The 62,808-nt window shown below is 33.1% G+C and overlaps 3 long non-coding RNA genes across 3 annotated transcripts; all 3 read left to right on the forward strand.

Annotated features, from left to right (window-relative positions):
* The first annotated feature begins 9,151 nt into the window (after positions 1-9,151).
* On the forward strand, positions 9,152-14,139 carry LOC129231822 (uncharacterized). Its single transcript, XR_008581301.1, has 3 exons — positions 9,152-9,262; positions 10,352-10,430; positions 13,820-14,139. It is a non-coding gene; the product is annotated as an uncharacterized LOC129231822 (long non-coding RNA).
* Positions 14,140-18,534: 4,395 nt separating this feature from the next.
* Positions 18,535-28,364, forward strand: LOC129231630 (uncharacterized). The gene is made up of 3 exons (XR_008581278.1): positions 18,535-18,689; positions 26,887-26,965; positions 28,311-28,364. It is a non-coding gene; the product is annotated as an uncharacterized LOC129231630 (long non-coding RNA).
* An 8,680-nt stretch (positions 28,365-37,044) lies between these two features.
* LOC129231764 (uncharacterized) lies at positions 37,045-55,622 on the forward strand. The gene is made up of 3 exons (XR_008581289.1): positions 37,045-37,134; positions 49,336-49,443; positions 55,432-55,622. It is a non-coding gene; the product is annotated as an uncharacterized LOC129231764 (long non-coding RNA).
* The last annotated feature ends 7,186 nt before the right edge of the window (positions 55,623-62,808 follow it).

Genomic DNA, 62,808 nt, shown 5'->3' on the forward strand with positions numbered 1-62,808 from the left:
TACGCCAATTTCAGGACTCCTCAAGGGTCGAGCCCCTAGTTTCCGATTAGGCAAGTGTATGATTACCAACATGCGCCTAATTCAGCTCATTGATACATCCTGCTTAAAAAATGTAAAATCAACGATTCGCGCGTTTTTGCAGCATATTTTTCGAGATAAATTTTTATGAACTCAACTATTGTTGTGTGCATAGGTTTTGTTTGCCTATTTTTCTTCATATTTGTAGTCTCAATTACCACCACATAAGGCCTCTAAAAACAAATTTTTATATCTATTTTTCAAAAAATTTCCCCTGGGGAGAAACCCTCGGAATCCCAGACATTATGCATATTCTACATCCCATTTAAAGGGCCACTCTCCTGTTACCAGGTGAGTTAAAAATAATAAGAAATTAAAATAAAAACCGCGGGGAGCATTAAAAAAAAAACTTGTGCATGTGTGTGTGAGGGTGTAAGCTATGGCAATGTGTGAAAAGAGCGATAACGGGCCCCTCCAGAAAAAAAAATCTGGATACGGTCATGCCGCAGGCCCCACGACACTAAAAGGCCCACGGCCCAAGAAACCAAGAAAAAATCAAAAAAATAAAAGAAACCTTTACAAAAATTTTAAAACATGGAAAATTTTCTGTAATTTTTTAGTAAAAACTTCAGGAAAATTAAGCGCAAGCGCACAAACAAGAACAAAAGCGAATCTTAACTAATAGGAGCCAAAATTGAAATTACAAAATTTTTGAATTTCGGTAGAGGGGAACAATGTCAATTTATGGGAAACTTGTTTCTTTGCTGACATAATTTATGAAATCGGACTTAAAAAGCCCACATAACTATCTAGAAGGTAGAAATATTAAAGTAGTTAAACATATTCACCAAATTCCAAGCCACGCTTACTCTTTTGAACACTAGGTGGCAGGGCTGCACGGGGTCACTCAAAACTTCCGGCGGAAGTCTTATTTGTATTGCTTCTTACGACGAATTGCTCTGTTTACGTATCTGTAATTTGATTGAATTTTTAAAATTAATCATGAATTTCAAAGGCGCAAAATTTTCGTAAAAAGAGCGGATGTTGTTCTGCTTTCGGGTACAGCATGAGGACACGAGCAAATAAGATGTCAGAAATAAAGATGTTCAAATTTCTAAAGGTCCTGATCGTCGAATCAAAGCCAATGCTTTAAAGCGAAAGGATTGAATCTTATTGAATATTATGTAGTAAACACACTTTGTGCGAGGTATTTACGAGCTGGAAACATTCACCTTAATTTCATCAGCTTTGTATTTTTACTGTAATGTGTGAAGATCTATATTGATCTATATTAAATTGATTATTAGAAAAACTCAACCTGAACAATTTTTTATTTGCTTCCTGCAAAGCTGAAAATTTCCAGTGTTTTGACGGGTTTCAAACGGTTTGATTTGTGTGATTAAAATAAAGAACCACTATTCATTACCTCATGAGAAAAAACTTCCCATAGCTCGAACTATCAATAACTCGAACCATTTAGCCAGTCTCTTGGGACTTCGAGTTATTGACGGTACTTTAATATTAGGCGCTCTAATTGTAAACAAATTTAGATATTCGACAATCGGTAAATAAACACATTAATTAAAGTTATAGTATAGTATCCTAGTATAGCTATTGGTATTACATTCAAAGCAATTTTAACGCAGGAGAAAGCACTCGGAGATTAAATTTAAATTTTGTTATCTTTCAATTTTTTTTTATGCTTATCAATCTTGCTACAGAAGCAAGTTGATTAAACAAAAAAAAAAGTGATGAACAAATATGTAATAAAATATATTAAATATCAAACCTGAAAATTAGGTAGCAACTGTAATAAGTGTGTGTGAACTGAAAAGCTACAACAGGAGAATTGATTGAATATGACACCAAAACTCCCTGTCATAGCCATTCTGTGTGAACACAGTGCAGAAAAGCTTCCATCTTTGAAAAAATAGCTTCAACTTAAGAATAGGAATTACAATTCACAACGTACTTGCAATCCAGTAGATTTGTGATTCTTGAAAGCAGACTTTGTATCAACTTTATTTCTGTTTAGGAGGTATTCATAAATGCTTATCATTGAAATCGCGGTAATGATCGACAAACGAAGACTCGTTTTTTTTCTTTTTTTTTTCTGTATTTAAAGGATCAGGAAAATCAGATCCGTTGATCGACAATTTTTGAGAATAGCAAAGCCTATTATACTCATTTCATGCATTAAAATACGCAAAAGAAATGATTCTACCTAGAACTGAAAGAAAACAAAATTGCCTGAACACTGTAAACATCAATCGTTATTAGCAATAGATTCGCCATCCATCTACTAAAGGATCGGTAAGGTCACAGCCATTGAAAGATAATTTTTAACAATAACTAAGTTTTTCTTTCTTATTTAATGCATTGAACTGCTTTTTAAAGAAGCACAACAAAATCGCTTTCGCTAAGAACACCTATCTCTAGCAATGGAGATTGGCGCTTAACCGGAAATAAGACTCGCTACTTCCGGTCTACGTCAGTGGTTTGTTTGTTTATTTAGGATATTTGGTGAATACAACAAGCACTCTTTTCATTATTAACGGGGGGAGGAGGCGGAGGTGAGCAATCCCGTAGGCTATTATGGGCATTAATGATTTTTTGCAGGAGGGCCCAAAAATTTCAGATCCGGATCTGCAAAAACTATTTCTTTACGAATTTCAAAGTAGTTACAGATTTGTTTTTAAAGCCATGATGCAGTTGAGTTGACATTTTGAAACTACCTGCTGTTTCCATTAATATAATTGTTTTACAAAGAAACTACCATGTGAGTTCTTTCATTTTGCATTTTTATGAGCTGAAAAAGAAATCTATTATTTCTGAAATAGCTTCCACATAGAAATGACTCTTTTAAGAACGTCGACACATTTTTTTTTTAAATTATTGATTTCATCGAAGAAGAATTAATGATCGAATCGCGATATTACGTTCCCTTGAATTCGAAACCAGTGAGTAAAAATGCTTTTATTCAAAATATTCTGTGTATGTTTTGTGTTCTTTTTGAATAAAAAAAATTATGTCGTACAGAAGTCAATTAAAGTAATAAATGAATTATTATTTTTTTTTTTGGGGGGGGGGGCCCTCCCGAAATCCGCTACTGATCTGTGAGCATAAGAATCACTTTGATTTGTAAATATTTTTTCCTGCTAAGTTTTCGGAAGAAACACGTTGAATTGTTTGAAGCTTTTGTCAATAAATAGTTTAAACTTAATTTTATTTCATACCCATGCATTAAAAAAAAAAGATAATTAATGCTGTTTAATGGTTAATTGATTTACGTTTTTTTTTCAGTAAAGGTAAGCGGTAACCACTTTGATAGTTTAGACTTTTAACTGGGTGATTTCATCTTAATATGGATTTAAATCAAGATTCATAACTCTTGTGTGTATGTTTTAAGTAGCTATCATATTATCAATCGAAAATGAAACATTTCGCGTAGGACAAGAAAATATATGCAAAGTTAATTCCCAAAATTATGCAAAGTGAATTCCCCCTGAAAGACCCACAAACCTTTTTTTTTTTTTTTAGGTTTTTATTTTTTCAAGAAAAACTTGTTTTACAGCTGTTTGAAAATAAAACAGAAAATGGTTAAAATCAAAACATATTATCAAAAGCTCTTTCTCACAAAGTTTCATTGAAGCTAAGTCGCTTCTAAGTTCAAAATTGGGGCCGTGGTAGCCTGATCGGTAGGGCATTGGACTCGGGGCCGGAGGGGCTCGGGTTCGATCCCCGCTGGTCGAAGACCCACCGTCGTCATTAAAGGGGACTGGGCGACGCTAAATATGCTCGTGGTCTCAATGTCCTCCAAGTGAAACGATACCTCTGGGGGTGCTAGTACCAGGTAGCTATTAGCACTTGGACTAGTTCTAAATTCTCATTAACTGTTCGATCCGGTGATGGTGCTGCCATCTATCGGTATATAAAATAATGGAGGCAAGGCACTAGTATGCAGACCTCGACATAAAAAAATACAGTTGTAGTCAGTTGTGACTCTTGAATAGAAGTTCAAAATTTTTTTTTTTGCCTTGAAGGTTTTTTTTTTTTTTTTTTTTTTTTTTGAACTGTTCAAAATTGAACGAAAAATTGTTCAAATCAAAAATAAAATGTGAGAATGAGGTGTCCGATGAGGTCTTCCGATCAAAAAAAAATTGCTCAAATTGGACCGTTTACTCAAAAGTAATGGGAGGGGTGGACAGACCGACAGACATTTTGCCCCATCTCAGTACCCTACTTTGAAATTTTTAATTTTTCAATATTAATTTATCTATTTTATTTATTTTTGACTTTTTTCTTTTGTTTTTCGCAATATATTTTTTTAAGTTGCAGAAAGCCTTTCATGATAATTTCTTCTGTCTCTGACTTTTACTGGGAAAGTAAGCTAAAAATGAAAATTTGCAAATGTGCGCAGATTTAAATTCGATATTAAATTCAAAATTATTTTAATTTGATCTAAATTTTATTTTTTTTAGTATTTTTTCTATGAAAATTATAAGTTTTTTTTAAACCTTAAAGTGAAGATCATATTGCTTTTAAGAAATTAAATTAATCCCTTCAAATTCTGCTTCAAATAATTCTTAATATTAAAAAAAATGTTTTAATTGATATTATTAAAAATATGTTTTTATTGTTTTATTATTAATTATTTTTTATTAGTTTAAAATCATAAATTAATTTTAATAACTAAACTATTAATTTATCCCAAAAATTAATGTAAGAAAATATAATTAAAATAAATTAGAAAATCACTTGCAAAATGGTTGATAAAAATATATCAATATATATATATATATAAATCGAAATGCGCAATAATACCAATTTTATTTAAAAAAAATCAACTTTCTTGGTATTTATTGGTTTATGAAAAGAATGTTATACATATGTCATTAAAAAAAGTATATCCGTTATGTCATTAAAAATATTTAATCAATACGTTATGTCGTAACAGGTTACAGAATATTGTTTTTCATAGTCTATTTTCAGCAAAAAAGAAAAACGAAACTTAATTTCGCTCTTCGCGACGCGGAAAACGAAGAAATTAAACTTGGCGACAAAAAAGTCCTTAAAATTGAGCTACGTTTTGTAAAGTATTTAAAAGAATTCGTTGGCCACAGAAAAAAATCAATCCTGGTAGCTCAGAAAATGAAGAATTTTATATCACTTATTGCGTTTATAACTTTCGAAAAGATAAAATAAACGTTCTGCCCGCATCTAAAGTCGAGCAAAATTCCGTAGCTCTCCATGGTCAAGAGTGTCTGCTCGGGTGGGGTAGGGGCGTTTCCTCTAGGGGGGGGGTTAAGTGTGGCTACAGTTCAGTGTGATGGGACGGTTGCCAAACCGTCAATAAGGTCCATTGCTTGCGTGACGTCATGTTCCGACCCGCTTTCACTTTCCGCCCAGACAAAACTTCGGCTGTAAATCTGAAAGTCTCCTTACTACTAAATCCTAAAAAACCCCATTAAATATGAAGAAAAAGAGAAGAATATCACTAAAAATAATCAGAAAGGTAATGGTTCAAAGAGTTCCCTATTTTAAACACTATCCTATCTGCAGCGCCGCTTTTCTACATTGAAGTGTTGAAGATTTGTAACTTCAACCGCTTCATTCAAATGGACTCTTCCACGAAAATGGACTCTTCTCAAAGAAGGCGTGGCTTAGTGAGGGCCAGACTTATAAATATTCGATTCGCTGAAGCGGGAGCCATAGGTGTTGGAAATTCCAAAGGTGAAATTATTTACAAGTATGCCACTGAAAATGATTACCAAATTCTTGCCCCCCGCACCCCCACTCATTTTGGCAACTTCTCCCCCACCACCCTCGATATTGCTATCACCAACTTAAAGCTCCCCTACCTTATCATTTCGGAAAATCTCCTTTCATCAGATCATAATCCAGTTTTTCTGACCCTCTCTCTCACCTCTGGTCTCCCGAAACACAAGTATTTCATTAATTCCACCAATTGGAACAAATTTTACGTTCTTCTCCACGACCAAGTCAACGGAAACCCCAACACCAAAACTACTGCTGAAATTGATAAGGAAATAAACGTTCTAACCTCAACCTTCCATTCAGCCTATGACGAAAGCACTGTTCGCATCACCACTTCTTCCCCCCCACTCAGGCTCCCCCCCCATATTAGAAGAATCATCAGAATCAAGAACAAACTTAAAAAGCTGTGGCGTGAGACTGCTTATCCCCCGTATAAAACGGAGCTAAACCACCTCACTGATATCATAAAAAATCTTGTCAAAGAACACAAAACTAGCTCCTGGAATGAGTTTATCTCGAATCTCCCCAGTGACAATAGTACCCTTTACAGACTCGCTAGAAACTTTAGAAATCCTAAAACCCCCATCCCCTCTCTCACCACCCCCCAGGGCACGATTAACTCAGATGAGGATAAAGCTAATGCTTTTGCTGATAGCTTTGAGGCCACCTTCTCCAGCAACCTTTCTTCCCCCCTCGACTCTGAAGTCAGCTCCACAGTATACAACTTCCTATGCAATAATGCTAATCCTACCGTCACTGAGTTCTGCTCCCCTAAAGAAGTTAACGACGTTATCAAAAACCTCAAGAATAAGAAAACTCCTGGTAGCGACAAAATTTCCACCCAAATGCTTAAAAATTCCCCCCTCAAAGTCATAACCAACATCACTAAGATTATTAATGGATGCCTCCAAATTTGTTATTTTCCCAACAGCTGGAAACATGCTGTAGTGGTTTGTATACATAAAAAAGAAACCCCTCTCACTAATATTCAGAGCTATCGCCCCATAAGCCTTCTTAGCGTTCTTGGAAAAATCTTCGAGAAAATCTTAAAAAATAGAATAATGAAGTATTGTGATTCAAATAACGTCATTCAGCCTGAACAATTCGGATATAGACCAAAACATTCCAGTATTCACCAGCTCCTCCGTAATATTAACTGCATTATTGACGGTTTTAATCACGATCAGTATTCCGTAGGAGTTTTCCTTGACATCAGCAAGGCTTTCGATAAAGTTTGGCATCTTGGTGTAATTTACAAGTTAATCCAGCACAATTTCCCCATTTACATCATTTTTATCATTTTCAACTACCTTCATCAACGCACATTCCAGGTAAAAATAAGCTCCTCCTCCTCCACCCCTAGGCAAATCACAGCCGGAGTCCCTCAGGGAAGTGTCTTAGGCCCCACCCTCTTTTCCATTTACATGTCCGATCTCCCTCTTCACAAATTCACTGTTCTTTCTCTGTTTGCAGACGACCTTTCCATAATCTCAAAGCACTACTCCAGAAACTTTGCTCGCAAACGTTTACAAGACCACATTAATACTATTGCCACCTGGTATGACTACTGGAAGCTTACAATTAACACCAGCAAAACTCAAGCTATCTTTTTCTCCAAAGGCGACGCCCACCACCCAAAACAAATAAAAATTAACGAAGACAATATCACTTATTCCTCCCATGTCAAGTATCTCGGTATCACTCTAGATAGAAAACTCACTTTCGCGAAGCATAAAAAAATCCAAACTGATAAAACCAATTTCAGAAAACACCAAATGAGGGCCCTTCTCAACAAGTACAGTCACCTTCCCTTTACTAGTAAGAGACTCCTTTACATAACTGTCTTACGGCCAGTCCTTATGTACGCCATCTTCATCTGGGGTTTCACTGCAAAGAAAATTGTCAAAAAATTACAAACCACTCAAAACAATATCCTCAGAACTATCAGCAATTCTCCCTGGTTTATTAAAGGCAGGGACATTCACAGAGATGCCAATATTAAATCCATATCACATCAAATCATCCGGGAGGCCAGAAATTTCTATGGAAGTCTCCACTCTCACCCAAATCCGCTCATCAGAGAGCAAGCCATTTTCAACGAAATTAGAAATCCTAAGCATAGGTACCCCGCCCACTGCAGGCTCCTTGATTACGACTCCTTAAGCACAAAAAACAACCCTCTCCCAAACCCACAAGCTGATTATGATGATCTCTTTCCCCCTTAAGTGGGCCTTTTGCTTTTGGTGCTGTTTATTCTTCTAATGTTTCCCTAGGGGAAAAAAAAAAAAAAAAAAAAAAAAAAAAAAAAAAAAAATTATATAATTTTACAAAATGACAAAAAACATAGAAAAATATCTTCTCATAAACTGACAAAAAACAGTCAACCTCTTCCATGAACTTTTCTCAAGTTTTCCAAAATTGAATTAAATTTTTCAAATTTTTCAATTTTTTTTTTTCAATTCATTTATTTTTCTTTTTTTTTCACAAGTGTGGCCCTGACGACGTCCTTTTTTAATTATTTTCGCTCTTTCCCCTTCCCCCCCCCTCCTTCCCATCTCCCCCCCCCCCTTTTTATGTTTCATACATTCAGTGCTTCGCACAATTTTTGTCTACTCCACTGACCCTAATCGATTTCAGGTAAATGGGTTTTCACCCAGGCCTGTGAAAATTCAATGTCTTGTCTTGTCTCGGGAGCCACTACTACTTCTCGTTTTGCCTTTTTTTGTTTTCTAGACCTCTCTCTTCTCTAAGAGAGCTGGAGAGAGGGTACAATTTAAGATTAGTCCTTTTGAAATGGAGGATCGGGAGCTAAGGTCTCGAACGACGGAACGAGTGCCGTACAGTTGTTATTTTACCTGCGTTTCACATGATATTGTTGAAAAGGGAAAACCGTTGAGTGCATTTCGAAGTTTTATCTTAAATAAGTATTTTATGCTGCCGTTCCAGCTTCAGGTTTGTTTTTATTTTGTACCAGGTCCGTGTATCAAGTAAATTAAGATACGCGTTTTTTTTTTATAAGTAGCACTTCGATTTTACTTTTTATTACATTGTACGTTCTGAAGACTAATAGGGAGATTGAACACTAGTGTCATGAGCAATTTTAACAGAATTTAATTCTGGACACTTTCATTAAATGCATCTTTTGCAAAGTGTGTAAATCAAAAATTTGTGTTTAGAATTGAATCCTGAATTGTTTTCTTTTCACCAAGGGGCGAAAAAACGGTAACGTGTGACACTATTTTTTTTTTCAAAGTTCTTTTTCATTGGCTGAGAGTAAAAAGTAAAGCATCGGTTAATATTTTTATAAAACAATTACATGCACATAATTATTGTCTGTACTTTTATTATTAACTATCAATTTTATATAACTTGTAACGTGTGTTAACAGTGTTTCTTCTTCTCGAGTAGGATTAACATGGAGCGTATGACAGTGCTGTGGAAAAACCCAGAATCTGGAAAATTAAAGGTGAGTCCAAGATTTTAATGCTCATATTACTGTTCTATAATGTTCAAATTATACGTATGTAGCTTTACTTGAGTGAGTCCATTCCTATTTCTTTACCTAATGTGTAATTATATCAAGAACATGTGTTCCGGTGTGCTAAAATTCCCTTCTGACACTTTATTTGGGTCTTTTATAGTTAGTTTTCCTGTTAAATCGATTATTCCAATCACAACGTTATTGAAAAACAACACTTTAAGACAAGGCAAAAGTTTAAATTGTGTAAATTAAATTTTTTTAACGATAGATCTCTGTATTCAGTTTGGCGCGATCAATTTCGTGCTTGGCGACGAGTGGATGTAAACAAAACACACACTTGTGATGTACGTGAGGATGTCTTAACATGTGTTTTGTATTATAAATGCTGAATGTTGCAGAATTTGTTTTTTTAAATAAATGTGACTTGATATTAAAACCCATTTTAACTTATGTTTTAATGTTAAGGCTTTTATTTTTGCCGATCATTGACAAAAATTGACTTATGTATCGTTTTTAATATTCCTTCAAGCTATAAAACTCCAAGTTAAATCTTCTCTTTATGCAACGTAAGTATTTACAGTGTCAAATTTTTGTTTTTTGAAAGGAGATGCAGAGGAAATAAAATGCTTATAAATTATAGAACTTTCAATGCTTGCTGGCAGTATCTTGTAAAAACATTTAGATTTAAGGAAAAACGATTTGTTATCATTTTCTGCCAAATATTTATTAGTTAAAAATTGTAAAAAAAATGTCAATTCAATTATGAAATTAATGTCACCACATGAATTTGCAAAAGCGTTTGAGGTGGATATGAAGTAGAACACTTGCTTCACACACAGCAGTTTTTATCGATTTTTTAGGTTGAGCGAGCCAATTTAAAATGTACTATTTTATTAAAAATTTAATGAATTGTAGGCAGTTTTGGTTATTTTGGTAATTTACTCTTTTTTATTCAACAAGCATGTCACTCTCTGTGTGTTCCATCATAAACAGAAAACTGAGATGTTCTAAGTTCGTTTCAAGTAGTCTGTTGGTACTTTTTATTATGCTCTAATTAGGGTTACTAATTTTTAGGTTGCCTTGTTATTTCCTTTACATGCTACTCTTTCTTTATCACCTGAAGAATAAAGTGCATGCTATCACCCCGCTTCAGGTTAGTAAAAATTTCTATTTTTATTGAGAAAATGATTTTTAAATAATTATGGCCATGATTGATACATAATTATAAGTTTTAACAAGGGTTGAATTACCTTTGAGATCAGGACCGTTATCATGGGCTTTTGAGATTGTAAAAGTCCTCCGAGCCACAGCTCTTGTTTGTCAGAAATTAGGTACATTTAAAGTTTTGCATGTTGAAATATCAATACTTTTATGATAAAATGCTGAATCAAAGATTTTTTAAGTGAAACTTTTTATGCAAGGGCTTTGAAGTTATGATCCAATCTTTTTGCGTGACGAAAAGTGGTGGGGATAAGCAATGTCGGTTAGAAGGAAAGCAGTGGCTTGCTTGCCTTCAGGTATGGGAGAAAAGTGAGACATTACACTCTTCTCGCTTCCTTTCTCATTTTGTATGGTTGCATGTACTGCATTCAGGCAGCACGGAGATCAATATGTACATTTGTCGTAAACAGATCATTTCTCTTCTTAAGAAGGAAGAAGACGATCATTATCAATGGACACATGTATATAATTTTATGTAAAAATATGAATAAGAAACACAATCTGTTCAAAAGTATTTGATGAATAGTTAAAATGTTTCTCGTCTATCGTGTGTCATTATGACACAACCTGTTTCTTGGAATCAAACTTTAGAAAAATTCTACTCTTCTAGATCAGCAGAAAAATAAAGTACATGGAGCTCTCACCCCACATCAAGTTCGTAAAAATTTCGATATTTGGTGGGAAAATGATTTTTAAATAATCCTATCTCAATTAATGTGGAGTTAAATTTTAATTAGTGTATAATTGCATTTTAAAATAAAGACTCATCGTGGGGTTTTGAGATTATCTGTAAAGATCAGGGTTCCAAAATATCCGATATTTTGATATACAGTCGAGTCCCGACTTACGCGAGGGATCCGTTCCAAGACACCTCGCGTAAGTCGAAATTTCGCGTTGTGGAAAAAGGTATGTGTAAAAACTTTTATAAACAAAACCAGTCATTTTAGACACGTGTAAACACAACCTTAAACAGTTAAAAACCTTTTCTTAACCATACCTTACTGTTTCTTACATAAAGAACTAAATTTTTATTTGTATTTAAAAAAAAGCCGTTTTATTCAACATGAAATACTGCTATGATGCACAAAAACAATGATCAATGGGAAAGAAAGACATAAAATAAACCAGTACTGTATGTATGGCATGTAGTAAGGAGAACAAATGCCCTATAGTTGTATCGTACAGTTGATTCAGTAATGATATTGTAACTTAAAAAAAGTGAAAATGATGATTTATGCTGCAATTATTCTAATATATTTTTAAATACAGTTGCTTCATTGGTTCTTTTATAAAGTTTCCATCTATGGCATTACCCCTCTTCCTGGTTTCTTTAATTTACAATAAAAAACAGCTTCCAGTTTCATAATTTTTGCATTTTGCTTGGATACTATTACTCGGTGAACTTTTATGGATTTCCTTTTCTTGACCTTTAATTGTACGTATGGAAGATTCGCTCATACCGTCATACCTAATTGTTGTGCTACCCTTCGAAGCATTTTTTGGTTCAGCTTCAGCTTTTCAAGAAGCTTTACCTTTTCTTTAATTGTCAGAAACGTTCTCTTTTCTTTCTATTTTCACCAACTTTAGATAAAGCAGCGCTCCTAGGTGTCGTTATATTTCATTAAATTTCGCATTTAGAATGAAAAAAAAAATAATGGAAAATGAGAAGTAGTTATTTATATAAGCGATAAAAGACTAGTACAGTGTGGGTACTTCTGCTCTCAGTGATTCTAAAGGGATGAAGGTCCGTTCACGAAAAGAACTTACTCACCGCGGTTCCTTTCCAAAAATTTTCATGTTGCGGGCGAAGAATTCGCGCTAGCTCAAAAATTCTTTACTGTTGAAAAAATCGCGTTATAGCCATTTCGCGTAAGTCGGATCGCTTTGTAGCGGGAGTCGACTGTATATTGGATATTTTGATATTCATCTGATATGTTTTCAACCAATGCAAAGTAAAGTGTTTAGTAACTGCTTCCTTAAATCAGAGTTATTTATTTTCTTATATTATTATTATAATGCATCAACTTTAAAAGTAATTTTTCTTTCATTATTTATATTCATTTATTACATGTTCATTATTTTGCCTCACCCACTCAAAAAGTAATTCAATTGCATCCGAGTTCATTTCAACCACTCATAAAAATAAATATATAAATAAATAAATATTCAATTTATCAGAGCTTATCTTAATTTGTTGAAGTCTTTAGAAAATCAATACTTTTGTCAGAGGAAATAGAACATTGAAATAAAGGGGAATTCAAATGCTCTAAAACAGTGGTGGCTTTTAAAACTGATTCATGTGGCCAGCTGAAATATCAGGTATAGATAAATGAATTTACTAAAAAATGTGGCTTTATTTTAAAGAATTTAAATTCAAGCATCAGTATATTGCATTCTCTATATTTTTACTTCACTTAAATTTATATATTAAAAACAAACAAAAACAGTTTATAATTAATTTCTTTAGTATGCACTCACATTTTTTCAATCACAATCACAAGTAAGCGCTTTGATGAGGTAGTAGCATTCACGTAAAAGTTTAAGACAGGAGTTCAATTTTTTTCCCCCGCAATCTTGACTAAAACCATTAAAAAAATTAATTCATAGTTTTCTGAAAAGTACTCAGGACTGCTAAAATAACACTTTCTGGAATAAAATTTGTTCAATATAACTGTACCATGTGATTTCATTATTGGATTTGTAGGACCATAGGAGCTATTTGTTGATCAAAAAATAAAATAAAAATATTGATATTATTCAAATAATTGGAACCCGTACAACATGTCCCTTTGTCCAACATGCCCCACCTCCCTCTACAATTTTGTTGTGAATATTCCTAAGTGAGGTGCAGAAAAAACAAGCAAGTTTTATCACGGTTCCTAAAAAATTAAGAATCACGAACGTTCATTACTTATTTTAGTCATCATAAACTGATTTCTCTTCTTAAAGGCAAAGATGATGCACAGTAACAAATATGTACATAATTTTATATACATAATTAAATGAAAAACAATCTATCTAGTCAAAAGAGACTGATGAATTATGTAAAATATTTCCCTGTAATATGTGTTTTACTTTTTCAAGTGTTTTTAAAACACAGAACATAATTTGAAATTAAATTTTACAACACACTTAATGCAAAGTAGTTGAAATACAGCTCTATTTCAATTAAAGTGTGTTTATTTATTTTACAGTTATAATTTTATGAACTAGTTTAAAAAAACATTCCTGCCAATTTGTGTTCAGCCGTATTGATGATTTAGCACATTTGAAGAGTTTTACTTCTGCTTTTAAATTTATTTGCCCTTAATGTTTTTTAAGTTTCTTCCAGATATTCTGCAACTTGAAGAAAGCTCAACTACTAGCTGAACTATAGCCCTGATGCAGATGTTCTAGAAAACTCATGATAGTATTGTACTGTTCGCTTAAAGAATTGTATAATAGAATGATCTCCAATATTTAGTTTACAAGGATGTCCAGAAATCATTTTCCAAGTTTTCTTTGCATGACAGCTTTATCAAAACTAATGAAGTTGTTTAAAAAAAATAATGAACTTCCATACATAATATGCCATTCATGTTTGTTATGCTTCTTATTATGCTGATGACTTCAGGAAATTTGTTGCTAAAATGGTCTTTGGACTTTCAGCAATGACATGCAAACCAACAAAATTCTGTGTTTAAATGCTGAATAGTGTAATTAAATGAAATTTTGATCTTCTTCATACAAACAGTGCTGTATTTCTGATTTGTCACGCTTATTATCATATTTATTATCATTCATTTGTATAATAATATTGAAATGTAAAGAGGTAAAACAAACAATAATTTTGCAACAGAAATTGAGAAATAGCTGGAATTCTGTTTTGAGTCTCTAAATTTAGAGTTTTGAATTTGTTTTGTAAAACAAATGCGTTAAGGTTTATGCTTGTTTGTCATGTAAAAATATTGTTTTCAATTTAGATTTTTATTAAATTTTTCGGTATTCAATGCAAGGCTAAAAAATTCAGGTATACATAAAATTATGAAAGATATATTTAGGTTTGTTTATTTCAGCATTAAATGAACAGTTCATTGATGCTTATTCTCTTTGTGTAGTTATCCAGAAATCCCCCCCTCTCAAGAAGAGATTTTTCTCCCCACTTAAACTACAGGACAGGATTTGAATAACTGCAAATAACTCCAACTTTGGAAAGGATAGGTAGCAACTGTTATCTTAGTCCACTTCCGACTGTCAATGCACCTTCTCTGTTTCTGACTAAATTCTGGAAGCATTTTTCAGCATGTTGGAATATAGGTCATATTCATCCATCCATGATACAGGGTAATGAATGGAATTGCAATCTATGTGAAAAAATCTGAACAAAAATTCAATTTATTTCAATCAAGGTTTTTTTTTTTTTTCACAAACATTCACTTCACAAATAGTATAAAAGAAAATAAATTACAAGCATCAGTATATTTTGCCCTGTCTAATCGAAACTTCCTAATTGAGTAGATGGGAGTAAAGCCTATAACAAAATTTATTTTCTTTATTTTTCTATGCTTATAAACGACTGAAATTTTTGATTAAACTTGTGTTTTGTCCATAGTTATTAGTTTTAGGAAATGATACTTTGGAGTAAAGAATTTTTAAAAATTTGATAATAATAACCACATTTTGAACATGTGAATATTTTAAAGTTACGTTGCATTTCAGAAAACACAAAGATTAATCTTTGCTTATTTTGTTACTTAAGCAGTTATTGACAATAATAGTTTGCCCCAAAATCTATAAAAACTACAAATTCTGTTTTGGTACCCTGAATTTGATTTTAATTGCTTCATTGAGAAAAATGTCTCTGTTTTCTCTTTTTTTTGTGTGTGTGTGTGTGTAAAAATGTTAGAAATTCTATGTTTGTAATAAAGTTTACAGATGTAACCACATCAAAAAATAAATTGAACATTAAAGACTTTTGTGTTAATCTTTATGTGGTAATGACCTGAACTGTTAGTATGGAATGAATGAGTTTTCTTCATGCTAAGTTGTATTTAAAATCTCTGTCAAAATTAAATGTCAACATTGCTTTTCCACAAACATTGAAAATAAGTACAAGTCCTCTACTGGTGCTGGGGATGATTTTTTTCTTTATTTCATTAAGAAACTGTCTACTTTCTTTTCTTTATAATATTGTTTTGATTTGAAAATATTGTTCAAAATGTAAGTAATAGATGCATGATGTGATGCAGAGAAATAAATAAATAACAATAGATACATTTGTTTCTTATTCATATGAGTTGAAAATAAGTCATGTTTCAAATTACACCCCCTCAACTCCTCAATATATTTCTGAATATTTCTATCTACATCAAATTAAAGTAATAATTTTCAACTTTATTCAAATTAATATTTTAACCAAGAGTGCCTACTGAACCACTAAAATATTTAGAGGTTCTTGGTATTCCTTCTTTCTTTTTTTGGGGGGGGGGAGGGGGAGCTGTTACCTCGTTTTGACCATCTACCTATTTCTAGTATTGAGCTTTCAAATTTTCCTTTGCATATTTTTCTTTCAAATTTTTAATTTAATGTTTAACTTAATCACATTTAAATCAGAAAATTGTACAGCGTAAACTTAAACATGCAATTTTAATTAGCATTTTTTTTAATAGCAAACCATTTTAATTAGTGATATTGCATTTTAGATGGTTACAGGAAATATTTTTAGATTTAAAACTCTTTACAACGTTTGCCTTTCCGAAACAAAAACAAGCAATTTCTAATGTGCATTATCTGTCGTTCATTTATTTATTTTCATTTTCTTACCTTTTTTATCTCTTTATTTATTTTGAATCAATTAAATTCTAACACATGGAGGTGAGAATTGACGTGCTGCGAACCAAAAAAAAAAAAAAGAACTAAAAATTATTACAAAAAAAAAAAAAAACTGTCGGCAGATTTAAATGGATATATTTTTGCTGAAATTAAAAAATAATAAATTATTCCTTTGTTTTAACTGTAAAAGGCATGTGACAGCAAAGTTTCACTTTTTGAAGATTAGCCCATTTAGTGACTGAAGTTTTTAATTCAACTAATGTTTTCTTTTTCGAATGAAAATGCTGAAAATTTTGTGTTAAATAAAGTTTATAGATACAATAACACCAGAAAGTAAATTGAACAACAGAGATCTATGTTGTTTACAACAACAACAACAAGATTACAACAATAAGATCATGCTATTGATCTGAAAACTTGCATGAAATAAATGAGTTTTCCTCATGCTAAATTGTTTTCAATTTTTAGTTTTTGCTTTGTCATAAAATTCAAAATAAGTACAAGTCCTTTTTTGGTGCTCTGAATTGTTTTAATTTTGTTTCATTAAAAAAATGTCTACTATCTAACTACCTTTCATTCTAGTATTGTTTTGGTATAAAAATATTGTTGAAAATTTTAAATAATAGATAGTGTACTTTCAAGAAATAAATATAAAATAATGGAGACATCTGTTTCTTATGCATATAAGAATAATCTGCATCTGGTTTCAAATAAAAATGACCTCTGATTAATATAATTTCAGTTTTCAACTTTATACAAAATAATCTATTAACTAGGTGTGCCCACTAAACCATTAAAATATTCAGAGGTTCTTAATCTCTTTTTTTTTTTGGAGTGGGTTGGGGCGAGATAGGACCCCGCAGTGTGGGGTGCCCCACGTCTTAAGGGGTCCAGCGGCCTCTGAAATTAAAGAAAAAAATTGAAAAAACCTAGCACTAAGACTTATTTAACTTTACAAATATACACTGATAGCCTCTGGGGAGGGGCTATACAGATTTTGTTGCAGGAAGGCCTAAAATGTATAGATCCTGGCCTGGGTAGGATACCTTGTTTTAAGCTTCTACATATTTCTTTTATTACTCTTTCAAACTTTCCCTTGCATATACATGGGTGCCACACCCCTAACAGCACCCACCGCCCCCCCCCCCGTAGGTGGGCATCCTAGACATATATTTCCTTTCGGAATTTTTAAGCTAATAATTTCTGAAAATTTCAGAAAAGTGTAAATTTTTCCTTTTATAGAAAAAAAAATAAGTAATGCTTTTGATATCAATACAAGAAATATTTCTATGTTCAAAAATCTTTATAAAGCTTAATTTAATGTAGCAAAAACAAGCAATTTTTTATGTTCATTATTTGTTGCTTATTTATTTATTTTAATTTTCTTAATCAGTGTTTATTCTTTCATTCATTTTGAATCAATTAAAATTATAATATCATTTTCGTTGTCTCGGAATCTTTTGATTAATTTAAAATTGATCGTATTAAGAGAATAAGGTTTAAGAAAAAAAAATCTGCTCTTAATTCTGCTAACATAGGGCCATTTTGTCTTTTTTTAATGTTTGAATCAAAATCGAGCGTTTCATTTATTGACTGCATGCATTTTCGAATCCGCGTGCTTTTACATCCTTCAGAACCCGTTTCAGCCACTCTTCCCGCTCCCGCTTGTGACTATTTTTTGTAACGAAACTCGAAAGCGAACAAGGAGCCAATCTTGCAGCTCGGCGGCAACCCTATCTTCCCCCCTGTAACCGGTTGCGTTTTCCGAGCGTAGCTGTTGTCGCAACTCTGAAAACTACGTTTTCATATAGGGACTCTAGCCCAGACAAAACTTCGGCTGTAAATCTGAAAGTCTCCTTACTACTAAATCCTAAAAAACCCCATTAAATATGAAGAAAAAGAGAAGAATATCACTAAAAATAATCAGAAAGGTAATGGTTCAAAGAGTCCCCTATTTTAAACACTATCCTATCTGCAGCGCCGCTTTTCTACATTGAAGTGTTGAAGATTTGTAACTTCAACCGCTTCATTCAAATGGACTCTTCCACGAAAATGGACTCTTCTCAAAGAAGGCGTGGCTTAGTGAGGGCCAGACTTATAAATATTCGATTCGCTGAAGCGGGAGCCACTACTACTTCTCGTTTTGCCTTTTTTTTTCTAGACCTCTCTCTTCTCTAAGAGAGCTGGAGAGAGGGTACAATTTAAGATTAGTCCTTTTGAAATGGAGGATCGGGAGCTAAGTTCTCGAACGACGGAACGAGTGCCGTACAGTTGTTATTTTACCTGCGTTTCACATGGTATTGTTGAAAAGGGAAAACCGTTGAGTGCATTTCGAAGTTTTATCTTAAATAAGTATTTTATGCTGCCGTTCCAGCTTCAGGTTTGTTTTTATTTTGTACCAGGTCCGTGTATCAAGTAAATTAAGATACGCGTTTTTTTTTATAAGTAGCACTTCGATTTTACTTTTTATTACATTGTACGTTCTGAAGACTATTAGGGAGATTGAACACTCGTGTCATGAGCAATTTTAACAGAATTTAATTCTGGACACTTTCATTAAATGCATCTTTTGCAAAGTATGTAAATCAAAAATTTGTGTTTAGAATTGAATCCTGAATTGTTTCCTTTTCACCAAGGGGCGAAAAGACGGTAACGTGTGACACTATTTTTTTTTCAAAGTTCTTTTTCATTAGCTGAGAGTAAAAAGTAAAGCATCGGTTAATATTTTTATAAAACAATTACATGCACATAATTATTGTCTGTATTTTTATTATTAACTATCAATTTTATATAACTTGTAACGTGTGACAAAAATAGTCACATGAAACAAGTTTGATACATTCAAGGCGGTCGCGAGGTGAAATAAGTGGAGGTGTGTGAAATTGGGGGCTCCTTAAGTTGTATTTCAAGCTCATCTTAAATGAAGTCAGGTAGGGGAAAGTGGGTCTAAAATCACACTGGCGTATTCAAGGAAGAGAGAGGGGGGGGGGGTAGCCCCACCGAAATTTTCGTCATCGATGTTGTAATATTCCATGTAAAAATGACGTTTTTTTAAAGTTTGTGTGTGTGTGACAGCAGTGACATAGAGTCAGGAGGGATGGGGGACGCAAAATGTCTATTCTCCATATAGTACTTCATTGGGAAATTTTTTTTGTACTTTTCGTCTTTATGTGTGTGTAACAGCAGTGGCATAGTCAGGGAGGGGGGCCACGACATTTTCTTTATCCACGTAATACTTCATGTGAAAAAATAGGTTTTCAAAAATTTGTAGGTCTTTGTATGTGTGTGACAGTGGTGCCGTAACCAGGGGAGAGGCATGAAGTTTTCGTTATCATTGATGCAATAATACTTCATGTGGAAATGATTTTTTTTTACTCTTATTGTATGTTTCCAAGTTTTGCGCCTGCTGACAATGGCTGATCCAGAAATTTATATTGGAGGCTGGAGGGGGCTGAGTAGGGCCTTTGAGATAACAAAAAGAGATGGGGGGGGGGGTGAGTTGACTACCCCTTAATTTTTTTAAACGCATATGAATAAAGATGTTGAAAGAGGAAATATTTTTTTTTCTTATGATACCATAATAATGCCATCATGAAATTTTGCATAAATGTTGCTAAAGTAAGACTTAATAACATAAATTTTTTTCAAAAAAATTAATTTCGATTTTGAGCTCTTTTAAATTAAAAATTTTTTTTTCAAAAAAATGTAAAAGAAAAAGGTAGAACTAGGTCATGTCATATATTTTATGAAACCTTATTAAATACAGAACAAAGCACTACCAGTTTTAACTCTTTGAGTCAAATAGTTTTTTAATTACAGCCGTTTAAAGAAAACGTGTCAGGAAAAATTTTCAACTTCGTCAAAACTTTAAAATATTATAATTCGAAAACAAATGAGTGAAAAAATCTAAAACTTTGTATATTTTCTCTGTTGTGGTAATACTCCATTGGAACAAAAAATGAGCAAAATCTAAAAACATGACGTTTTGACCATTGGTTGATTTGATATGGAATTACCCATATATAAATGCACACAGAGAGAGACATTCATTCAGCATCTTGTACAGGAGAGTGACATTACTAGATCCAAGTTTTAGCAACAAGAATTTAATCGAAGGTATAATAGCCATAGAGAAATTGGTTCCGGGGCTGTTAAAAATGCAGTTTTAGACAATCTTAGGTATTTTCTGCATCTGGCAACTATTTTTCATATTAAAGACTACTAGGCAACTATTTTTCATATTAAAGACTACTAGGCAACTATTTTTTCATATTAAAGACTAAGACTACTAAAGCAACTATTTTTAGTAGTGGAAATCAGTAGCAGCCCTGGGGGGAATTTCCCAAGAGAAACATGGGTCTTCGAGGGCCTTCCTTTGGAAAATTTTGAAAATTTACAGAAAAAGGCTAGTTTCTTGTTGATTTCAGAACAATTTTATAGCACTGGCAAAACCGACAAAATCCTCAATTAATATGCATTTGAAAATCATGATGTGTTGCAAACCCGGCCAAATCCTCTCCGTCTGTGAGTTTCAAAACCAGCCATGTCCATATCCGCTAGATGGCGCGACCGATCCAGATCTGGAATGTACCTTTTCAGCTTGCATCAGTTTGTTTTCCTTTCCCTATGCTTCATAGTCGTCGTGTTCTATATTGGTCAGTGGTGCGTGTTGCTTTGTCGATCATGGAAAAGTTTGTGGGTTACAGAATACCGATTTCACTGGAGTCACTGTCCTCAGATGCATAGCTGACGGCTGTGGTGGCCAAAACAAAAACACAACAATGATGTTCATGCTTCAATACTGGATGACTCGTTATGCCCCAACCCATCTAAAAAAAGTGGAAGTCATTTTCCCCATTCCCGGTTATTCATTCATTCCTTCAGATCGTGTTTTCACCCAAATTGAGAAGTTGAAAAAATTGAGACCCTCGTTCAGTCTTCAGAATTTGACGACATTCTCTTGGAAAGTAGAACAGTGTACAAGCCAGGGAGAGACTACTACACTGATCTTGGTTGGATGAGAACCATCAGTACTGACCAAACATTTTGGGTCAAACTGGGAGACTGATGAGCGCTTGATTATCTTGATGGCATCATCTGCTCAAGATGATGGAATCATAGGCGAAGAGGGAGAAAACAGTAGTTATGAAGAACATCAGGAAGAAATGTGTGAGCCTGTTGAAGACGATAATGCTGCAAGAGTATGAGACTCGAGTTCTTGAATGTTGATATTTTGTTTTTTATGTTATTTTATTATGCTTAAAAAATTCTGGTCAGCTGTTCTGGTCTGTTTGATTATTCAAGTTATATTGTCTTATTCTTGAGAGTTATGTTTATCGTACCCCAAAACCCCTATATCAAAATTTGGTACAGCAATTTTTAAGTTCAAATTAGTAGCAAAATCGGCCATCTCCAAAATGAGTTGCAAAAGCGTCCAAATCCAAAATGAAAATATGAGTAAATACCCTCCTCCACATACCACCACCATTTACATAAACATTTTCAAACACCCTTCCCTAATATCACTAAAAACCGAAGAGATTTAGTTTTGACCTTGATTATGCTTGAGGTAACAGTAAAATGGCTTTCGCCAAAAATTTAGTTTTTTGGAGGTGGCCGCCGGTTTTGTAACTGCACAACATATACAGTAGAAGACCGTTATAACGCACACCTTGGGACCAGAGCTTTTGCGTTATATAGATCATTTCACAAATTTTGAAACTAACATTCAGTATATATCTATATATTAGCACTTCAGAATGAGTTTTATCTAATGAGTATTAAAGCACCAGGGTTGGGTTTTTTGCCGGCAAAAAGGTATTTTTGCCGGGACAGTGGAAAAAACCATGGCAAAAATGGAAAAAACTGCAAAAACCTTATTGCAAATAAAGTAGCATTATACAGGGGTGATTGCGTTCCGGTATTTTACCGGATCTCCGGTTTTTTCATCTTGATTTCCGGTATCTTCCTCTTTGAAAATACCGAATCTCCTATATTTTCAGAAACCCCACTTCTGTAAAATTTAGGTTGATGTTTAATGAAAAGCCGAAAGTCCAAATTGAAGACGTTTTGTTTGGTATAAAGCGTAAGCTACCGTCATATTTTACAATCTCTATGGTAATTGTTGAAGAACAGCCGGCTTTGGAGATAGTATAAAGGCTAGATAATAAGAGGAAGGAGGGTTACTTGATACTTTCCCCCATAATATTTTCTTTTCAAAATGTCTAATAGCGTTTCTCTGTTGCATATCTTAATATGCAGATGATGTAACTAGGAGTGCCCATCCCTCCCCCCCCCAGACTTAAATTCTTCTAAATTCATTTTTCCAAAAGTTTCTGTGGCATAATCCTGCCTCATGATCCCCCCCCCCCCCCCCCGACACAAACACACGAAAATCCTTGCTGTAGCTATATTAGAATAAATTGCTAAAATATTTATTCACCAAGATGGCCTATGGCTTTTCTCTGTTGCAGATGCTTATGTAATAGGGTTTGCAGTCCCCCCTCCCCCATAAAATGAATTTAACGACCTATATGTATCGAAGATATCAATATTTGGAGAGCGATATATCGTGGTATTAAAATTCGGATATCGCCCAGCCCTATTGCACAGTGATCATAATACATGCTGTCCCTTTTGTCCCAAACTTAATTAATTGTGAAATCTTTATGCACTTTTAGTAAATGAATAATTAATTATTAAGGATTCAGATACAGTGAAAAAAATTAAACATTCTTTGAAAAATTTTAAAAAAATAAAAGAATTTACTTCCCTCCATGCACATGGACGTATTAAGTCCAATTAAAACTTCGAGTTTTAGCCCCAGCAGATAATAATGTATATGAATAATGTGTACATACAGGTAATGTATATATATATATATGCCCATCAAAAAACTTTTTCTTCTTGGAAAAAAAGTTCAGGTTTTTTTATGGAGTCACAATCACCCCTGATTATATTGTTAATCAAGAAATAGTGACAATGTAATATAAATAATGCACTTTAATATTTTAGTTATTTCTCTCCATGTTACTTCTAATTTATAAGGTGAAAAATAAATAAAAAAGAAATGTTGGGATGGCAAAACTTAAGATTTTAAATGTTTGCTAAAGCAATATTTTCAGAATGAGCCAATTCCTTCAATGGGCAATTCCACGGTGTCGGACGTAGAATTTGCACGAAATTTACCAATAAAAGATTCATATCTTTTAGAGTTAAAATGGATGAACTGAGCCAGTTTTTTTTTCTCAATAATTATGCATGTAGGAACAATATAAAAACTTATAGAATTTCTGAAAAAAAATTCGAACTATAAATATTAAAAATAAAAAACCTCATGGTGTTGGACGTAGATGAAAGGGGAACTGAAAATTGACGTACGTTGAAGTTTCAGCTCAATGAACTGTTTTCAGATTTTTTGACTACTTGAATGTTGAAAAGTAAAGCTGAAATATGAATATTTTTTCCTTTTTCATTAAATTAATTCTCTGATAAATAGCACAAAATTTTTTTCCTTGGTGTCGGACGTAGAATGTGCAAAGCAGACAACATCAAACATGAAATTAACATCTTAAAAAGCTGTTTAACTCTTAATTTGTTTATGGAATTATATATTATGGTATTTTAAAGCATAAAAAAGGGGAAAATATGCATAACAGGAGTCGGTGCAGAATTTTTCCCAGGGCTCCATTTTTTGTGAAAAATTAATTAATTTTTGTGAAAATTGAAATAATTTGAAACTAAAAATTTTATGCAAAAAGAATGTAGGGAGGGGGGGGGGTCATGGCCCAAGTTATGTCATAGAACTTGTTTACAAGGTATGTTTTTCAAGACATTTCTTTGTTTTTCTGACAAAATATTATTCTTCTGGGTGTTCTTGAGGGATTTGAGGGGGGGGGCAGGGGGGATCTCATTGCTTTTGGGGAGATGGACACCCCTAATGTATCAATATCTGTATACCATTCCAGGAAATTTGTATTTTAAGTCTTCACTCATAAAATATGGAAAATAATATAACGAGAACAAGAGAGATTAGACGCATTTTGTCAAGTTTGTTTTATTTTTTTTTACAATCTCTATGTGAACAACAAAAAACTCAATTTCTAGGGTAAAAAGAAGTGAAGATTGATTTGTAGAATTTTAATGAAGAAAAATCTAACTTATTAACAAATAATAGGAAATTTGGATGTTGGTTACAAATTGTTGAAAACGAAACTGAGCATTTCTAAGCACAAACATGGGTTGTTGTGAGTTCACCAAAAATACCTGAGAGTTTTTAAGTGAAAACTGGGGAAGGGAGGAGTGTCATTTTTGAACTGAGAACCCTAATGCTTCTTAAATATTCATAATTTTATACATAACTACTTAACTACTTTAAGCGCTATTGATAAACATATGAGACTCATTTCTTATCTTCAGATATTTTCCCCAGTCAAAATATTGTGTATATGTTCTTTAAATTTATGTTATGTAAAATATAAATACATAATTAGGCATGAATAGCATGTGTGAATTATTTAATTTAACCAGGAATTTTTCGTATACTTATAAACCTAGTTTCAGTTAGGAAAATATTGGTGTCGGGACGTAGAAATTTTTCTGACCATTTATTTAAGCATAGCTAGTTTTTTGAAATTTAATTTAAATGATTATTTTTGATTGCATATAAAATCTTTATTTGCAGACAAAATATTTTGTAAAAATCTCCACTCAGTTTTACATAATATAAGCTTTCAGCCAATTTGGTGTTGGACATAGAATTACAAAAATGCCTTATATGAAAAAATCCCTAAAAATTAAGTTTTACAGCTAAACTGCAATTTTTTTGTATATAACTCTTCTAGAGAGTTCTGAGAAGCATATTTTAGAGAGAATATTTGAAAAATGCGACAATGCAAGTATCAAACAGTCATTCTTAAGTCGTATAAAAAAAGTTACTCGTAAGAACATAATCATAACAACCTGATTTGAAGCTTCAGAACTCTAATTAATTTTGCTTTTGTTGCATTTTTTTGTTATTTCCATACACTTCAGATAATTACCTTCCCGTTGATACCAAAATTGTGAGAAAAAGATTATTTTAAAATTCTGCCACCTTTTCCCCTTTTCTGTGGAATTGCCCCAATGCTGAAACAAAGAAGGTTTACTTAAGCTTAGTAAATTAGTAAAAAGATTGATTTCTAATTATATACATATACATATATTTTATTAATCACTTTTTTTATCCCATTAAGATTTTTAAGCTATTTAATAACAGAATATTTACTTCAATACAGAAAAATATTAACTTTTCCTCACTAAAGAAGTACTACATTTACATGCAGTACAGTAACTAAAGATTTCTGCACACTAGTCGCAACTCTTTAAATGTGTCCTGCAAGTTCTGCTGCAATAGAGAGATATTTCTCAAATTTTTCTTTTGTACAATCAAAAATACGAAACCATTTGTCAGTTGCTTCTCTCACGAAACTAGTTTATTGCTATGCCATGCTTAAACAACAAATAGGTTTTGATGAAGATGGTATAGACTATGATAATTTAAGTGATATTTCAATTTAAAGAAATGTGTATTTTGCTTTTTAATTACTTTTATTTCTTTTATTTTATAGTTGTATCTTGATTAAGTATACTTCATATAGATATTTTCTGTAAAAAATGCTATAATAAACAAGCTAATTACATTTTCATTGTAAGTTAATTATTTGTCTTAAATGTTACAAACTGAAATTTTATGTTAATGTTTAAAAATTTAGAAGTAAAAATGCTCCATAACTTTAAAAGTAAGTTAAACCTTAATTTTTTTTAAGCTATAAAAAAATTAAATTAAAATTTTATCAAAATCTTTTCATGTTTTTACTTTTATATAAAAGGAAAAAAAACTGTCCATAAGTTGTTAACACAAAATCTATTTTTGCCACTTTGGCAAAAACTGGCAAAAACCTATTTTTGCCGGGCGGTAAAAACCGTGGTTTTTTCCACGGTTTTTTCCGCCCCCGGCAAAAACTTGCCAACCCTGTAAAGCACCAATATTACAATTAGTTATTCACAAATAAATATGTTTCACAATCAAAATCCTGCACTTCTGCTGGCTTCATGGTTTGCATAGCAGCTGCATTTTCAAGAGTCATCTGGTATTTTCTGTTTACTAGTAGTACTAATTTTCAATTTATAAGCTTTGAAATAAGATGGAAAGATGAAAAACTTTCAAAATTTAATTTGCCTTACAATTTTTATTTTTGCGAAGTAAAACAGATGGATTTTTTAAACTTCAAAACCTATTGTTTACTCCTGAAATGTAGTGCCGTTTATAGAAAATTGCGTTATACAGGTCGGCGTTAAAACGGTCTTCTACTGTATTGACTTCTATGAAACATTACTCTTGAAATTAGTAATGTTGCAAGTTTCATTTGTTATTTCAACGAATATTTATTCAAAAACTGCCTAATGACTTGCAAAATGGTTTCTGCTCGATCTTAGATGTCATAAATGTGATTTGATGTCAGTAACATGTTACAATGTATTTAATATTGAGCTATTGAAATGAAATGATTAATTTATGTATTTCTCTTTCTTCAAAGTGATCTCGTAATGGCTTGGCGCTCGTGAACATGAGAACAAAGAGGATTTTGCTTTGATTCATAAAGGAAACAAACAATGGTACAATTTTATTCATATTTTAATCAAAGCATAAGTAAACTTAGATAACGGCTTGTAATTCAGTGTAGATTTCATATTAAATCAACTAATTTCTAAAGAAATGCATCTTAATAGTATCTTACAAAATGGTTTCGCTCAATGATGAACGTCGTTATTATGGATATGAAGTAATAGGGATTTGATTTCAATAATTTCTTGCTATGAACTTAATACTTTGCTCGTTAGACAAAATGTGATTTCTCTGTTAACTAATAACTATTTCTGCAATAGTTATTATATTTAGCTTCCTATATAGTGTATCTGTTTCATTTGAGTAAAATTGCAAAATTACAGACAGGAGCAAAATATGGTATTTTCTAGAAGAAAAATAATTTATGCATTTTTCTTTTTCAAAATGCAGGTACCTATTGACCAAATTATGTTTTTAAACAGGAGTATATTCATCTGATGCAGATTCTTACCTTTTTGAATTATAAAACAGTTATCAAACAATCATTTTTTTCCTTCTAGCTTCTGCTATTTAATAGAGTTCTGTGTAACGGAAGTCTCAAATTAAATAATTCACTCATCATCCTTTAAAAGATCTGTCAATCATGTTTTTATTGCTGAATTGCTTCATGACTTTCAGAAAAATAACATGTAGATTTGATTTTCTTGCCAGTTCCAGATATTGTCACATGCTTAAGGATAAATACTGAAGTATTTAAATCAAAGTATTATGTGGGGTGCAGTAGCTGTGAGCAGCAACAAACGCTCCAGGTTAAAGTGCTTATATGTTGAGGATTTTTACTGCTTGATATTTGTTTTTATTCTTGAGATTTTTTCTCCATTTGCAGAAAGATGTCCAATCTATTTTAATTTATTACAGTTCTACTTTTTGAAACTATTCTAGATTGTTTATCTGTGTAATTATTCCTAGGCTGTTATGAAACTTGATCCTCAACTTGAATTGGTTTTGTATCATACTATAATTTGAGAATTTTCCTGTAATAAGCAGGTCGTGCATTCAATTCTTGAATAATACTTTTTAGGAATTTGTCTTACTTCTATTCTTGATGTAATATTATGAAGCAATCATAGCTGAAGTATTTTTTTTTTTATAATAGATGGTCACACCTTAGTGTAATATACAACAAAAAAAGAGTTAAAGAGAATAAGCTATTGATAACAGCTAGTTTACTATTGTACCTGTTAAAGAATATTTTAATTAATAACATGTTGAGAAGCAAAATATACTAATTATTTTCTGAATAGTATGGATACCTATTTAGAACTATTGTATGCCATTCCATTAGCATTGTTATGGTGTTGCATTCAAATTTTAAATTAAGTTTTTCCTCCCCAGAGTCTAAAAACTGTTTCTGGTGTCCAGTTGCAGAGACTGAAAATTCCTGACTGAATGGCACATAGTAGAGGGAATTGGTTTTATTTACTGCCGTTTCCTCTGCTTATGCTTTTCGGTTTTTCCCGAACTTGAAGAGTAATTACTGAATCAACGGAAGTGTGGGTATGTTTGATCTTTAAAATTGTTACTTTCTTATGGATGCTATTCTCTATTGTTAATCTGTGTAATTGGAAACTTGGGTTACTCCCAGACTGTTGTGAAATTTGATTCTCAACTTGAATTGGTTTTGTGCCATACTATATTTAGAGAATTTTCTTGTAATACACAGGCAATGCATTTAATTCTTGAATAATCTTTCGTATGAATGTGTCTTGCTTCTATTCTTGATATAATCTCTATTATGAAGCAATCATAGCTAAGTAAATTTTTTATATAATACATGGTTACACCTTGGTGTAATAGATGACAAAAAAAGTAATAGCAAATAAGCTATTTATAACAGCTATTTTACTATTGTACCTATTGACAAAATATTTTAATTACAAACATGTTGAGAAATAAAATATATTATTTTTCTGAACAGGATGAAAAACAGTATTGTGTCCATTAGCATTGTATAATATTGTTGCTTTTAAATTAAATTGTTTTTTCTTCCCAGAGTCCAAGAACTATTTCAGGTGTCCAGTTCCAGAGGCTGGAAATTCCCGACTGAATGGCACATTGTAGAGGGAATTGGCTTCATTTGCTGCCATTAACTCTGCTTGTGCTTTTCGGATTTTTCTGAGCCTGAAGAGTAGCTACTGAATCAACTGAAGAATGGGATTCTCTCTCTCTCTCAACATTCCAGGGTCCCCATACTTACTACAACATGGAAATTAACCAGTTGGATGAGGCCTTGAAGACAGTTCTGGTTTTTTGATTCAGACCAGGAGCCAAGCAACCCCTGATCCAGTAGTCCCAAAAGTATCAGTTTGGCATGGGAACTTGTACTTTAACCATGGATATATTTAACAAGCCCTGGTCACCACTAACGATCACTGAGGTCTTCAATCGTCTGGAATAAATTCTGGAACACATTTTTTTATTTGTGTTATACAATCAACTCTCAATATCTCAAATATTCCTTGAGGGGCTGTGGTAACTTCCCATAACTTGAAGTTTGAACCAGTCTGAGATTTGAATGTATTATATATTTTCACTAAACATAATGAAGTGTAACCAAAAGTGTGGGGAATTAGTGTCATTGAACCCCTTAATTTCCAATGACTGGCACAACTAAACTTTTTTTGTATGTGTGTGTGTGTGTTTTTTATAAATAAAGGTTTTTTTTTTCTCTCATATCACTTCTTTAAAAACCTCTCTCTCTCACTTTACACAACCTTTATAGAAATGTATAAAGCAGTTTTACTCCAGGTGTGGGAGCTTCTTTGAACAGGGCCCAATATAGGCTGATTTTGCTACCGTTTTTCGGTACCTTCACAAAAGTCTTGTTTTGAAATCGGTACTTTCACAAAAATCAAATAATAAAATCGGTAGCTTCACAAAAACCTCGAAAATTTCACAAAAATTAACATTTAAAAAAATATAAAATTTGTTTCTCTGTTTAAAACAAAATTTACTCATAAAATAAAATCTAAGCAGGTTTATATGAACAGTCGCTTAAATAGAAACCTTTTTGTAGTATTTTAACTAATTTTTAGCTGTTTCTCGCCTAAGTGTATTTATGCAATATTATCGCAATCTTTCAACATCTGTTTTGGGAAACCGTTTTTCTCATAATTTCCTATATTGTACACAGTACATAGCCCATTAAGCTGAAATTACGATGATATTTTTCATACTTCTTAGGTTTTTAGCCACCCCCCCCCCCCCCCCTCCCCAAGAAACGAAATCTGTTAAAAGTAATACTGGATGACATTTACACTTTTCGAACTAAAATTTCACTTGTTCTACTTCTCTTTTACAAAAATTAGGATGCCTCTAAAATTTCACAAAAACAATGCTGATAAAAAAAAACTTTCACAAAAATAGAATGATGCAATACTTTCACAAAAATAGAATGATGCAATACTTTCAAAAATAGGTAGCGAGAAAAAAATCCTGGATTGGCCCCTGTTGAACATCCTATGCTTTGCTCAGTGAGTCATCATCACAAGTAATCCCTTTTCCTTGATACCTCATTGCTATTTTTTTTTCATGTCCTGATATCTTACCCAAGGGTGCCTCTAGGGTCAGGGACTCAGCTGCATTCCATGTAGTCTAGTAATCAAAGCTGATGTCATTAACCCACATAATCCCTGATCTGGGCCAAAGGGAAAACCGAAGATTTTTGTATTGCTATACGGTTATCCTAAGGCTTCATGTTAAAAGTAAAGATGCTTTTGAAAAAAATAATGGCATCAACTGCACCACCTGCTTAGCAAGATTAAATCAACTTTATTAAAAGAGTTTTGTTTATAACCATGTATCAAATTTCTGTTTCATTAATCACAAAGTAAAGATTACATATTTTGAAATGGTGCCTATATTTTTTGTAGCTATAAATAAAATTCTTATATCCAAGTCTATGTGTCTGTATATTTAGTTTTTTCGACTAAATAGTTATATTTTTGCGAACCCTCAAATTTGCTACTTCTGTGTGATATCTTACAAGTGTGATAAAGTTACATCAATTTATAAACTTTATTTTTGCTATAAAGAAGCCAGAAAGGAGAGGGACCATTTTAATCAGGTGAAGTCTGGTTGCTAATGTAGCAGATAAGCATTAGTTCAGTTATGTTTGATTAAATATGAGTAGAAGAAATTGTCTCAGACGTACAGTTCATCAATTGTTTGTATCCTTATATATTATTTCTGTAGCCTGTTTTTGGTTTCTACGCCAGATTTTCCTCAATTCTTGATCGATTTCTTTGATTTACACCTTATTGTAAAGCTTATCGTGCAGGCTACTGACGAAAAATAGACCCACGGTCTAAAAATCGTTTTTTCGGACAAAAAACCTGTTTTAGAGAACCAGAATGAGGTTTTCGGTTAAATTTATAACTTTAACTTGTACTGTTACCGACAGAGCTGAATAGCTTGATCGGCAGAGCGTTTGACTGGTAACCAGGAGAATGCGAGTTCGGGCCCACGTCCGGACATTCTGCATCAAAAAATTAGAAAAATATCGCGCATTACAATGAATAACAAATATGAGGGTATACATGAGGTAGAAACGCTCCTAGCTGTTATGAAAACTTGATGCAACACGGAGCTAAATTGATACTTAATTGTAAGGGTTTTTTTTTTTTTTAAGCTTTGGCTCCAGGAAGAAAATTAAGGCATAATATAAGCGAAAATATATGTATCAGGTTTAAGATTTCAGACTACATTGGAATTGTTTTTTGTTCAGTAAAATATAATAAATCGTATGTTGAAATATAGATTCTTCTAATGAGTTTCTGACTCTTTGTACACATAAAAAAAATACTACCTCAATTTAAAGGGTAATACATATATTTTTCTTCTTTTTGCAAAAAAAAAAAAAAAAAATAGCGTAACAAAATTTTATTACATTTGAAAAGCTACGCTAAAAAAAGAACTTAGTTCAAATTATTTTGCATTTTAACCGTGCTGTTAAATGATGAACACGTCCTGCCATCTAAGTTATAACGGTTTAAACAGCCTGCGATAACAAATTGTAAAAATTTTCAAAAATAAAAACACTTCTCGGCAAGGAAAAAAAAATTATCTGTGGGATTTTTTTTTTCGGTAAAGCGTTCGGCTATAAACTGTCTGAACTTTGGGCCAGTTCGGGCTGTCCGACATAATAGCAAATTTACAGTAGTATTACGCAGTACATGTACTCATAACATACAACAGATAACACACGTAATAAAATAAATGCAGTGGGAATGCTTTTTGGTGTTTCGACTCCTTTATGCAGGCTACCGTTATCAGTCAGATAAGTTGACTGCTAATCGAAGGGTGTTCTTCCCCTTTTTTCTAAGCTTTGACTCCGTCCAGACCACTGAGCATAATGTAAGCATAAAAAAAAGTATTAGATATCCCTCAAGGGAATCCTTTTTGTGCAGAAAAACATTTTCATTGTATGCTGAAATGTAGATTTTTCTATAATAGCAGTGTTCGACCTTTTGTACAAATGAAAAAACTATACGCCAGATCTTCCTCATTCTTTAATAAAATTCCATGTTTTACGAATAATTTTAAATCGTTTCATGCTGGCTAATGAAAAAACATAGACACATGATCTTATGATATTTTTTCGGCGAAAATTTTTTACAGTGTTTTATTACGCATTCCTTCAATGAATAGCATTCGAAAAGGAAGGCACAGTTGCTAGGTTTGTTGGAGCGTCGTATTGTTAATCAGAATGGCGCCAGTTGGAATCCGAGCCACTAAATATCTCTTTAATGTTTCTTCTGTTTCCGTCAGATGCTCACATGGGCAGGACTGTATTTGCCACAACCTGTTTTTTCACATGCAAAATTACTGGTTTTTCACGTGTCACTCAGCCACACTTTTAATGATATTTATATCTGCATTGAAAATACGTACAACCAAAAGGGGAGCGAAGGTCAAATTATCACAACGTTGTATTTAACGAGGATTTGTTACTGATGTCTTCAAATTACATGCCTTGTCTTGTGCGCTTACTTTGTTCCGTTTACTTTTTTCGGTTTTTCTTCATAATATTCTTTCTTTGAAATTTTTAAAGAGCGAAATGCCTTATGAAACGATTCGAAGTACAGTGCGGAGTTCCGCACGGGTCGACTAGTATTTATATATTACAGAGGATATGTTTCTCTTTTGAAAATGAACACTAATGAAAGGTATAATGAAATATTAATTAGAGAAACTAAGCATTAGTTTCTGACTAATTGATGAGTAGGAGAAATTGTCTCAGTCAGGCAATGTTCATCAAGGACATGCTTATTTATATATTAGAGAGGATATGCTTTTCCCTTTTTTAAATCAATACATGAATTGTAAATAGAGCTCACTCATTTTCGCTTTCTCTGTTGTAATTTCTTAGTTTTCCAGATTTTGTTTATTTTCCAAACATTGGCAAGGTTTAATTTCAAATCAATACTTTTATTGATAAAGACAATGTATAGATTAAAATTAAAAACTGTTGTGTAACATTTGTTTATCACTTCAAATTTTCTGAAAAATTGAAAAAAGTAATATATTTTTATGGTTGTGCTAACAAAGGGCGTACCACAACTATGGAACCTGGGCCAAATTGAAAATATCAAAAAGAGATTAAAATTCATGATTGATATTTCTAAGTTCCACCAAAATGGAAGGGATCGGTGTAGTACATTCTGTCAAGAGGCCGCAAAATAAAGGATAAAGTATAATATAGTTAAATAGAAATGAAAGAGACTAATTAGTTAGCAAATATTTTATTGATTTCCTCCCCCATTTTGCGGATTTATATGTCGTGTATTTTATTCATTTTCTCCCTTATGGAGAGAAAAAATTTTAAATATAAGTTTTTATTTATTTATTTATTTTTTTTTTTTTTCTAGTGACTCAAGAATTTAAATGGAATATCAACGTCATTTTTTGCTGGTGCGGAGTAGAGATGCGACAATGCATTAGCATATCGGTCAGCGGCCACTTTAACAATTTTTTTCAGCCGATTTTTACCGATTAATCTGCGAAAAGATGCCACGAAGTGCCCACGGTTACATTCATACACATATATGATCAATAAAGACTGGGATGCCTCGGAAAATTATATTTCTTCTAAGGCTGCCGCGAATCGAAAAAGTTTGGGAACACCTGCGCTATGGGATAGAATCGAAACCAAAAGTGAAACTTTTCGGAAAACGATGGACCGCGTTTCTATTCCCTAGTTTTGAATATATGAAAAAGAAAAAAAGCTACATTTTAATTTAAAAATGTAGATTTCACATGTTAAGAGCATCTGTTAAATAAGTGGAGACAAAACCAGAAAGTTAGAGAATGATGAAGTTTTTTCAACAAACACTACCTTTATGTTGGTATGATGAATATGATTTTTGAGACTTTGATACTAATTTATATACCTGAAATTATTTTCGTTAGTAAATATTGGGCAAAATTTGACTATATTTAAAATTAAGCTGCCCAGCCACCAGAAAATAATGTCAATGCTTTATTGAAGGTATTTAATAAACGCCCTTTCATAATAATCGAAGCTTTCTTTTTTATTACTAATTTAAAATGGAAATATTTTCTTAGTTACTCCGTAAAATTACACATACAAATGTCTATGTATGCAGGCAGTCGAGGAGGGGGGCGGGGGAGGGAATAACAGTTGCAATTTGACCTTGAGCTCACAGATTGGTCCTGTAAACAAGATGCCTGTTCAAAATTTTGTTTTGCGATTTTTTTTTTTTAACTATGGGATTTTAGGAGTTTACTAACGAAAATTTTTTCTAGCATTTCATTTGCATTGGGCAGCGAAAAAACAAAGAAATAAATGCAAAAAAAAAAAAAAAAAAAACTGATCTGATCAAAAAAAAAAAAAATTTTCTTCGTACTGAAATGAGAAGTTTATATTAAACAAAGTATAGAATACGCAAATTTGCTATCCATTGCAAATTTTATTAAGGAACGGCTCCAAATGGGGACGGGTACCCCCCCATTTGAGCTCAAGAGCAATATGTGACACGACCCCTCCCCCCCTTTTCTGAATAACCCCCTCTAAAAGCAGAAGTTGGATCCGCCCTTGATTTATGCATTGCTCTGACTGATTCGAGCACTTTATTATGTAAGCATGTATGTAAGTTTGTAGCAATGTGTCTTTTGTACCAAAGGCCCGCCATTTCAAATTTTCTGGAATGGAGGGAGGGGGATAATGTCCCCCCCTCCATTCTAGAAACTTACATTATAAGTGCTCGAATCAGTCAGATTGTGCGCAATGCATTTAATTAAAAAAAAAAAAAAAACCCACCAAATTCGTACAAAAATGCCCAATTTCAGAAACATTTCAAAAATCCAGGGGGAAAGGGCAATTGAATCCCTGATCACCCATATGACGAGCATGGTTGTATGTGTTGGGGGGGGGGGATTCATGGGACAGAACTGCGCTGCCATTAAAATTTTCTTTACAGGTATTTTGGTTTCGTTCTTGGGGGGGGGAGGGGTATCACACTCTTGAAGGAAAGGGCACCCCTGCAGATCATGGAACAAACTTTGCCGTTGATTTTTTTTCGGGGGGTTGAGGAGTATTTAAAGGAGTCTTTTTCTTTCATTTATGGTGTCTCTTTTTTTGGGGGGGGGGACTTTGTACAGATAGCTCCAATGAGTTATTACAGTCCCTGTATGAAAAGTTTATGACCCTATATGACTCTACCATAAGCATATTAATCAACTAACATATAACCAAATTTCACGGTGAAGTTATAATAAAACACGTAACTGCATTTAAACTGTGTTGCTTGTTTGTTTGTGGCTTATTAGTGCTTGCTTTTCAAACGTGGTACCATTCGATTTTTTAAAAATAATTTTTCATGTTTGCCTCTTATGTAACATTAAAAATATTTTTAAATTAATTAAAACGAATTGGATGAATAAAACACAATTTAGGAATGGTTCTTAAATTCAATTATAAACTAATATATTTAAATCATTAAAAATAAAAAAATGTTTTTGCTAAATGTTTTTTTTTCTTAACTGTACACCATTAATGAAGTAACTTAACTTGATCCGTAACGATTGTATCAAAAGAATTGCTTCATTTTGCTTATCGCCAAATAGGGCGATAAACAAAGGAATCTAGCAACCTTTTTCAAATATGGCGGCTGGATTTCGCTGTATTTAACGGACGGTCAATGATACCTTTGGCAAATTTCCAGTCATGAAAAGTCGCTAAGTGCGACGATGAAGAATCGCGCTCTTTACTGAGTATTTTCAAGAATTCGCATAGACTAATAATAAGAGTAGACCGAGCTATGGCAACCCTTTTGCTGCTCATAAACCAAACCATGTGACTGGTGGATATCCTAGCAACAGCGGGCCATAGACTAATAATAAGAGTAGACCGAGCTATGGCAACCCTTTTGCTGCTCATAAACCAAACCATGTGACTGGTGGATATCCTAGCAACAGCGGGCGTTAATCGTAGCAGACGATCAACGCCACAGCGAAATAAAATAAATAGAATTTATGGAACACAGAAGAATGATCTTTTATGGAGTCCGATTTGTAAATTTGTTATTCTAAGTTGTAAATATTTTGTTAATATAGTGAGTTTTTCGTTTAGATAGTATTGTGCATTTCTTTAGTCAATTTCAATAACTCTCTAAGCAATAAAAGATGCAAGCGACCAAGAAGAATCAGCAAACGGTAAGATTTTTACCTACAGTTTCAATTTAAGATACCGATTAGTACATTTTTGCGTTAACGCAAAACGTTTACGCCATTTCGTTCACGCCAACGCTGACAGCTCGAAATGAAATAAAAGTTACCGAAAACTGATCAAAAACTATTACTAATGTCAAAATAATGCATAACTAAAAGAAAAACAGTTCAATCTCTGCACCTGGAAGTTTTTTTTAATGAAAACACATTGTCTTAAAATACATGTCGAGTGCCAAACTATAGATAATGCTGCCATCTAGCAACCATGCTGCCAAAGTCTTCGCCAAGCCCTTCCACTAGTCACATGATACATCTATGAACCAATTTTCTTCATCAGCAAGAATGAGAAAGCTCGGTCTACTCTTATTATTAGTCTATGAGAATTCGTTATCATTTTTCTCTGTTGTCTATATTCTGTTTTGGTTCTGCCGGGAAATTGAAAAGCGTTTCTACTTAATGAAATTCTGAGGTGAGAAACATTTATAGAAATTAGTTTCACGCATAGCTCAGAAATGAATAATTTTGACTCTTTTTAAGCTGTTGTGCTTTTTTTTCTGTAACGTTTTATTTTGAGAGACATTATGGATGAAGGTCGCCAAATTATTTGGCTTCGGCTCAGACGCGACATTTCTGACTAACTATAGTAATAAAGAAATAACTGAAGCCTAAATCAAAAGGTATGGTTATTAAATGACAAACAAAATTATGTAAAACGTCCCTTAACGGACACCCCCAATTTCTTCGAGTACAAGTCCCACATAGATTTTTCCTTATTATTCACTCTGAGTAACGGACATTCAACGAAAAAAAGAAGCAATTGCTACATTAAAACTTTCTTGAAGTTAGCCATACACAATATGATAAAATTTACAAAAAGAAAAGTTACATTCTCATTACCTTAAAATCCATCAAAATAACTAGGGATGCACCAGATATCTGGTTTCTGGCTGATTTTTTTTACTATCCTGTATCCCGCGATATCCATTCCGACTGCTCCCCAAAATACAGGATATCCGGCTGGTTATCTAGTAATGTTGCAATTGTTATCCTGTGTTGATGTAGGGGATATCTGGTGTATATGAAGGGGGTTTAATAGAAAATTTCCAATTTTTGTTAAACCTTTTGAATGTGATGTAATAACTTTTCATGTTTCCTTCGTTAACCATTTTGAATTTTTCACGTTTTCTAATTTAAGTTTGATTTTCTTCAGCTGAAAAAAAAAGTAGTTAAAATATTACATAAAAAATAAGCGTTACAAATCCTCATGAATCACATGCGGCAAGAAAGATTCAAAAGAACTTGTAAAAATTACAGCATTTTTTTTTTTTAAATTGAGCAATGACAAATTGCTTATTGCCCTCACTTAACCAAAGTTGATATTGTCATGACAACCGTTGTTTTCAATATTTATTTACAGAGTGAAATTTTTTTCGTCATAGTTCCAAATAGTCAGCAGTTTGATTTTATTCATACTTTTTTCTGGGCTTAACTCAAGCGGACTTTGCATTAAAAAAGGTGTTTTTTTTTGTAAAATTACGTTTTTCAAGAAATAGCACTGATATAGATGAATTTAAACAACAAAACTAGTAAGGTCCTATCGCAATTTGTGTTTACGAAAAACATAATTTGAATTCAAGATGTCAAAATTCAAATGATTTTATTGTGTTTATTTTATTTTTAAGCTATCATTATCTACTTTCTTGAAGTACCTATGATTATCCTAATCATTCGGTAGCTATTAAAATTGATCATCACAGAATTATTAAAATTCAATTTCTAAGTTATTTTATTTATTGTGTTCTTTTATTTTTCGTTTTTGTACTTAATAAATGCAATATGTTTACTTTTCAGCGATTATAATGGCCGTAGTAACAAATAACATAAAATTAATAAACCATCCAATCTTGACTAAATGTTTGTCTATATTCGGGACAAACCTAACTTGTTTTTGTGTAGCGATCGCGACTAGGTTAGATTTGCTCCTTGATACAGAAAATGTTGATTCTCAACTGGTGGTCTGGCAGACTGATACCTGTGCGCAGAAAAATTTGCCCAGTCCTCAGAGATTTTTGCTTTAATTTTGAATTCAAATTATGTTTTTCGCAATAACGAGCTGCGACAGGACCCTACTCGTTGGAGTTACTGTTTCTAGAAATCATAGGCGGCTGGTGTCTCAAAAAAGTGTGGGGGGGGGGGGCAAAAGCGATGTGAGTGCGTGGGCTGGGAGCAACACCCTTCAAGCTTCTTTTCTTTTTTGCATAATCGAGCGGTACCATTAGATTTTAACTACATAACAGATAAAATGACCTCTTATAAAATTCAGTTCACAGTCATAGGCGGATTTAGGCTGTAAATTCCGAGGGTGCCACACCACGAGTCGAGGGAGGGGAAAACCCAAAGAGCGACAGGGGATCCCTCAGTGGCGCCACCAGAAAATAAAAAGAGGGAGGGAGGTCTGATTTTGCTCCCCCCTCCCTAGTGATGTAAAATACCTGGGTATTTATTTTTAGGGGTAAATAGCCAGGGTATATACCCGGGTAAATACCCAAAATGGGTATTTACCCGGGTATTTATTTCAAAAATTTATATTCAACTAAAATACTTTTCTGTCTGTATTTCACTATGTATATATATAACTAATAATATACAAAACAAATTTTTGCCCAAAAATTGTATTTTGATCACATATTTAAAGAATTATTGTGTGAAACAACTTAGCAATCTAATATGATATTCATATTAAATGTGTTGGATATGCCTAATCAATGTCCCCATCTTTCTTTTTTATTTTTCACTTTTCAAAGCAAAATTTGAAGTTTTACCAGTAAAAATACAAAGTGAGTGACAAACTTACGCCTCCTAAATACTAAATGTCTATCGCATTCTCCCTTTTAACATAGAGCAAAATGATCCTAGTAAGCATATTTTCAGTCTTCTGGCTACTGCCAACTATCGAAGATTGAAAGCATTAGAAATTAAAAGCTGAGAAAACAATTCGTTAACTTCTAAATTTAAATTTTAAAATTAACCAATTAACAATTTGATTTGAATTGTTTGGATCCATTGTCATAGCAACACCATCCATGTTTTGCTGTCAGGTTAGTAGCGTTGTTTGTATACCAGCGGAGGATCACTTTTAAAGCAAATGTAATAGGCATAAACTGATTACAACTCAAAGCCGAATTTAACTAGTAGTATGATATTATGAAAAATCAATGAAAAGTTGTGCTAGTGCCATCTATGTGACAAAATTAAACTTAAATTCCTTTGCTTTACCCCATAAAAAATTAAATTATATTGTCATCCTATTTAAGTTTTAGAATAGTTCATTCTAAATTCTGACAGTTTTTTTTTTTTTTTTTGATAAGATTTCATTACGCCTTAAATTAAAGAAATTATAATATATAAATTTTTATATTTTTAATCTTTCATTTTACAGTTTATGTTTTAAAAAGAAAATCATCATCTTTTGATACCACTTAAAAGTTTTTTTTTGGCAAAATGAGCAATTATTAGGGGATTTACCCTGCCTTAGGATAAATACCCAAAAAAATATTTACCGTCCCACCTGACATCACTAATTGGGTGTATTAAAAATAGTTGGAATAAATTTTCATCATAAAGTACTGGGGAGCAAATGCAAATGAGCAAGGCTACAGAAAACAATATTTTTTTTTTGCTTATTAATGTGAAAACTTTCTATATTTGCCACGTTACCACTTAAACAGCAATAAGATAAATAAATAAATAACATCATAGTCTTAATAACTTCTCAGTAAATTCTTCCAAGCATCCCTCATGCTTCCTTTTTTTTTTTTTTTTCATTTTGGATATGACTAACCTAGATTGTAATTTTGAAATCCTGAAGTTCATCATTGAATGGCTTATACTTGTCCAATTATGACATTGAAAAAAAAGATTCTTTGGTTCACGATATGTTTCTTCCACAATTTCATCAAGTCTTGAAATAAAAAATGTTATGAACTGTGTAATACATATGTATGTATCAGTTTTACCAATTATTTCATACTTAGATTTAAAAAAAAATTTCAGACCCATTTTTTGCATTTTTTTTTGTAAAATACCCAATTTTGGGGTATTTACCCAAACCTTATGTAAATACCCAGGTAAATACCCAAAAAATATTTACCTACCCACTGGGTATTTACCCGATCCACATCACTACCCCTCCCTCATATGTTAGGGTGTCTAAAACAATTATTAGGAGAGAAGGTTGTTTTCATGAAAATAAAGCTGCGTTGTAGCTCTGAAAAATACAAATGACCAAACCACTGTCTGACCACGGCTGCTAAGTTATGTGAGAGTTATGATTGTCAATAATCAACAGAGTTGGATATTCTATGCTTGGTTTAATTCATTCAACTAGTCATTTGATCAACTAGAATAATAGCCCCTGGTCACCCGCTTTTGAAAGATACATCCCTTGATTCAATGTGTCCTTTAGCTTCAGAGGAGAAGCGTAAGGTGGCATGGAAAAACACACAGACAAATAAGCGTTTACAGGATTTAATCAAATGGACAACATAGTTACTTTAATAAATTCTGAAACACGGGCAATAGGCAAGCTCGTCATCTTGCCCCACGTTGCTGCCCAGACTGCCTGTTTGAACTGATTCTTCTCCATTGCCATAAAAAAGGCGATTAATTGACATTTATTCATGGTAATCAGTAGTATTTAAACTAAGTTACTCATAAGTACTAAAGAGACACGATATATTCTATATGTATCCGTAGGAGAGCTTATTTACACATACATAAAAGTTATACCGTGGCAACGTTAAACAATCAGAGCTTCAGAACTAACACAAATATGGCCATTTCAGCGTCTCTATGCTATTGCTGATAGAACAGCGGATAGGAGAGCCAGTAGCATGCAGTTGATAGTTACCTAGTTTAAAACGAAAAAAATAAGGCATTCGTCATCTTGCCCCGGTCTCACCTATGTGTCCTAGAAAATATTTTGGACTTGAGCGGGCATCTACCTCCTGGTGCGTTTTCCTGCTATGACGTCATCAAAGATGGCGGCAGCACGCTCTCATAAATACTCATATCTATGTTAATACTTGACAGATTTGCATGAAACTTGCAAATTTTTTACTATTTGTGTGGATCAAAAAATTACAAACCTTGCTGTTTAATGCATCCCGTAGAATAGAAAGATTTATTTCCAATGCATTAGTTGGAAAATAAGTTTGATTGTAAAAGAGAAAAATTTGGCAAAGGATTTTTTTATGTTAAGTGGTTTGAAATGTCTCCTAAAAATAATTGAAATCGATTTTTAAATTGTTTTTTTTCTTCTTTTATGTTCAACCATCAACATCTGATGGGTACTGCTCAAAAATAGTATTCAAGCAGTTTGTGTGAAAAATATTTATTTACCGTTTTCACTTAGTAGGACTAACTAATCAACCAGAACATTTGTTATTCGCTCCTTTTTTGGCAATGCTCACAATAACCGTAGAGCGCATTGTTGTTCTTCCAATTTCCAATTATACAGTTATATGATGTGTAGTGAAAAATGCAACAGAGGGTGGATTTTGAGAAAGATACAAATATAAGCATGTGAGGGTATATTAAGAAAAAAAAGTTTGTAGCAGAATGGGAGATAACACAATATATACCGTCTGATGAAATGCATTTTGAGAGCTGATTCTGTTATATCCGCCACGATTTTTCTAAGAAGCAAACTCGCATATTAGATGCAAAGGTTTTTTCAGGGTTTTGATTTATACTATAAAACTAACCCATTTGATAATGCTTTCTAGTCCATTACACAATATATTAACAAAGTATTAAACTTATTTAAGACATGTATCAAAACACTGCTCAAAGCACAACACCAGTAAAAATCTTAGTATCATTCATATGCATCATTTCATCGTAACAAAGCACAAAACTTAGGGGTGCTACTGGGAAAACTGCTAAAAAGAAGTCGAACAGTTAATCTCACTGCATCATACAAATAGCTCAAGCTAGTTCATATGATATGCAAGAATTCTTTCAGTATGAACTATATCTAAAGACTGTTCATGGTTTAATGATAAAACCACAAGTAAACTGCATTGTGAAAAGAAATAGAAGCATCTTATGTTAGCATCAGAGATGACAATGACACCTTGTTCATGTCTGACGAATAAATCTCTTGTACAGTGAACGTCCTAAATTCTTTTTGAAAGATAGAAAATGAAAAGAAAATCTTTGGCTAAGTAGTTTTTTCTTTTTCGTAATGTATTGGGAGCATCACAGAAAAAATGTTATCGCAGTTTTCTTCTTAAAATATCTGGGATAGTGTAGAGACAGAGACAGAGGTCGAAATTAGCATCAGCTACTTAGGTGCCATTGGCAACCAATATTTTTTTCTTAGGTGCCGTTATGCTTTACTTGGTTGCAATTTGCAAATGCGTTCAATAACATGCTGAAATTTATACTAAGTTATAATATGCATGAAAACAAGCTGATATATATGTACTATGCATTAAAATAATGCATTTTGGAATCACCTGCTAAGTTTATACAAGTACCATAATTACTATTAACTCAATTTAGTGACATAAAACCAAAAAAAAAAAAAAATTATAGATTTTAGAAGTATTAAAAATATTGACAAGATGCAAAAGGATTGCAATCTCGAACACGATACGCAATTTCCACAAAGTACAAGTTTAGTGTTGGAATGCTTTCGAAAATAAATTTACTCATTAAAAAGAAAAACAAACGCAGAAAATAAGTTAATCTGAAGTGGCATGCGACTAATTGTCCAAAAATATTAATATATTTACAAGATGCAAGAGGATTGAAAGGTCAAAAGCGAGAATACACTTCCCGCAAAGCAAGTGCTCATTGTCCGCATGTTTTGAAAAAATAATATATTATAAATTAAAATAAAAAAGAAAATAAGCTAACCTAAAGGTAGCATATGTAAAAACAAATTCTAGATTTTAAAAGTATTAAAACATTGACAAGATGCAAAAGGATTGCAATCTCAAACACGATACGCAATTTTCCACTAAGTAAAAACAAGTTTAGTGTTGGAATGATTTTGAAAATTTTTTATTCATTTAAAAGAAAATCAAACGCAGAAAATAAGTTAATCTGAGTGTCATGCGACTAATTGTCAAAATATTAATATATTTACTTACAAGATGCAAAAGGATTGAAAGGTCCAAAACAAGAATAAATTTCTCACAAAGCACGTGCTCACTGTCCGCATGTTTTGAAAAAAATAATATATTATAAATTAAAATAAAAAAGAAAATAAGCTAACCTAAAGGTAGCATATGTAAAAATAACTTCCAGATTTTAAAAGTATTAAAACATTGACAAGATGCAAAAGGATTGCAATCTCGAACACGATACGCAATTTTCCACAAAGTAAAAGTTTAGTGTTGGAATGATTTCGAAAATAAATTTATTCATCAAAAAGAAAAACGCAGAAAACAAGTTAATCTGAAGTGGCATGTGTCCATTTGCCAAACAATATTAATATATTTACAAGATTCAAAAGGATTGAAAGGTCAAAAGCGAAAATAAACTTCCGGCAAAGCACGTGTTCATTGTCCGCATGTATTGAAAAAATAATATGTTGTAAATTAAAATAAAAAAGAAAAAAAGCTAACCTAATCGTAGCATATGTAAAAATAACTTCTATATTTTAAAAGTATTATAATATCGGCAAGATGCAAAAGGATTGCAATATTTCAAACACCGGAACTATTATTCCGAGAAGAACGTGTTCAGTATTGAAAATTGCATTTATGATGTGTTTTGAAAAACAATTAAGCCCAATTTAATAAATATCTTTAGAAATAATAATAAAAATAAAAAAAACAAATGAACCGCCTGCACTAATCAACAAGAAAACTACTTATTGTTTCGAATCTTGCAGTAGGACAACCATCGATGAATCCAGTATCTTCTTTTTTTTCAAAATCTTTACAGACTTTACATACCATCAGGTCTTCACCCTTTCTTTCCAACAACGGAAACTGCTTTTGCCACTTGATGAAAGTTGCAGCGTTGACACTTTTCCGTGTACATTTAGAAGTCACATCTACTTTGTCATTATTTTTTTCTATTTCGACTTCATCGGCAATCCTTGGCCGTTTATTTCCGCTAGTATTTAGTGGCGTAAAATGTGACTTTAAGTTACGTTTACTCATATTTTCAAAAAAAAAAAAAAAAAAAATGATGGTAGCGATGATTAAAAAAAGAAAAAAAGATGAGCGAAATCCTGTAGGAAAAAAAAGGAATCCTCGTGCTCGCCGTGCGTTCGTGTTACGACGGGGGGTCGAACTTGAAACATGAAAAAGATCAGACTATCTGCTCAAAGAACCCTGAGATGAGTCCGGTTTTGGAGGGGTGGGGCGATCGGGGGTAAACAACACTAAGGGAACAAAGGGGAGAAAAGATTACTCCAGAAAGAGGAAGAATGGAGGGGTGTGCTTGCAATGACACTGGCTGCTACAGTTCGCGGGCGAAGGTGGGGGGGGGGATTGTTCAAGCTTTTCCGACTGAAAGCGATACTTCCAGGAAATTTTCCGCGATCGCAATGCACGCAGATGTTTTTGGAGACAAATCTTCCGAAAGTGAAAGCTTAGTAGGGGGGAAAGCTAGGCGTCACAGTGACGACTACGTTTCAAATCGCGGTCGTCAAAATGAAATTTACAGTTGCAAAATACGACTAACGACCGCTAATTTCGAGCACTGGACAGAGATGTCGTTAAGATCTCTTAAGATGTTCCAATGTATGTTCAACTCATTAGTTTTTTGGGGATCATCAAGAAACAAACTTATTTTACTAGTGTTCATTGCCAATACTGGCACTATGTAATACCAACCGCATCATAGATACAAGCACTATGGATCATAGATACGAACAACTATAAAATACCAACCACATCTATAAGGCCTTTTTATGGTGATGAAGAAGGTGAGGTATTGCACAACTGAACATTGGTGCTTAGCAGAAAGCAAATAAACCACTAGGAATAAAATTGTTTGAAAGTTAAGGAAGCAAACTTAAAAAAGATGATACATTTAAAACATTTATCCCTGTGTGAGTATCCTAAAATCATTCTTGTTAGTTCTGATACAGACAGAATGGTGTTAGTTTATTTTTACTGGACTTCTCTTCACATTTGAATTCGTGATTCCACGTAACTTTTGACTAATCATGATATTCACGAAAAAAAGTAATAAAAAGTCATGTTCAATGCTTCTAGCCATTCATGCACTATCCTAATCAGATAGAATGAGTTATTTTGGCACAGAAAAGAAGCTACTCTTCAATATGCATCTATAAAATATTTAGAGAATTTCGATATAACCTCTGTACAAAGAGAGTTATTCCATAGATCTTTAGATTATCTAAGATTATGGCTGTATTGCCATGCAAAAAACATCGACTTTGAGAATTTGCCACGTAGTAGCTGAAATGCTAAGGATCATTTCTTGAGGTCTTATTTTAACACATACCTTCAACGACATGTTACCGGCAAGTGGTCTGTGGGCTGAAACTCATATAAATTTGGTTTTTCAGTAGTAATAAATGATTTGGTGCCAGAAAAGACCTTACAGACATTTCTAACTGATTGAATTGGGACATGTAATTGCTCTAAATGTGCCAACTCTTCGGAACTTGTATAGAAAATTGAGTAACTTGTTGCTCTTTCTGCAAGCATAGTGTAAAGGGTTCCAATCAAATTGTGACAATATTTTTAAAATATGCCTTTAAGATTTTATAAGATATTATATTTCTACAAGACATACTTTTTATTTTAAATTTGAACATGTTTCAATGTATTTAGTACACATTTATTAGTCCTTTCCTTCTATTTGTAAATAAATGATAAAAAAATACATTAATTTATTAATTTATAGCAATAGTTAAAACACGTTGCTATTCACCTTAAAAACCCAGATGTCAACGAGCAAATTTTTTGTTAAATTGGTCAAGTATTAACATAGATATGAGCATTTTGAGAGCGCGTGGCCGCCATCCTTGATGGCGTCATATCAGGATAATGGACCAGGTGGCCAATGTCCAACAAAGTACAAAATACTTTCTAGGTCACATAATAAACATTTTTGATAAAAAATTCTGCCTATACGATTCTACAGAAAAGCTGAATATTTATTATGCCGCCATCTTTGATGTCATAGCTGGAGAATGGACCAGGTGATCAATGTCCACCTGAGTCCAAAATACTTTCTAGGGCACCTACTAAACATTTTTGAAAAGAAAGTCTCCCTACTCAAACTTTCCTGCAGAAGTGCTGTCAGATCCTGGACTATAACCCATGAAGAAATTCATTTTGTAACTCTCCTGGTGCTGCGTTTCAGTCTCTTGCTGTATGAAAATTCGACCCCTTCTTTTGAGGGTGTAACATAGTTAAAGTGTCTACTTTATTTTTCTTTTAATAAGTTCCTAACTAAAAGAAAGCATAATTTTTTTCAACTTTTTTTTTTTTTTTGGATTTGCTTTGTATAAAGTGAACGTGCTTAGCTAAAGTCTTGATAACATATTTAAGATGTTAACCTTTAGATGTTGCACCTTTAAAGAATGTAACTTTGTTTTCTGGAATTAAAAAAAAAATTTAAGTTTACTGTTTAAGTTAATTAATTTGTTTTAAAAAAGTAATAGTGTTTTGCATAGCTCTTGATAATATATTTCAGATATTAATTATCATCCTTTTTAAAACTATGTAGGGGAAAAGGGGGCTCATGAGAATACGGGGCATATGCGAACATGGTATGTTTACTAAGATCACTTCATGCAAAAAATCTGGAAAAATTCTCAAAAAAGGACGGAACCAGTTGTACTTCTTGGACAAACATTTAGATCAATGAGCCATTTTATGTTTCTATGGTGGCAACTCTTTGTTTTAGCAGGTGCAGAATTTTTTTTACTGCTGTCTTCTTCAAGTGATAACATTTTAAAAACAAACTGCTAATCTAAATCTAAGTATTACAAACCATTGTATGAACATTCAAGTAAATTTATGACAATGTTTAAATTTTTAATTAAATTAAAAATTCTTTATTTTGCAAGTTAACTCTAAAAAAGACGATGGGGCACTTTTGAACGCAATACCTAGGGGCACAAGTGAACAGTTCCCATAGCCGCTCTCCATAACATTATTATTAGTGTAGGATATTATAAGTGTTAAAAAATGTGTAAATATTTATAATTTATTATTTTCCTGTAATTAGTTTTCAAATTTATTGTTTACTGTAATTAATACTTCTAAATATTTATTTTTTTCTGCTTATTAATTGTTATTTTTAAATTTTTTTGTTCCTAAATAATTGATTAATAATTTAGTGTTACATAATACTTAAAATTAATAAAAAGACACAAAATATTTTGATTTAATTAAAAAATGAAGTTCAAAATAATTTTTAAATACAATATCAAACAATGTATGAAGCTTAAAATAAAACATATACGGGTCAATCCATTTGAAATCACGCAAAGAGAATAAAATTTGTTGCTCGACATTTTTGATTTTCCTACTTTTTAGCAGTTATTTCTCACTACTAATTGAGTTCAAAAGTGTTGAATGAAAATTTTTTAGCCTCATACTTTTTTTAACACGCTATTTTAAGTTTGCTTAGTTGCCGTTTTTGAACCAAAAACAAGTGTTACGTAAATACATCTAACTTGGTTAATTTTACAGCTATCAAGACAAAACAAAATCCTACATCATCAGAATGATGCCCTAGATATGATTTGCTTGCAAAATATTATTCAAATGATGAGAAAAGTGAAGAAAAAATTTAACGACTACAAACTGAAAATTAGCACAATGAGTTCTAGTGCTGCAAAATTAGTAAAAGGAGGAGAGTCTCAGCTCTATTTTTTTTCTTGTGTAGATATAATATAGGACTACTTGTTGTAGAAATTTTAAGCTTGAGAACTTTTTCCTTTCTTTTTTTTTTGCAAAATTTTTCAAAAATGGCAAAAATCGCATTTTGGCAAAGTTTAAAGTCAAATATCTCAAAAGAAACTGAGTGAAAAATTATGAATTTGATACAGGTAACACCTTTTTATGACATGAAAATATGATAACAGTTTGATGACTGAGACTCTCAGCTGGTACTAGAGTTATAGGGCATTACATTTTTGCACGGAAAGCAGGACAAGAGGTCATTGTTTTAAGCTATTCAAATCTCAGGCTAACCTGGAAATTAGGAAAAACTACTACGTTAGTAGGATTGTGGGCACTTGGAATAGCTTACCAGAAGAGATGGTAATGAGTAAGGGGGTGGATAGCTTTAAGAGGGCCATTGATCTTCATTGGGGACAAATAAATTGACTAGGACCAGCCTAGCTGAGCCCAGAGCCTGTTGCTGGTTGTCACATTTGTATTTGTATTGTAATTTTTTTGAGCAAATATTTAGTTTTCAAAATGCTATCAATTTTTGGACTTACTTCTTACCCTACCCTCTTCGTTCGTCTGCTACTGTTTTGGAAGAAACCTTTGCAGCCCTATCATATTGTACATGGTTTGACAGAAAATTGATTCCTTTCATATCTGATTTTGATTGTTAAAAAATGGTTTGACGTGAGGCTACGTACCTAACATTTAAATGCATATTTCATGGAGTGGAGAGGATAATAAACTATTCTGTTATACTTTATTTACAGATGCCTGCAGGTATTTCTTGGCCCAAATACATAACATTTGTGCTTTCTTCAATGCTTTCAATGTTTATAGGAGCACAAATTGTTCATAATTTCTATAATCCATTAAAGGTAAGAATTCTATGAACACTTTTTAATCTTTATCTTTACTAATAATAAAACTGAAAGTCTCCCTGTCTGGAGGATGTCTGGATGTCTGTGACGCGCATAATGCCTAGACCGTTCGGCCGATTTTCATAAAATTTGGCACAAAGTTAGTTTGTAGCATGGGGGTGTGCACCTCGAAGCAATTTCTTGAAAATTCGATGTGGTTCTTTTTCTATTGCAATTTTAAGAACAAAAATATCAAAAGATGGACGAGTAAATTGCGAAATTCAAATTATCATAACATGGAACCGTAACATGGGCACAAGCCAATTGGAGAGAAAATTCACCATACATTATTTGTAAATATACAGGCGAACCAAAAGAGCTTTTAATTTTTCTATTACAGGCAAAGCCGTGCGGGTACCACTAGTAGTTTATAAAGGTCTTGTTTAGTACCTATCACTATTGTAATCATAACCACAAAAAATTTCGGGAGCTAATCTGTGTGTAAAAAATTAGAGGGGTCAATTGAGAGAGAGATATATTGATCTGCTATGTAAAAACAAAAATTTGCTTTCGTCAAGCAAATAGTCACTAGAGGTGTAGTCCTGGGGAAAAAGATGAAGGAAGGTTTACAGATACGAATGAAATAAAAAGGGGGGGGGGGACAACTCTAGTGATAAAATTTTAAAAAGTGGAGGTTCTTGCACATTAAATTAAACGAGCTGATGTGTGCATCACATGATTTCCTTTTACACAAATTTAAAGTTATTTCCCCATTATTGGCAATTTTAATGTGATTTAACAGTTAACTCTTTAAATATCACCAACAATGGCCAAATGAAAACCAGATTAAAAAAACAAAAAAAAATCCGCCAAATTTGTCGCCAAGTTGGCGACAAAAAGCATGGCAATATATTGCGAAGTGTTTGCATAAATTATTGCACCACTTGAGTTTGCATTGAAATTAACATTGATTTCCCCCAAAACGGTGTAAAAGACCCCCTTTGGAACATTCGAATGCAACCAAAAAGGGAGGTGCACAACTATACCCCACTAGGAGTCTACCTACCAAATTTCAACTTTCTAGGACTTACCGCTCTTGAGTTATGGGACATACATATGCACATCTGCAGATACATACGTACAGACGTATGACTAAATAGTTAAATCTCTAAATATCACCAACAGTGGCCATATTAAAACAGATTTAAAAAAAAAATCGACAAATTTGTCGCCAAGTTGGCGACAAAACTTGGCAACCAAGAGTCTGGCGATATATTACCAAGTGTATCGCCAAATTATAACACCACTTGAGTTCACATCGATATTAATAATGATTTCCCCCCAAAACAGGGCAAAAGACCCCTTTAGAAACACCCAAATGCAACAAAAAGGGGAGGTGCACAACTAGACCCCACTAGGAGTCTACGTACGAAATTTCAACTTTCTAGGACATACCGTTCTTGAGTTATGCGACCTACATACACACATACGTACGTCACGAGAAAAGTCGTAATGAACTCAGAGAATGTTAAAATGGATATTTCGGGTGCCTATACATTCTTAGGCACTTATCTGCATGTGGTCGGGTTGAAAAAAAAACTCAACATCAATTCAGGGGTGAGCAAAATGGAAATTAAGGCCGAATTTTGAGTGAAATTTTTTTCGTGAATACAATACTTCGTTTTTTATAAAAGGAAGTAAAAAGGTTAGGGAGACTCTCCCCCATGTGTGTGTCCTCCCCTCAACTACACCACTGCTGATCACTGAAGCCAATTAAGGAAATAAAACCTCTGATTATTTGAAGGGGTGAGGAGTGAAATGTTCACTACCAGAGGGTACATGTGTTATATGGGGAGTTTATTGCTGCTGCTCAGATGAGTGATTTTTTAATGTTATTTTTGATTATTAGTGTTTTAGTTTTAGTACGTATTTTTACTATATTTTATCATGTAGTTTAGTTTTTTGGGGACTAATTTTTGTTTAAATGCTACAGGTCATGGAGTTGCATTCCAGTTATTATTTACTAGGTTCAGTCATTAGTCAAGCAGAAAATATTAAAGATCTGTGTGTCTCAATAAATAAGGACTTCAAGTTTAGTCAACAGTTCAGCATTGCAAGTAACAAAGCCAACAGAAAGCCTGGGGTTTTTTAATTGATCTATTTCAAACAAATACAAATGTGAGGACCAGCAACAGGTGCTACGCCTAGTCCATAAGGCTCTTATGTCTGAGTATAAAAGTTTGGTAGAAACTCATTTGGACTATTCTGTTCGGTTTTGGTTCCCCTTATCTCAAGAAAGATATTTCTTTATTAGAAAGGGTTCAAAGGGGCTACTAGGCTAGTGAGAGGACTTTCAGATTTAGCCAGGCTTACTATGTATACTATAGCCTGGAGCAGGAGAGTCAGAAAGGACATCATTCAGCAGTTTACATTTTTCAAAATGAAAGATATTAATGGGTTAAATTTTTGCACAGAAAGCAGGGGCGAGCCTACATTTGCGGTTTTATTGCTTTAGTTTTAAAACTTTTCTTGTAGAGAGCCCCATTTTCTCATGCGCGTCCACAAAAGCTATCCGAATATTGTATTTTAGGACTTCAATTTGGAAAAATTTTCAACGGAGATCGAGATTAGCTTATGCAACCGTTATCCCTTAACTTGCCTAAAAGCGGCTATAACGGCCTTTTTTTTGGGTTTAAATTACAATTGATATCTGATAGTCCTCCATGTCCCCCCTCCTTTGAAGGTCAATATCATGATGATAGCTTTAAAATGAGGTTTTCGGAGGGAGAGCTCACATGAATCTTCGATCCCTTTCTGTGTGTTACGTCTGAAAATAGCTTAAAATTGGAATTTTAGAGATTCAATGGCAAAATATTTTCAGAAAGAGGAGATTCCAAGCACCCTCACTCTCCTTTTAATGTCAGCAAACCTTGCTTTAAGTTGAATTTTTATGCTCTACAGCAGAAGAGCTAAAGAAGCACCCAACCCCTCTCCTAATTACTCAACATATAACGGCAGAATATTTCGGTTTCTAAGCTTCATTTTCGAAAAGTATTTTGGGGTTAGCACCCGAACCTTGACCTTTCTTCTTACTTCATCAAAAATAGGATTTACAACCACAATTAAAAAAAAAACTAGGAAACTTCAATTTGAAACAATTTCAAGGGAGATTCCTAAACCCATCTCCCTTACCTAACCTCTCTAGAAATAGCTCAATTTGTTTTTAAATCTTAATTTTGATAAAATTTCGAATTGGCCCCTCCTGAAATGATGGATTGGATCTGTCACTGCTGTGCTGTGCAATTCATGAAAAAAAAATATTGTGTATAGAATGAAGCAAAACGTTTAATTCTGATATAAAAAATGCTTCAATTTAAGTTGATATATAATTCATCACCATCCTGAAATTTGAGGTGAAAAACTTTTTATTTACTGCTTTGTTAAATTAGCTTGTTCTTTAACCAGATATTTCTGTTTTGAAAGCCATATCATTTATATTGTATTATCTACTTAAAATGATCTTACCCTAATCTTAATCAAATAGTTCATTTTAGTTTGAAATACTGAAAAGTATTTTGATTATGAATTTATAGTAATTTATGTTAAATTGCTTAAAATTTTCGTAATCATTAAGGGTTCACAACTACTTTCATGATTTTTCATTGCAATTAAGCTGCAGAGGTTAACTGACAGTATTTTATTAGCATGATCAGGAAGTCAGAACTCTTCTTATGGAACTTCATTTAAGATTATCTCAAGTTGAACTACATATGGGTCATTCTCTAGAAATGTGGAGTTTTCCGTCCCCCCATGTTCACTGCAACCTCATAAATCTTTTTAAATTATTTTCTTTAATGCTATTTATTTGTCATCTTCTACCAAACAAAATAACATGGATTTAACAGTGATAGACAATACCTATTTTTGTTGAGACTAAAAAGATATACTAAAAAGTCATTACCATCCACTGTCCTTCGACTCAATGTTTGTCTTTTGTGATCTAACTATACTGCAAATAAAACTAAAAAATGCCTTAAAAAATTTCTTCATAATTGTCTCACCTAATCAAATTCAAAACAAAATTTCTTTTTTGTTTGATTGCAATTTTGAAATTTTAGTGAAACAGTTTTAATTGACTGTTTCACTAAATTTTGCCCCTGACATTCTGCATCATTACCATCCAACATTTTTAAACTCTTTCATAACCACTTGGTGGTACTATTTACCCAAACAGTATTCAGTTTTAGTAGCAGCCACCTTAAGTTTGTTTGAAAAGCAAAAATTTACTGTGTGGAAATCTTCATGTGTCATGCTTAGATGTGTAGCTATCAAATTAAGTAGAAAAGTAAGTAGAAAAAATTTTATTGCTGTCATTACCATCCATACCTATTGATAGTTATTTTAAACATTATTATGTACTTTTTTTTTATTTTTATTTGCTTACATTAGATGAACATTTGATCAAAATGTGCAAAATTTTCAGAATGGTAGCTACAGTTTATCTCATGCCAGGTAAAATAAAGTGAAATATCATTACCATCCACGTCATTACCATCCAGCACAAAGTATAAAGATTTGGATGGTAATGACAAAATAGAATAAAATTATTTGCTTTGTTTTTTAATTATATACATTTTACCTTCAAATTCAGTACATAGAATTGTTTTTAGTATTTTAGATGCATAATTTTCTTAAACTTACTTTTTAAAAATTATCTTATATAATAAGTACCTGTTGGGCAGTGGGTTGCTGTTATTTTTAATGGTCAATGGTTCCCAGTTAATTGTCATTTTGTAAAGCTTCATGTTTAAATTGATTGGTTTTAAATGTAATTTGTCATAGGATGATAACTAATTCAGACTTTAATGTGCAGGTGTTGTTGGTTCAAACCAAAGTAATAGTCTGAGAATCCACTTTATGTCCAGATCAAAAACAAAAAGTAATTTTGTTGGTCCACAGAAGAGGACAAGCACCAGATAGCCACAGAACACATTTTTTGCATTATTAAAGATCCTCCTATACTCATTTCTCATAGATATTTTTATGCAGCAAAAGAGGAACATAATTCGGTAGAGAAACTCGCAGCATCTGTATTTAATGCAAAATAAATACATAAATAATGATGTCAGAATATTCTGTTTTGAAAAAAAAAAAAAAAAAAAAAACATAGCATTTTGACATTAATTTTACTAAATATTTGTTTAAAGTTATTTTAAACATGTAGATGTCATTTTCAACCTGCCATGATCATTACCATCCTTCCAGTCATTAACGTCCTTGCTACAGAATTGCTTGTCTTCAAATTATCAATGTTCAATTTTTTTAATAAATGTATTTTAAATAGTTAGTTCTATTAGTCTTTTCAAAAACATATTTAGTTTAAGTTATAAGGCTTAATTTGAATGAGTGAAAATGAATGATGTAATGCATTCTGTGTATTTTTATAAAAAAAAAAAAAAAAATCTCAATTATTTTTAGTTTATTAAAAGACTTAAAATGATATATTTGTTCTTTATTTTCTTTCAGGCTATTGCTGGTACTTAATTGTAAACCTTAAAACCACTAAAATTTTTTTTTGAAATTTCTACATGATTTTTTAACATGGGATGGTAATGACACTTTTTGTCCTTCTTACAAACTAAAGCATCATTATCTGCAAAATAAATGTACATGTTTAATGAACTATTGTAGTTTTACTGAGACACATATTTTGTCTTTAAAAAAAAAGTCAAACTGCATCGTTCCTGAAAAGTTCAAAAATTAAAAATTCAGGATTGCAAAATTCCACACTGCAGGAGAATGACCCATATGTATGTTTAAATTTTAAAACTTTTCATAATAAGCTATTTCAATGCCAGGTGAATTGTTAAAAAAAAAGACAGCAAGCAGAAACATTCAAAGCATGCCATTCATAAATAAATATAAAATAGAATTGCTTTTGACCTTTCATGTTTTATCTTTTAAGTTCTTAAAATATTGTATTATCAATGTGTTTGTTTTTTTTAGGATTTGCATGTCTATGTAGAAAATGAAAAAGAAAGACTCAGAGCTGCTAATAAGAAAGATATTCAAGAATAAATGAATTTTAATTTTGAAAATATGTAAATTTATTCTATTTACTACTTGTAAATTGTATAAGACTAAAGTAGAATGTTTTTTTGTCTTTTGTGTTTAATTTTTATTCAAATATTATATGTACTGCTGTAAAATCTCTTTTAAAAGTTTGTAAACCTTGAAACCAGGTACCTAAATAGCAGATTTTTTGTTCAACAGTCTGTGATGCTGATCAACAATCAAAAAATAGTCTGCAAGATAAACCAACATTAGAGCACTCATAAAATCTAAATCCACACCAAGAAATGCTCAAAAATATGATGCTAATGCAAATACATGCTTCCTGTAGATGATATTCTAGAAAATATGGAACAAATCTTCATTAGATGAAATTTATGATTATTTTTTCTTTAAAAATTTTAGGTTTTGTTTCTTTTCCAACCAATGGTGGCAATTGTTCTTATAAGGGGGAAGGGGGGGGGGAGAAAAAAGGCAACTAAAAGCCATTGGACATTTAGTGCAATCAAAAAACGATTAAAAAAAGTACAAAATTTTGTTGGGGTTGGTTTTAAGAATATTGAAGCAGATAAGTGTAAACTGATGTAGGTCTAGCAACTTAACTCACGTTTGACATTTCTGCTTTTTTTTTAAAAATCATTTCTAGTTTGGTTCTTAACTTGGAAAATAAAATAAACTAACCATAAAAAGTCCCCCCCCCCCCTGAATCGCCACCACTGCTCCCAACTAAGAAATAATCTGCAGACTTCTCAAGAATCTGCAATGCAGGTCACAACCTCACACTGTTTCTGCTACCGGTACAATGCAAGCATATACTAACAGCTTGGTTTTACATATCACTGTATGCAATACTTTTACATTTTATAGATACATGTTACATGCAAAGTTTGGAAGTCTGCCATTCTATAGAGTGCCCTGGCACTATATATAATGCCTAATAATTGCCCGGAATGTACAAAACCATTCATATTTCAGACATTTCCAAGGCATTCTATAGGATGCCAAATAAGAAACCAGTAAACTATGAAACACAGCTCAAGTTCATTTACGATATCCGACTTATAATGAGTGCTGATTCTCGGAATTTGTCAGTTGCAATTTACAGTTTGGTCAGCAGTGTGAAAACATGCAGTGTTACTTAAATTTGTTCACCATTTTTTTTTTTTTTTTTTTTGCTGTATAAAATATGAACCATTTCATACATTGCTGGCTAGTTTTAGGCATTATGAACCCAAGCATCCTATAGAATGCAAGATTTAAACTTCGCCAATAACAGCCTTCTCAGCACCGTTTTTTGTACTTTACCTAAATAGCATCTGCCATTCTGCAGGATGCCTAGGCGTTATATACAATGCCTTGAGAAAGTATAATAATTCTCACGTTTCATACTTTGTCTAAAAGCATCCAGCACTCTATAAAATGCTGGCATTTTTTACTTTGCTAGTAATATATAGATTAAATTATATCTGCCTTAGCTTTTCAACGTATTTGCATTCTTACCCTTTAAAGACTTTATATGAGGTATAGTCCTCAATAAGTTGGAAGCTTTGATTGGTGCTGCAAGATGAATGGGCAGCAATGCCTCAACAACTCATTGACACCCTCATTCTCAGCATGGGCAGACGCTGTGAAACCTGCCTAGCAGTTGGGGGAGATGAATGTTGAGGGTCTGAGTTGATGGAGATGAAGGTCTGTACGACTACCAAGCATGATGCCTCTCCAAACGAGAATACCGCCAGCTCCATACCTGTCCCTTTCAATGATGTTCGAGGGATGATTGCGGCTTCCCCACTCTCTCCAGATGAGTATGCGATGAGAATCGCTACTCAGACTGAATCTGCTCTCGTCCCCATTCATTGTCTCTCCAATTCCGGTGTTCCCGGCACCACAGAGAACGTCTTCTCCGATGGGCAGGCGTTAGAGGTACACACCGTATCGTCGTACCTCAAGTACCTCGTCGTACCTCGTATACCTACCCTCGTATAAGTCCTCAAGTTCAATTTTATATTTTAATGTATTAATAGCAAGAAACTTATAAATTATCTTTTTACACATAAAGTGTGTGTGAAGCATCGGAATCTTATTTGCCAAAATAAAAATAAACTGTACGTTTTTTAAAAGGCCGCAAACTTCAATATTCGACTTTACAGCTTATGGTCTCAAAGGATTAACAGCAAAAGTACATACTGACTCTCACTTCCATGTAACAGGTCTGCATGGAAGAGAGGTAGGCAAGACATTTCTTTTTGACATTCAATCTTTGATAGTATTTATAGTATAGGGCCTCAAACTTACTGTTCTGAAATTTGGCATTTTTAAAATTATTTTAAATAAAAAAAACCCGTACAATTTGAACATTAAAAAAAGATTGTTTAGTAAGAGAAGCTTTCATCCCTTAGAGAGTGATCCTTTGGCAGTGCAAAAATAGCTCCTTGTAATTTCAAAATACTTGAGTGCAATAGTTAGCAAATTCTAAGCTTAATTTTGTTGTTTTTATCATTTTTATTCACTGAAATGTCAAATATACAAGCTGCAGCATACCAAATTATTTAGCATTAAGGCATTAATTCTTTATAAAAAATATTTTTGAATAATCTAAACACTATTTCTATTAACTTGATTTACACTGGTGTGCAAAAATTAAGAACGAGACGGTTTTTTCAATATAACTTTGTACAAAAGCTTTCCGAATCAACACATTTAATACCGTAAGATCCCCAACACGTAAGGACATGTGTAATGTAAGCAACCCTTACTAAAAGAGAAATCAGAAGGATAAAAAGAAGCTTTATTGAAAAAGTAGCATGGAGCGCAATGTGACTGAAGGCTGAAACATCCCTGTGATGGGTGTCCAGCAAGAAACATCAGGTCTTCAGTAGGGGATATGATCTCCCCCAACTGCTAGGCAGGTTTCACAGCGTCTGCCCATGCTGAGAATGAGGGTGTCAATGAGTTGTTGAGGCATTGCTGCCCATTCATCTTGCAGCACCAATCAAAGCTTCCAAATCATTACTGGTGGTAAGGTACGAGCTGCGAAGCGCCTGCCTAGAAAATCCCATACATGCTCGATGGGATTGAGATCCGGAGATCGTGCCGGCCAATCCATACGTTCAATAACCTCACTCTCTAAGAGCTGTTCGGCACAGCTACTGTGCGATGACATGGTACATTGTCGTTCATAAAAAGGAACTGCGGACCTATAGCGCCTCTAAAAAGACGCACATATGGAAGAAGAATCTCGTTACAATAACGGGTCCCATTGACTGAACCTGCGTCGAAGATGTGAAGGTCTGTACGACTACCAAGCATGATGCCTCTCCAAACGAGAATACCGCCAGCTCCATACCTGTCCCTTTCAATGATGTTCGAGGGATGATTGCGGCTTCCCCACTCTCTCCAGATGAGTATGCGATGAGAATCGCTACTCAGACTGAATCTGCTCTCATCTGTAATCTGCTCTCGTCCCCATTCATTGTCTCTCCAATTCCGGTGTTCCCGGCACCACAGAGAACGCCTTCTCCGATGGGCAGGCGTTAGAGGTACACACCGTATCGTATAGGGCGTCGTGCAAACAGACAACCACCCGTGCAGTCTTCTGGCCACGGTAAAATGCGATATCTGACGTCCAGTCGCCTGTGTCGTGTGTCTAGCGATTTCTTCCGCTGTCTGCCGCCTGTTTCTTCTGGCCTGTAAGACAATATACCGGTCATCTGCGGGTGTGGTTCCTCGTGGACGACCACTAATGAACTTCCCGGATAGCTGTTCCTGTAGTTTGAAATTGTCTCCAAAGTCGTGAAACGACGCTGTGAGCAATTCGAACTCTGCAGCCACACTTGTCACACTGCGGCCTTCCTCCAACTTCCCAATGATTCGACCTTGGGTAAAAGCATCCAGATGTCGTCTAACAGATTGATTATTCGCCATTTCTCGCTGAGGCTGCAACTCGGTGTAATTTTAACTGCTATACGGCGTGCAATCTCTTTGCCAGAAATACTGATCTTACACTGACAACATGCTTTATACTACTCAGACACTCCCCCATTACGTCTGCCTGCATATCTGCGCATGTGCTACCGTACATCACCTTACTTAATCTCCTGCTTGGTCTTTCTGTCCGCTCTGCCTCTTCGTTCAGCTGATATGCTAATTTTTTGATTTCGTCCTTAATTTTTGCACAAGAGTGTACATTAAATATAGGAACTAAAATAAATTACATGACTCCTTAACCATAACACTCAGAAATGGTTTGTTGCTCTCTTAATATTTTTATATTTATGTCAATTCTAAAGTACTTAATAAAATTTGAGTTCAAATTTTTGAAAGAAATGTGTTGAATAGAGTTAGAGCTATTTGTACAATGAGGCTATACATATAAGTGTCCCACTGCTTTTTTTTTCCCAATGATATTGAGCTCCTACCCTATATCACAAAGTATCAGTCACCTCACCCCTCCTCTTCTGTTGTCACATCTTATTATAATTTCAAAAAATGTCCCACTTCTTGTCATCCTACCTTTCAAAGCATGACATCATTTGTAGATGACCCTAAAGCTATATAATATGTTGCCTACTTTTTTCCAATGTGTATTTAAATTTTATTTGTTGCTCTAGAATTAACATAAAACACCAGAGCACTAGATAACACTTTTTTTCTCGTGTTTAAAACCTGGAATACCTTAAAATGATGCTGGAAAGGAATAATAAATAGTTGTTCTTAAACACTTATTAGTAGAAGAAACTTATGAGAGACTGAGGTGACCTGATCAAAAAGGCGGTGGGTTTATAACTAAAGAGTTCTTTGTTCAATGCCAGATGGTCAAATTTTGATGGCTGGTTCTTTCATTTATCATGTGCTGTCTGAACTAATTCGTACTTCCACCAAAATGGTGCTTGTTAAAATGCCTCACTGCCTTAAATCGACTAGCAATTGTTACTTGGGCTCGATGATCCAAGTGGCATTGGTAACAACAACAGAAAGTTATGAAGAGGATTTATAGGAATTGCATGCTAAGTTAAAAATTAAATAGATTTTGGGAACATTAGGCACAACTGAAGGATGAAATTAATAATTTAAAACTACAAAAATAACGAAAGCCTAAACTTTGGCAAAAATTTTGAATTACTTTTTATGAATGCATACCCTTCCGCTGAAAGAGCCAATTTCTTTTTTCAGACCAAGATATGAGTTATAACAGAGTAAGAACCTGCAATTGCTACTCGGGCACGGTTATCCGAGTGGTATTTAGTAATAGCAAGAACCTGCAAAAAAATTTAAATCACAGTGTTTTAAAGAACACAGAAGGTATTATTAATGAAAAAGAAGGTTCAGAAAGAAAAGGATACTTTGCCCAACTAAAAGAAAAACTTTGTTTCATCGAGTCCTTTTCAATTATTTTGTAAGGTAAAGTATAAATTTTTCATTGAATTTTTCACTTGCGGCATGATTTTTTTTTTACTGTGTTACGAAAATTCTTGCATGGAGTGTGTTGAAAAAAGTTTTTTTAAATGAGTTTTTTGAACGTATAGAACCCCTTTATGTAGTGTTTCTGAGTCAGACACAAAACAGCATTTTCTAGGAACCTGTCAACCATGTTGTAAGCGGGTTACCTGTACCTTAATTCACACTTTATAGAAATGTAGTTAATTACATGGAAAGAAAAATTGGATACTCTAAGATTCTAGTTAACTTTTCACCCTTTTGGAAATAGATGCACTGAGCAATTTGCATAAACACTGCATGTTGCCATTTGTACATTCAGTTATTCCTACATTTTTGTAGTCTTTCCGAAATACTATGAGAACTAATTAAAGCTTGTTTATTGCCAATAGCCAATAAAATATTCAATGAAGATGCTATTAAATAAATTTCACACTTCTAAATAGCATCATTAACCTGATGAGGAAATAAAATCTTTTTCAACTATTCAAGTGAATAATTACTTTAAAAAAGGGCTTCAAGATTCAATAAAAAGTATTCATTTTATTCATAAATGAACAAAATTCTACAAGAATTTTTATGACTAATCTAGTCAAAGTATGATCATTACTTAACCTTAAAATGTTTCATTTTGTTACTGAAATTAATTTAAAATTTTTTAAAATGGGACTTATGCCCTTTCTGACGGAATATCACTTTTGTACTGCTGTGGGAAGGTAAAGAGCAGTAACTGCAGAAATTAGTTTTTGCGATATTTAAAGAAGCACATTTTGGATTCCATGCTAACATTAGAGAAATGTTGCAATTTCACGTTTTTTTCATATTATATTTTCCGTGGAAATCAAATAACTGGAAAACAATTACGAAAATGCAAAAAAATGAAAAATTTGCAAATACTGCCTGTGCTTTACCTTCCCACAGTGGAGTAATAAGGCTTAGTACTCAAACAGCCAAAAGAAAAATTCCCCTGGTACTTTTCCAGGTAGATCAAAAGGAAATTCCAGATCAATACTTTATGTCAGTGCTTCTCAACTTGTGTGCCTCGGCATACTGGTGTGTCGCGGTATTTTCGGAGTTGTAGAAAAATGAGCAGAGATGTATTTTACCTGCGCAAGAGATCAGATACAATGTTGCTTGTTTAATTATTTGCCAAAATGCATTGAAAACTAAGACACCAGATTAAAGCATTTATTTTACCACTGCGTAAAGAAGTCATATAGGGAATGATAGGTCCCAATGCAATGTATGGGGTGGTCAGAATGTCAATTACTAGTTGACGACGAGTGACATTAGAAAACACTAGTTGATAAACTACAAAGAGCTGGAATTCTTTTTTCCTGTCAATGAATCAACGGACATAAAAGGTGCACTACTCCTGTTAATGAGAACGGCATTCAAGATCATTATATTTTCTGCAAATAACTTTATCAGCTTGCTACAGGCGATGAAGTATTCAGCGTTGCAGCTAAATAAGTAGTGTTACAACTGCACAAGCGCTTGCAGTGATGGAGCTTTTGAAATGATGAGAAATGTCGAAAAGTTTATGTTAAATGTGAAAAAGCAAAATCCAAGTGTTCAAAACAGTTTACTCTCTTCCTGAAACTCTCTTAACAAAAAATATGCCAGATGAACTGAAGTCAGCCATGGTTGAAGCCGTAAAAATAGTCAACTTCATGTAATTAAGATAGTTTATTTCTCATATTTTCAATGTACTTTATGAAGAGGTGGAGCAGATCATCACTACCTGCTTCTCCATACGGAGGTTTGCTGGCTTTTGAGAAGTAAGGTCCAGCCAAGAATTTTTGAGTTGGGAAACAAGGTACAAATTTCTGATGTTTCACAACGAAACATACCAGTTTGTTACAAGACAAATAT

The sequence above is a fragment of the Uloborus diversus genome, chromosome 10, assembly GCF_026930045.1.
Source record: "Uloborus diversus isolate 005 chromosome 10, Udiv.v.3.1, whole genome shotgun sequence".
NCBI classification, from domain to species: domain Eukaryota; kingdom Metazoa; phylum Arthropoda; class Arachnida; order Araneae; family Uloboridae; genus Uloborus; species Uloborus diversus.